Source organism: Adiantum capillus-veneris, chromosome 17, assembly GCF_014529385.1.
Source record: "Adiantum capillus-veneris isolate H3 chromosome 17, ASM1452938v2, whole genome shotgun sequence".
NCBI lineage: Eukaryota > Viridiplantae > Streptophyta > Polypodiopsida > Polypodiales > Pteridaceae > Adiantum > Adiantum capillus-veneris.
Genome location: NC_140947.1, coordinates 155,814,804 through 155,886,892, shown reverse-complemented (window position 1 = coordinate 155,886,892; position 72,089 = coordinate 155,814,804). Strand labels below are relative to the sequence as shown.

The 72,089-nt window shown below is 39.6% G+C and overlaps 1 protein-coding gene across 1 annotated transcript; it reads right to left on the bottom strand.

Moving 5' to 3' along the window:
• Positions 1-49,260: 49,260 nt before the first annotated feature.
• On the bottom strand, positions 49,261-50,981 carry LOC147438377 (profilin-like). Its single transcript, XM_086487679.1, has 3 exons — positions 50,727-50,981; positions 50,024-50,164; positions 49,261-49,672 (listed from the first exon to the last, which is right to left on the bottom strand). The coding sequence occupies exons 1-3, from the start codon at positions 50,850-50,852 to the stop codon at positions 49,538-49,540; spliced, it is 402 nt and encodes a 133-aa protein (XP_086343805.1). The 5' UTR covers positions 50,853-50,981; the 3' UTR covers positions 49,261-49,537.
• Positions 50,982-72,089: the final 21,108 nt, after the last annotated feature.

Below are 72,089 nucleotides of genomic sequence, written 5' to 3'. Positions count from 1 at the left end.
TGCTCGGGTTTTTAGGGCAATCAGGAATCATGAGTAGCTCCACACTCGATGCAATATGCGTTGACTCTAATGATTTCATCATGAGGACAGTCTCTTAGCCAATGGTCTCCACCACACTTGTAGCAGGGTCCCTTGGGTTGTTGAGGTGCTCCTTGAGCTCCTCTTTGTTGGTATGCATGTCTCTGTCTGCACATGCCTCCGTTGGCTATGAACAACAATGTTCGTTCATCTAAGCTATATCTTCCTTCTCCTGCTGCCTGTGCAGCTGTTGATGGTCATGTACTTCCTATCATGCTCCATGGTTCTGGTGTCGAGGGTTCTTCCGGTGGATAATAGACAGAGTTTGTCGCATATCCATTGGGATCTTCATAATATGCATGCATAGGCACCAAAGCCTTCTCCTCTGATTTGGTTATGGTTGGTGTGTATCTTATACCGACTAGTCGTAATCCAGGTAGGGGTGGTTGTTGCCCCAACACTGGTTGTGTTCTTTCTACACCTACAAGTCTTGGTAGGTTGCTGCTTGATACCCAGGCATTGGTGGAACTTGAGGAGAAGCTACCTGAGCTTGGGGAGTGTAAGGTCTCTCTCTCACATATCCCTTGTTATAATAACATTCCTTTGTCCCATGGTTTGTCCATTTTTGTTCAATAGCACACCACTTGGGTTGTTTAGCCTCGGGTTTGGCATACAAGTTAATCTTTTTTAGCACTTCCTCTACAAGATGCTCTTGGTTTACAACTACTTCTCCTTTCAGTGATGTCTTAGAAGACTTGCTTCCACTTTTTTGTGAAGATGAATCGTCGTCAAGGTCCTTGAACTCCCCCTCTTTGTAGACCGCACAATTGTCCACAAGGTAAAGAGCCTCCTTGGTCAACTCATTCAACGTCGTGCTCCTCTTCATATGTAAGTCCTTCTAGAGATCTGTATTCCTTAGTCCTTGGATGAATATAAGCATAAGTTTGGACTGAGTGGGCAGTTCTTCCACAGGGCAGAACTTAACATATCTTTTTAGTCTTAGGACTGCCTTTCGTACATATTCCCCATCTTTCTGTTTGAATTTATGGATTTGTGAGACAGTATTATGATCTATCCCCCTTTGTGAGAATTCCTCGATAAATTCGTCAAACACTTCCTCCATAGACTCAAAGTCTCTACGCTCTACAGAGTCAAACCAAGTAGCAGCGTCATCCTCTAGGGTTAGTCCAAACCCTGCAAATTGGGTAGGGAAGTCTAACACCTCTTCAGCTCTAATTACAAGCACAAAGTCTGCTACATGATCTCTTGGATCTCTGTTTCCTGTGTATTTCTTGTTTACCCATTTTTGCACTTGAGAAGGTCTAATTCTACTATGATCTACAAACCTCATCATTGGATCTCCACGTCCTAATTGATATACCTCCTCTGGTCTTCTGTAGTAGGCTGGTTCCTCTCCTAGTGGTGCTCCTAAGCCATAATTTCTAATAGTTCTTGCCAGAGATGGTTCATCTCTTCGAACTCGTTCTATGGGTGGTCTTCTAGGCTCTGTTGACCCTTGAGTCTTTGGCTTGCTCTCTCCTTGATACCTTGAATAGAGTGGTGGTTCTTGCAAATCCCTTAGCCCTCGTGCGGCTTGATAACCATCTCGGTTTTGTTCTTGTTCCAATGTTGCACATGCCTGCAATGATGGTTAAGTTGCTGGTTGGTTTTGATTGTTGAATGTCTGCGGTCGGGTAGAATGTGAGGTAGCATCATACTCCTCTGAAAAGGGATTTATCGACTTGCTAGGGGTGTAGGTGGCTCTTGGCACTTCGTCTGGGGCATATGTTGATGCTCCTGGAACTGTTGCCTTTTCTACCTCTTCTGGGAGAATACGCTGGTATTCTCGCCCGTTCCTATCAACAAAAACTATATCCTTCCCCATAGCAGTTTCATAAGAGAATAAGTAAAGAACCTTGTCTTTGCTTAATTTGGTTAAGTATGGTTCTTTGCGGCGAAAGTAAGCGACTATTCCCTCACTCTCATGCTTGTAGATTCCCACGTTCTCATTACAAGTTGGAACCCTGGTTGTTTTCTTATCATACATAAAAATTTCTCTAGGTCGATCAATGTTTGGTGGCGGTTCTTGAGCTTCTGAAACCATTTTCCCTTTCGCCACGTTATCTCCATATCTGTTTGTAATCTTGAGGTTACTAACTATCAGATAGTGGTTCCCCTTTTCGTCTCGGAATCTATCTCCATCATCATAGACTCGAATTATATCCAATCTCTGAGCCGGCCTTTCTTCAATACAAATGCACTTGCGTCCTCGATAATCAGAATAGACTAGGGCTCCCCTCGAGTTTGTTCGTTCTAAGAAGATCACAATGAGCTTGGAATCATTCAAAGGATTTAGGGAGGTGCTTCCTCCTGGCATTGGTCCATCATAGGTGAAACCTCCTGGCTGTTGACTACCCATCATGAAGAAGATTTGTCTGATGAAGTGTCAGTATCACTACCTTCCTCAATAATCGGTGCTAGTGGATCTAGCCTTGCCTAAGTTACACTCTCCTCGGTGGACACTAAGCTACCTTGGTCACCTGCCACCTTCTGGTCTCTAAAAATGTATCTTCCTAATCTTAAATTCATCACCTGGCAAAGGATCAGTCTCCGCACAACTTCTTGCTTTGCTGCTGAATATACCTGTACACAAGCGTTTAATTTCGGCAATCGAATCAAAGCATTTAACTGCTAGAGGTTATCTTAGTAATGATTGGTATAAGTGGAGAGTTAATCTCAACCACTACTGTATTTTATACACTGCTGATGTTCTGGATTAGGTCTGCTAATCTGGAACTGTACTTCCCTTGGATGTTGGTCAATTTACGTGAAAAAGTATGAATTCAGTCTTTGCTCCATCAAATGGACAAACAAGGTCCAAATTCACTTCTGAAAGAAGTTCTGGAACCCTTAAGCCAAATGGAATCTCATTGTCAAATCCCAGTCAAATTTTCTCTTCAGTAGGCCCTAGTAGACATCCTACACGTAGGATGTCTCCTGCTCTGTTTTGCTTGGATTTTGCACTATGGATTCCCCTTGATGTGCTCAGTCCACAGCTATTTTTACTTTTTCATTTGGACACCTATAAGTTGGTCAATGGATCAAAAATGTGTTTCGACAGCCTGCTGCTGGTCTTGATCAGTCTAATCAACTCCAATTTGGACCAAAATTGACTGGGAGGCTTGCCTCAGGCTATACAACACCTTGCTATGCCCATAGTCAGTATCTGGCATCAATTTCTTGCTTCAGACATCCTACACGTAGGATGTCTCCTTCATCATAATGGCTTCAATTTCAAAGCAGAGGCTCCCCTTGAGGTGCTGATCACTTTGATATGCTCAAAATTAGGTTTGGAGTGCAAAATCACACAGAAGACATCCTACACGTAGGATATCTTTTTGGCCTATTTGACCCCAGACTTGACCCACATCTTCCCCTTGATGTCAACAACCCAGTGGTATGCTTAGATGTTTGTTTGGATTTCAAAAGTCCCCAATTTTAGTTGTTCTTGTCTTTTTCAGTCAAAAGTGCTAAAGTCTGCTTTGAACCCAATTTTCTCACCCAAATGAGATGAAACCCCTCTCAGTCATTCAATATATCATGCAGATCATGCTCATGCAGCCATCCTATGGTTTTGGTATTAAAATAATGCTTTGGAACAATTTGGGTAGGATGTTCTTCAATTTCAGTCTATCTGGCCTTATCCTGTCAATATATGGTCAAATTTCCACTTTCCAGTTGAAAATAGGGTAAATTCCACCTTCTGAACACACTGGTCAACTCAAAATTCCAAAATTCCCACCAGGTTAGCCTGAGACATCCTACGCGTAGGATGTCTCCTAGCTTAAAAAATAATTTTTTTCCTGTGGACAGAAATGCTCCTGATGCTCTGCAGCTCTATCAGAAACACTCACAGTAACTTTTGGACTTCACTTCAGCTTTCAAACACACTTTTGCGTCTTTTACAACCTTGTGATGAATATACCAAGCAAGTATATATGCATGAAGTGCTCTAGATCCTGAATCATGATGTCCTACTTACTCTACTCCTACTCATCCTCTGAAATGGTGATAATGGTGTTCTGGTTGCTTTCTGGCCTCTCCGGACTTTCAAGCTCTCCTCTCACCGCTTCTACCACTCCAACTCCTACTCAAGAACTCAACTAATACCTAAAACTATCTCAGTCTACCTAAATCTACCTAAGTCGAAGGATCTAGGCCAAACACACGCTTCTTAGACTCCCTCTAAGACCTAGAGAGTCCTCCACCCTCTGGTCCTATCTAAATGTAAAACGAGACTCTTGGCAAGCCAAAACTCCCAATCCTCAAGGACTAGTCTCGGTCACATACCTAAGGTTTTCGTCCCCGGCAGGGGCGCCAATGTTGGACGGATACGTCTCAACGAACGTCAGCACAGCGAGAACTCACCTAACAAGATTTGTCAGCTAAGGACGAAGCTCGATCCGCAGGTGCGTGGAAGCAAGCATAAGGTGTCAACCTACACTCGACTAACTCCTAACTAATTCCTATAGAGGTCTCTACCCAATGTCTAAGTCACGGTCTTCAAGAGTGCATAAGAGGAAACTTCCTACAACGCTTTCTAGAGCCGAACACCCATCGAACAATCTCAAAACACCACAGAACTTGAAGAAGACCCCACTAACACCAATAGGTCACTCTCCCTAAGATCTATGAACCAAAACACCCGGTGCAAAATCACGTAGGATGTTTGGCCGAAATTTGCTGGTCTTCGTTTCTGAAATCTAAAGTGTCTAATGTGTATCTCTACTCAATGTGAACGCGTGGATATGCTGCAATGAAAAATCGGACAATATATGCTCATCGTATCGCCAGATGAAGCTCGTAGATGGAGCTAGCAAAACCGGACCGTACGCGTGCAATGTAGGTATCGGCGCGTAGCTCTCATCGGGGGCGACATACTGCACTTCTCCGCACTCGATTCCGACCACCGATGCACATGTAGCATCAAGATGAAGCTCACACTCTCTCTCGTACACAGTACGCTCACTCACAGACTTCAAAACTTTTAAAAATGACAAAAGGTCCTTCATTAATGTCAAAAAGTGGTATATATACCTTACAATTCTCAAACCCTAAAGTTCCAAATCAACCATCTACTCAATCTAACTATCAAAACTGGGATACAATGTGGAAGCTTCTGTAAGCCCCAATATTTACAAGGTGAAATGTCGAGTTTTCTCAATAAATGAATAATTACAAAAAATGATAATCTGCCGAGTAGTCAGTTTTCGTAGGGTGTGTCCAGCTTCTAACAGAGTATACTATTCGCATTGATGATCATGCTATTGAGTTCGAAGAAGAGATTAGGGCAAACAAACAAGGAAAAACGTACATGGACAGAAACGAAACTCAGTATGTACAAGTCAAAAACCCTGACGTGATAGACAAATGGGGGTTATAAGTAAACACCATAATCCCAGATATGTCAACAAAAGAAGGATCATAAACTTTAGAATTTGAGGGATATGATCAAGTAGATTTGATGCCTTTGAAATGGGTTAGTACGAATAATCCTAGGATTGGAGTCTATTGTTGGGAGGATAGAAACGTAAAAGGTCTTCTGTGGACTTTGCATGCCAAATGAGGATAGCTAATGGCCATGAAGATCATCTATATCTTCAAAATCAAAGATAAGGGATTAGCAGACCTACCAACCTACCTGTTTAGGGATTGTTATAACAACAACTTTGTTATGATGACTCCTGAGGAGGTAGAACAAAGCAAATACCAAGGGTATTCCATAAGGGATTGGATATTGGGAAAGGACCAGAAACAATTCTAAGAGATGAACACCGTGAAAGATCATCTGAGAGTAATGTTAAGAAACCAAAAACAACCTCATCACAAAGAAAACCGGGTGACACTAAAGCCAGTACAGGGCTACATGAGTCACTATTATCAATAGACTGGTTTTGAAGGACTCGAAACAAGAACAACTACCAGGAGACCGGGAGTTGAACCAAACAGACGTGTCAGACCAGCTGATTTTCATAAATAGGTCAAAAAATAGAGTGGATCAGGGGATCCATACGACCACTTAGCAAGCTTTAAGCAAGTGCTAAGAGCAGAACGTATATTCAATTTCCATACTCAATTCGGGGGGTTTGGAATGACATTAGAAGGAAAAGCAGTGACATGGTTCCAAAACATTCCACCAAGGTCAATCATGGACTTGAACGCATTAGCTCAAGAATTTGTAGTTGCTTGTTCCAAAACGGGGATCAAACATAATACGGTAGCTCAAATCTACAGCTTTAAACAGAAACATGGTGAGTCTGTTAGGGATTGTGTAACTCGATTGAAACAATACATTGCCACATGTCCAGGGCTAGAGATACCTGCAGAAGAACAACTCGTATCTTTATTTCTAGAGGGACTGCTAAACAAAGAACTTCATGCTATACTCTATAGCAAGAAGCATACAACCCTAGAGAGTGTGTGTCAGATGCTATTGACTTAGGAGACAATTGTGATATTTTCAATGAAGAAGATGTCCCTAAGGATAACCAAAGCAAGAAAATAGCATCCACTAAACCAGCACAAGTGGGAACGGCTGTTGCAGCACCACTTTAGCCATAGAAGATATGCTCAAAAGGATGAACGACATGATGAACAACATGCAAAAAGCATCTAGGAGGGGACCAGGACAAGGGATATGTCAACACGGATAACCAATTAGGCCACAAAAATGGTGTGCAATCGAGGGTAAACGGACTAACCATGAGACCCACAAGTGCTACTTCCGACCAAAGTATGATGGGAATGTTCAGTATGTGCCTATGAGGCCACAAGGACAACCCATGTACAGATATCAGTCTAATATGGCCCAAGCTCTAAGGCCATCGGTGGGTATGAAAAGACCTCAATCGGTGTTGGGTCAAAAACCTTCATATCCAGGACATAATGCAGTGCCTATAAAGTACATGCACTCCGAAGGAGTCATAGATGAACAAGTATTAGTGCTTGTTACACCCTATGCAGCGCTTAGTCCATCTACAGTATAGAAGGAGATTGATATAATTCACATCCACCACCAATGGAAGAAACCGTGACTTATGCTCCACCAAAGCTCGCACCAATGATTATGTTGCTAATCAAGGTGTCAAACCTCCCACGGTAAGACCCCTGATTAAGCCAAGAACAGGTTCCTAGAGCCTGACAAAAACCTCAAGCCAGTTGAAGCCTATTGCATACAATTTTGCAAAATGGGAGGACACTTTTTGGAAGATTGTCCTAAAAATACTTTAAACAAGGGTAAAACAATAGTAAACGTAGTCCAAGTGATATCTAGAAGCTCATATGAGAGTGAACCGGTTGTTCCAATCAAGGTAATCACTAGAGCCCAGGCTAAGAAAAAGAAACACAACTCCTCTGATGAATCAAAAAATACAAAAGTTTCCTCTCAAGGGATCAAAAGAAGCGAAAGAAAAAGAATGAAATGAGAAAACAAAACAACGGGCTGAAATCTAAAAGAAAGCAAAAAAACTATTCCAGGAAAAGGTGAAAGAAATTGGAAGTGAAATCAAGGAAACAACTGTGAAATCAGGAGGATCCATTTTGGTTGATAAAATTTTTGAGCCTATTAATGCAGCCTTGGAAGCCTACCAAGTAGTACTTAAATCAGGCCAAAACATGGAAAATAAATGAAAAAACTATCCTTCTCTAGACATGGAAGCATCTAAGCTGGAAGCTTATCAAAATTTGGTAAGAATCACGCAAGAAATGCTGGAAAAACAAAAACCCAAGCTTGAAAGTATCACAAAACTTGAAGAGCTTGTGGTAAGAGACAATAAAAAAAAATCCAATGTGGCGGTAGAACCCCACCTTGAAACAAAAGAACCAAAACTTATAGTATCGGACAGCGAAGATACCTTAGACGAAATTCCATTCGTAGAGGAAGACTGGCCAAGACACTTATGGGAAAAAGTTGGAGAGATCAATGACGGGAGCCTGACTTTAAAGTCAGCTCCTATAGAGGAAGTTTGGTTGGACAACCTACCTTCTGATATGAAGATGGATGTACAATCCTTGTACGAGGATTGTGGTTCTAAAGCTTTAGGAATGTCTAAACCATTGATGTCGAGAACATTACCCTCTTACTTGGACGATAACAAAGATGAATCCATAGTATGTAAGACCACTCAAGTAAAAAGAGTTGAACAGACCCTAGAAGTAGACAACATTCATTCAATCATGTCTACACCCATCCAATGTACTCTTACCTTGGGAGAACTGTTAAAACTCAGACCATATTTATGGAATGATCTACAGAAAACCCTAGAGAAGGTGGGGATTACGGGGCTAATCTCAAAAAAATTGGAAATATTGAAAAACAAAATGGACAACAAGAGATTGATTTGTTCCAATGAACAAAGTTGGAGAATACTACGAAGGAGAAGAAGGAAACACAACCCTTCCAGTGAAATATAATGACATTGAAACCATGGAAATACTGGATAGTGGGGTAGGCATAGCCATAGCCACGAAAGCAGTATGGGAATCTTGGGACAACCAGCCATTAGACAAACTCGAATGAAATTGCAATTGACTGATGGATACATTGAGATACCATTAGGGTTGCCTGAAAAAGTGATAGTCAATTCCTGTGGGATTGAATATCAACACACTTTTTCCATAGTAGGCTTTGGGAAAAAACTCAATTATGAAATCATATTGGGAAGACCTTTCATGCAACAGGTACAGCTTATCCAAGATTGGGGAAACAATTATCTGTACTTGAAGCAAGTGGGATCTATAACAAGGGTAAATCTAAAAGATCACACTTATAGAGATGTCTTGAAAACACCCATACAAGAGTTTGATACAGTCTCTTCGGATGAAACTAAGCTTCCATCCTGGTTAAACAAAGACACTTCTATTTGGATGTGTGGAGCTTCAAAAAATGGGAATTTAAAATGAGAATAATGTATTCTAGAAAGGGATTGCACAGACGAAGCCTATGTACCTAACCCTTTCCAGAGCATTTGTTTGAACCATTTGAGTGGACTCAAATTTTAGCAACAATGGATGTATTTGTGAATACGTCTATGCCTAGTCAATTTTGCAATGAGGACGGTTACGACATAATTCCCATCCAAATGATTCCAACCCTCAATAGTGAAGATGAAAATGAGGAACCCAAGCACTTGATGAAAGCTCAACAAGTCTTTTTAGACCTCTGCTACAATGCAACAGATGAGTTAGATGAACACTTAGCTACCTCAGAAGATTCGGGGTCTAAAAAGGAAGAACATGTGAGAGCTAAGTTACTCTTGACAGGAGGGGAGGAAAAGTTTTTTTTCTTTCCTAATCAAAAATCAAGAAGACAAAAATGGTATAGACGAAAAAGAGACACCAAAAACGTTAAAACACGACCTATGCCATCAGTCTCCAGTAGAACACAATTCCTGATGCAGCTAGAGGCACATACTTTATACAAGCCATACAGCACCAGCCTGGGGGATTTTTCACTATTTTACATCAATAGTCTTTATATGCGTATAAAGTCTAAACTATTCTTTGAGAGCCTAAACAACAATTTCTCAGCACTGGTTTGTGCACCATGTTACATACAATGCACACCTTCAATTTGGACAAGTTTGGGCTAGATAATGACCACTAGTAGTACCAAAGCATAATTTATCCTATGGAGTATTCTAGACCCCATCCAAATAGTCCATATCCAAATGGGAATCAGAGTTGATATTGGGTGTACCAACCACCAAAAGAATCTCCAGAAGAAGCCCAGCCCAAAAAACTCAATGAAGACTTCATACACGTATGAAGTCTCATAATGGTTAAATGATGGATTAGGGCAAAACTCTACACTCCAAGGCTTTTATCCCAAAAAAAGTAACCCAAACTCAAACCCCATCAAATTATGTAGTCATTTACCCATCTTAACCCCAATATAGGAAATCCAAGCTCCATAAGTGAAATATGGCTCAAATACTCAGAAGGAGAATCCAAATCCGCTTTCATTGTAACAGATGGGTATGCCAAGGTCTGAGTCTTATCTAACATAGTAGACTTCATATGCGTATAAAGTCTCTCTGATGTGGAGATGAACTTGGAGATCAACATTGACCAATCTAGCCTCAACAATAGGATTATGAGTACACTTACCCAATTTCATCCCATTTAAGCCTCAAATACTCAGAAGTGAGCCCAAATCCAGTTTCAAGCCGGCAAAGAGTGAAATGGTCATAGCTGGTCCAAACAACATCCAAATTGAAATTCAGACACATATTCATGAAGCATATGATAAGTGTTGTGCTTATGTAAACTACCACTCTATTTTGAGCACTTAGACTTTATAAACGTATGAAGTCTCACACCATCAATCAGCACCCAAAAGCAATCATCATCCTATGCATTGCACCCTTAGGCACTAGATAGCCTTAAGAGTCATTTGGAAAGATAGAAACTAAGGAAATGCAAGATTGGCTAATCAATTGAAGTGTCTGCAGGATCAATGAAGTCTAGTAAATCACCAGCAAAGAAGAAGAGGATGTCTGTAAAAGACATAATTGCGGCCAATGAACCATACAGACTGTTGGAGGAGACATTAAAGCTAGCCAAGGCCTCGATAGACGAGGAAACATTATAAAAGGAAGGAGTTGCATTGTATCAAGGCACCTTCAGAGACACACAAGGCAACACAGTGTATATCCCAATGAATCCACGAGAGATGTTAGAAATGGCAAACAAAGAAGATACCCTTACCCAGCTAGAAAGAGCAAACCTTCATAACTTCTACACGGCTCCACCAGCAGGGGTGGATGTTAAGAAATTATATGAGCTAGTCAGCTCTATTCAAAAAGACGGAAAGGCAGTGATAACAGGTTTGGATGGCCAAAAGACAGAAACTCTAATCACATCTCAAACCATAGCAGATGCACTTGGGCTCCACAACAAGGGAAGCTCAATTAGAGAAAGAAGAGATGAGGTGAAAGTTTATGCACAAAAGAAGTTTAATCAGACTATCAAAGATCTGGTGACCCACGAGCTGCAAAGATATGCAAACTATACAATTAATACTTCCACGTTTGTAGCAAGTGGCCACTGAAATACACAACTCCTCCTCATGCAGTGGCAACCACTATAACTTGGGCTTTGAAGAGAAGTGTACCAAAAGAGATAAACTACACTCAATATATGCATGAGCAGGTGATTGGCATAGGCATGGAAAAGCCCAAGTACATTGGAGGAGGAGAAACCTTGACAAAGATTGCATCTGAGGCAATCAGAGCAAGAGGACATTGGCTAGAGACACCAACACAGAATGAGTGGCTCAAGGTAAAACCTGATATCAAAGATGAGCCGGTAAAAGCAACAGCTCTACCGATCACCACCAGGCTCATAAGAAAATTGGAAACAGTGCCAGAAAACGAGCCTATGGAGCCACTAAAGAAGAAAGGGAAAGTAGTAGCAAGGGAATCCAGACCAAAGGAAACACACTGTCAGAAAGCTGCTCATATTAAAAGATTGATAGAATAGTTCAAAGCAGAAAGGGTGCTAAAAGGAGATTTCAAAGAATATTGGGTGCTAGACCCATCCAAGGTGGGAGGAATCTCCTCTAAACCACTAGAGGACCAGTTTGACCATTACATCCGGGCGTATGAAGAGACGGAAAAGGTACTTGATCAGCAAAATTTTAGAGCCTTTCACAATGGAGGAAGTGCAAAATATCAAATAGAAGATGAAAGAAACATCAAAAGGACAGGAGAAGAAGGAACAAGAGGAAGATCAGAAGAAAGAGGAAACACCACCTTCTCCACCAAGATCTCCCACACCTCCTTCGAGCTCAAAACCAGCTACACCCGAACCTCAGTCTTCACCAAAAACAAGAGAAGAGGCCACATCTGCACATGGAGATCAGGAACAGGATGAAAAAAATACTTATGAAGATCTCATCCAAGCTGGAAATACTATGGCAAAAGCTTCCACAATGGTATATGGTACTCTGAACCCACCATGGGCTGCAAGGAAAGAAGAAGAAAGACAAGAACCCCCAAGAAACAAAGAAAGAGATGAACAGGAGGAAAACAAGAAGGAAGACCATGGATCTCAACAAAGAACTCCAAAGAGATACTCACCACAATCTGGAGTGCCAGGATGGTTCAAGTCCCCGCGGTGCCTCAATGGAGACCCTTGGCTAGCCCATTCCAAGCACCACAGGCAGGAGTGCTAATCAGTACAGTTTATCAAGTTCCACTAGCTGGTCCAATCAATAGACCCACAGCTCAAAACCTGGTCGCAGCAAAATGGACGACAACATAAGAGCCGCTTATCAGATACTGTATAGAGTTGGGACGTGGTCTCTTGCCATTGTTGAAAAGAACAACATGCTACGTACCAGGGATGACAACATGCAAACGGAACATGAGAACCTATCAAATCTCGTACAAGATACCCACTTGAAGGCTAAAGAAGCAGAAAAAGAGCTTGACACTCTTACTGCAACACTAAGGGAATTTGAAAACAAAAGAGACACTCTCCTGCTAGAGATAACTGAAGCAACAAGAGCAATTACGACTCTCCAAGAGCAAAACGATCAGGCCTTGGATGACTTGGAAACAGCAAAGGATGAATTCCTAGAGCTGAAGGAAAAGTTAGAGCTCAAGGACGACAATCAAAAGACTAAGGGCTACACCAAGGATCAAGAGAACAAGTGCAGGAGCAGACGTCCAACTCATACAAGCACTAGAGACACAAATAACCACCCTACAGAAGTAACTGCGGCTAGATTAAAGACAAAGGATGCATATGGCAGAAGGGTCTTTAGCCGCCAACGAAAGAATGAGAGCAGAACACATAGTTCTTTAGAAAGAACATGAGCAACATCAACATAACCTGGAAACATTGCAAAATCAAATGGTTGACATGGCTGAGAAAGCAACTCAACAAGACACATTGGCACAAAGACAGACAAAATAACGGCTTTAAGGACACAGGAATCAAAAACAGGGCATAATGAGATAGAAACAAATGCTAGAGATGAGCCCATGGAAATCCCTGAAGAAGCCAAAGATATCCAGCACAAGGAAGAACAAGAGGAAACAAGGGAAGACCAAACACACACACTAATAGTAGAGGAGGAAACACGACTTCAGCTTCTGATAGAGAAGACTATAGCAGAAGACCACAAGGCAGCCTTGGAATGGGAATTAAGAATGCTCCATTCTGTAGGAGTCCAAGGGCTGGCCACAAATGTACTTAGGGAGGAATGTATGCAACCCACACTCCCGTATCCTCTCCTAAAGTATGAGGTAATACTAATTAGGAAAAGAGTTGAAGAGGAATCCATGGAGCCAGTCTATGAAGGAGATGCCAAGAAGACAGAGGATACAGGTAGAATAGTGGACTCACAACCAAGATGGAGAAAATCTTGGCTCCTAAAGTACCCAGTTTTTTTGAAATACTTGGTGGAGGCTCCAAAGATAATCACAGACAACCTCCTATTTTGCCTAGTCCCTCGTGTTCACACATGGGAAAATCATTTCTGAATCTTGAAAGCACATCTGAACTGGCTGAACTACTCATCTATGCCTGCACCCAAATCAGGAGAGAGAATATGTGTCTCTTACTTGGTGAAAACCCGAAAGGGCACCATTAAGATTTTCAGAGGCTCTCTGGATTTGATGTGGTCATGATCAAAAAAATCTGCAAAACATTGTTGGCTTGTTTTGAAGTGTTTGTGCCTACTAAAGCAACGGATTCTACACTCCTATCAACGGGCGACACTATCACTGCAATGACATATGATCTGTCAAAACAACCATCTCCATAAGTTTTACATCTAATGTATTAGAGAATCATGTTCCTGCCCAGCTATCACATGCAAGCCTTTGAAGAAGCTTTCTACACGGGATTTTTTACTATGATAGCAAGATATTTGGCCCAACGGTCACTTTGGGGAACATCCGGTACGAATCATACCTAAAGCTGCTAAAACCACCAGGCTTTCACTGACACAAGAGCAGGTCTTACTAAAGTAATACCAATCATGTCAGGGATGACATGGACGCAAAAGGGGGGAGTGTTGATGGTAGGATACAGAAGAGGTTTCCCACATTGTACTACTATTTTTTGAAGTGAAATGGTACCTTTGTAATATTTGAGCTGCAAATAGACCTTGTGGGAACGAGCCTCTATGGAGCAATGTATATAATTCAACTTTTGTAACCTAAACCCAACCTTTTAGAATTAATTAAATCGGTTTTATCTCTGTGCGTGGAGTCTGAGAGAGAGAGAGAGAGAGAGAGAGACTTGATCTCTTTGTGACACGTGCTACGAAAGGTCCATTACTGAAGTGAAACTACCACCATGTTAGCAACTGCAAGGGCTTCCCTTCGATGCCAACAGTGAATGATTTTGACAACAATGCAAAGAGAGAGTCTACAAGCTTCCGGGTGAGTTTTCTTGCAAACCGGGTGTCTGTTTGGTGACTTCTTTGTACCTATGGGTTCATGGCGAGTAGAACTACATGTTAGGACCATACGCCATGAAAAACAATAAATTTTATTTTGTTGTCTGTCTTTATACGCGATTGTCGCAAAGGGTAGTTGGAGGTGGGTTATCCAATCACAGTCCATAGGATATTGATCTCAAGGCAAGGAGAGTGTACCTTATGAGTTTTGTGACATTTCGAGTGCGTTTGACCTAGATTCGGTGAGCGTTAGTCTTGTAGTTAGGATTGTCTTCACTAGTGTGATCTTTGACCCAATTTCCTTATTAGTGATTGTCTTACTAGGTCAAGAAGAAAGTTCATAACCCTCTTCTTGTTTCCATGCGCCTACGCATTAAGCTTCATCCCCGACCAACATAGAGTTGTTGGTTTTGTTCTTGCTATGCTAGAGTCCGCTCGTGGCGTACCCGCTAACAAGGCCACAGCCTATCTTTGGACAACAACCTCCACAACCAAGTGCTAGAATGCCTATAGACATGAGATACATGCAAATGATGGAAGCCTCTAACAAACAAGCACTAGTACCAACTCCAATGTATTATAACAACCAAAGCATGGACTGCCCTTCAAAGCAACAAAAGATGAGAGAAACACATGGAGTGGTGAGGTCGGTACAACCTCCACCACCTACGTTTTGACCTGAATAAAGAAGGTATCATATGGACAAAAGGACATTGCGGTTCATTATGAATAGAGGCTTCTCTAGGTTAGAGCCTATTTAGAGCCACGAGAAAATGTAAGAAGAAGATCCTCAACCAGATTGTCACAAAAGCCGTGACACCCACTTGGTCCAATAATTTTCTCAGATGGATATCACTCAAGTGAATGCCTATTGTCTTGATTGTGGTGTTATTCACTTGATCCCCGACTATCCAAAAAATCCAAACCGAGTCAGAAAGATCACAACAAATGTCTCAAGAATTGTTCATCTACCCGGTAGCTCGAAAAATGAAAACGCCATACCAATTCAAGTAGTCACTAGAGCACAAACTTGAAAGGAAGCTAATAAGAATCCAAAGATAGAGAAAACGGAAATCGACGTGAGTCCAGAGACAGTTGAACCAAAGACCAACACACCTAGTCAAAAAACCAAGAGCAAACGAATAGTTGGAAAGCTAGAAAGGCTAGGATGAAAGCACGTAGGGAACAAGAGCAAAAATCCCTAGCTGAGGAGCTTACCAAAGCTAAAGAAAAGATAAGACAACATGAGAAAAGGTTTGTACCTTCTCTTATGTAGATGTCTCAACCTCCAAAAGAACCATCCACAGAGGAGAAATTGAGAAGTGCTAGTTCAAGAGGATTAGGATTGGTCAAGAAGGTTAATGAACCATTAGATGCCCTCTTGAAAGCCTATGAACCACAAGTCAAAAACAACCAAACCCAAGAACAGATGTGGATGACATATCCATATGTGGAACTAGAAAAACACAGGGTTGAAATGTGCAAGAAAATGATTCAAACAGCCTAAGCTTTACTAGAATCACTAGTTGCAAAACCTGAGGATGTGATCCTTGTCCCACCTACACCAGTAATCCCACCAAGCTAGGAACAAAAAGAGCCAGATTCCAGTCACAAGCACGGACCAAATCTCAAGGACCCCACATCAAAGCCAAGGATAGTGTTGAATACCATGGATAGCTCTTTCAAGGGATTTCACATAGCTATATCTGACAGTTGTAAAGATATAGATGTTCTTGACAAATTGTGGAAACAAGTCAGAGAGGCCAATAAAGCAGACGACTAAACCAAACGGGTGATGGAAGAGGAGTGTCTCTTCCACCAATAGAGTAATTTGAGGCTGGATCTCAAATGAATCTAGAAGTGGAATCGTATTAGGGAGACAAAGAATCTATGTAGTCTATGGACAGTCGACCCCATTTGCTAAGAGCACTACCTTCTTCTTGAATAGGAGAGCATGAGGCCAAGTCAAATGTTATTAGAGTCCCATCACAGAGACTGTCTTCCAACAAGGTCATTGATTCAAAAGGGTTGATAGACATTTTGTCCACACCAGTCACTTGTACGATAACATTAGCTGAGTTGCTCAAAATAAGGCCAAACATGTGGACTAATGTGGAAAAATGCCTAGGGAAATTTGGCATAAAAAACCCAAAGACCCAAATTGCGAAAGAGATCAAAGAGCTTGAAATGCCTCAGCTAAGCAGTAGGCCAGTGCCATTAAATAAGGTCAAAGAAAGGGCAATTAAAGATAAGGATTATATCCCAAAAGCCTTTCTTGAGGAAGCATGAGAGCCACTTGAATGGGAACACATCTTGGCTACTATATATGTGTGTGCTATTCAAGATAGTCCAGCAACAAAGTTTTGTGATAAAGCTGACTATGATGTCGTTCCTTATTTCGCAATGAGTGTAATCCAAGAAAACAAATCTAAAGAAGAAGACGAGTTTTATGACTCTGTAGAACACTTAGAGATTCAAGAAAATGCCAAAAATGGAAATCCAAATAACCCAGCAGGTGACATAATCGACACTTTAACTAATGTATGGTTTGATGATTGTCCAGATCAAAAAACTAGGCACCGCTACAAAAATAAAGTGCATCACAAGTGGATTCCAAAATCCTCGGTGGAAACACAACTGCAACAAGCATCCTCATACATGGCTCCTATACATGAACAAAAGACTTAGCCAAGAAGAAGATGGCCATGTCAACAAGCTAACAACGCTCTAATCAATTGGTTAGAGAAGTCCTCCCAGAAACAACAATCCAAGAGCAAACAGATAGTAACTTTCCATAACCAGTGAAACCACAAAGGGAAAGTGCTAGAATGCAACCTTGCTGAGAATAACAACAACAATGATGATTCTTATGAAATTCTCTACCAGGCACTTAGGTCATCACTATCACTAGTAGCTTCAGTAACAATCAAGGAAGGCCAAAAGCAAAGAGCAACAAATCAAAACCAAAAAGTTTGACATATCTGGATACCAAAGAGCCAGCTTAGCCAGAAACAGGTATAGATCAAGAAGATAAATATCTCTAATGAAAAACCACCATGATCCAATTCCAAAAGAAAAACAATCAAAGCTTGCAAGAACATCTAAAAAATCACAAAGTCACAAGCTTTTGCAGCTCAAATTTGGGTTTCAAAGAAGTTGATTCAAGCACAAAGAGTTCAGGAGTTTATGTGGATTCCAATATGGTTAAATTGTCAACTCCCAAAGTCTTAATCTTGTCGCCAACCAAGCGTACAAGGGCTGAAGCAAAAGACCACTGAAGACTCACACAAAGACAAGGTGGATCCCAAATAAGTCTCTTCAAACACAAAAAAAGTAGGGACAAGTATGAGTTCCCAAATGAGCAGCATCAACAAAACAGCCAATAATCACGAAGAAACGGGTCCCAAAGACAACCAATAAAACTATTGTCATTGCACGGTCGCTTGAATTCTTTCAATTCCTCCGACGGTTATAGTACAGTTAGAAGAGAGCTCACTTCATGCTAGAACCCACTGCTGAGGAACAATTCCAAATACGACGACCAACCACAATGCTAAAATGGATCCGAAAGAAAAATCAATAGATAAGTAAGCCTTCAAAAAAAAAACTCTACAATTTTCAAGCAAGCAAGCGACAGAGGAGCTTCAAAGAACATCACATTGCTTAGAATAGGAAGCCTTGCCAGCAAATGCCAATAAGAAAATTGCTTATACCCACATCTTGCACAGCATAAATTTTTTCCATGCATTGATTGTGTATGCATAATAGGGCTACATTACAAGGCCCGCATTGGCATAATTTTTATTTCCCAAGCACAACACACACCCTTGGCGATACCCTATCGTCAAGGAGGACTCCAAATAGGAGCAGGGGAGGCATTCTAAATGTGGACCTAATACTATGAATATTAGAGGGCAATGTTTTGTGAGTTTTATTGAATTTTTGCATTTGATTGCGATGTATATGCCCTCATAATACCGTTACAAGAGGAGTACGGGGACAAAAGCCATATATGAGCCCCTAGGGACATGTGTATAGTGTACATAGCATTTAAAATTCTATTTGAATCATTCTTTTTTTTTAGTTATTTATTTGAGATTTTAATTTTTTTATTAAAAAAAAGGGGGGAAAATCCATAATCCACATGAAGAAAAGACTGAAGAGATGCATGCACAGTACAAAGAGAATAAGGTACAGGAAAATGACAAAACTTCACAAGGTATGTCTCAAAAGCCATGTGCAAAAGGCTATGATATCAGAGGTAAGAAAAGAATGTTGATCAGTCTTCAACAACAACATGAGGCCAAAAATGAATGAGAATGGTCATTAAAATCTAGTCCAGACTACAAGGACAAAGATTTGGTGATGCGTCAACACCCATCAAGTGTAAAGTTTCTCATCAAACACTTCATGTGACTACAAGGCCGTATAGAGATCTTTATACTGTAGATCTTCTATCGTGTAAATGACTTAACGAAGCCTAACAAACAAAAGAGGCTAACAATACTGACAAGAACAAAAGGGACAGAGATGACAGTTCAATCACCTATTGTGATAGATGTCTGCAAGAGCAACCAAGGGTCAAGCCAAATTCTAGTCTCATCATTAGTTCTACATGTAATTGGTTGCCAGAAGGTGCCACAGATGCCCATCAGTCGTTCTCAAGACTTAAATCCAAAAAGTTAGCTCGTAACGCCAAATGCAAGTCCAAATCAAGCTAAAATTTGTCAAGAGGCTACAAATATAGAATACAAGCTAAGAGTTATTTTATAAAAATAAAAAATAAAAATCAATAAAGACCCCTAGCTAGCCAAAGATGCAATCTTTTCAATGTTGAAGCGATGACAGCCACTTACATACCATGTACATTATGTATATGAGCTTTGGGGACAAATGGACAATGATAGCTCATAGATGGTCATCTATCACGAATGATGTTGGATAAATCCCTTTTGAAGCAAGTTACTAACTTGGGGAATTAACTGGGGTTTGTCACGTTTTAATTAAGTCGTGTATCAAGTAGAAGCGGTATAATGATTTACACAGCACACAAAAGCTAACAGTGGCAAATGCGACTTTGATCACCTTGATGCAGGAACAAAGGAGTCACCAATAAAGGAGATCATACACAAATGGTAGACAAACCAACCTTTTCAGTGCTACATATGTTTTCCTTGATGAGGCGGATCAGATGCTAACACACGGTCCACGATAGCTTCAAAACTTGATTATGACAAAATTTGTTTCTACAAAATGACCTAGGTACCTTATATACTAAGGCTACCATAGGTTAAACCTCAAATAGAGTTCAAGGGGTATAATGGCTTTGTATGTAAAATTTGGAAGTGCCATTGCACCCCGGATTTTGCAACTAGACTAACTACTCATTACAAATGATGTTTAAAACCATAATATGCAGCATTTCATAACTCTCAAGAAATAAGTCTTTGTTGAGTTATGTCGATCTATTGACCCATGGATCAACACTCCCCCCCTCCGAGTTCATGTCATCCCTGACATGACCTGGTGGTCAATTTCAGTTCGTTCTTTGTTCTCATTAGGTTATCATGTGCTTTAGTGCATGTACGTTTGTCAACCCATAGTAGCAACTATGATCCATGAAAATCATAAGTGATGACAAACTTTATGTCCTTTACGGCCAAGCAACATCTATTGTTGTGATTATAGGGTTATTGCCAGATCTAAATTCAAAAAGAACCATATCTCATTCAGCTTGACTCTTATCGTCATCGATAAATAAATCTCCATCCGTCACTTGCTCCAGCAAATCTATCAATTTTGAGTACTTCTCATTCTCAGAAAAAACTTGTACAATCTGTAGAATTGAATGATTGGATTTTTGTAGAAAATTTTTGGCTAAACCTTCAACTTAGGCCAAGTTTCACTTCAATACAAAGTCTGTCTGGCAAGTTGAATCTGGGAGATGTTTTTGATTTGAGGTTCACAACTCCTTTGTCGGTCCAATACAACCACCAACATATAAGACTCAATTGAAATATATTATTGTGGCCACAGGTTACTTGATCAAATGAGATAAGACAAGAGCCACTAGGAAGAATGATTCTCAAACCACTGCAACATTCCTATATGAGTGCATAATCATGCGATATAGACTTTCTAGTGAGCTTGTAAGTGATCAAGGAACACATTTTCTCAATGAACTGATAGAACAATTGTTGAGCAAGTTTATGGTGATCCATAACAAATCTTTACCTTATCATCCTCAAGCAAATGGTCAAGCCAAACATACCACAAAACCTTGAGCTCAGTGCTTACCAAGATTGTTATCTCAAGAAGAACCGATTGGGAAATGCATCTTCATTTAGCCTTGTGGGCTTATAGAGTGTCATTCAAAATAGCTTTGAATGCATTCCCTTTAACTTGGTCTATGGACTAGATCGAATATTTTCCATGGAATTCTTGTTACCCACTCTTAAATTTGCGCACAAATTGGAATGGAAAGGCCACAAGTTGTCAAAATGACTAGAGCAATTACATGAATAGAGGCTAACGGACATAGCACATATATATGCGCAAAAACAAAAACAAAAACAGTTGTATGACTCACAATTGTTAACAAAGGTCTTCAAACAAGGAGATTTGGTACTAGTTTCCTCTCTAAAACAACACATCCCCAAATTGAAAAAGAAGGGACATGGCCCTTTTTGTTATTGAGAATGTTTTGCCAAGGGTGGCCATTAAACTAGCTAGCTTAAATGGAGAGGTTATGGAAAACTAAATTAGTGGATGTGGTCTTTGGAAATAACATCTACCATTACCTAATGATATCTTGCAAAGAATGCATGTAGCAAAAGAACGCAAGCTCAAACAAGAATAGGTGATTGAAGAAGCTCAGAAAGAGGCACGCATTTGGATTTGAAGCAAAAAGAGAGCATTCAAATGTTGAAGCAAAAGCAGCAATGTGACCAATCCTTGAAGTTTTGTCACTCAATACACTTTAGATTCACCATCACTACTTTGCTCAATCCCTAACCGACGATGAAGTGGAGAGAGATGATGAATGGCTGGATGGATTAGATATGAGAATAATAGTGACCCTAAAAGATGGATTCAAAGTCAAAGCACTCGCCCACACTGGTGTACAACTCAACGCGGTCAGCTATTTCAATGTATAAAAGAGCAACAACCCAACCTCTGAAATATTGCATAACTAATGTTAAGGGCTATCATAAAGAATTCACACCAACATTGGGATTGATTAATTTCAACATCTTTGTGCATGAATTTTTGTGCCCACATACCTTTAGTTGCATTCTTGATGAGCATATGAACAAAGATATGGTGCTAGGATTCCCATGGATACAAACCTTTAAAGCTATCCAAGATTGGGATGATAAGATTTTAGCATTAACACTCAAGGGAGGACAATTGAGAGTACCATCTTCTCATAACCATGAAGAGTAGAAAGGCATGTTGTAGACTCCATGTACTAGTTGGGTCAGATACTTCCCACAGATCGACATTTTATGTCTGTGATTCTTGATTTTCTAGCATCGATATGGTGAGGCTTGGCAGCTGGTCGACAACTTTCCTTAAATTTTTGTGGTTATGTGAATTTGTATAGTCATTGAAATGGTGTGATTATCGAGAGTGGTGAGTTAGAACATAGCCAAATTTTTTGGATTTGTGAGTTGGTGATTTTCCTATAGAGACTAACATGTCTACTTGTTAGGTTCACTTCTTGAGGTTGATGCTTTCAAAGAGTCTTTGTGCTCCATCCGAGTCAATTCCTTGAGTATTGACCTTGAGTATGTTAGTGGAAAAGGATACACTATGGATGCCCGTCGTGATGACCTACTAACATTGGTGCCATTACCGGGGGATGATTCTTAGGTGGTGTATGACCTAGTGCATATTTAGAGTCTTCATTATTCAGAGACTTGTCATCCATTCCATACACTTTAGCAACAAAGAAACTAGACATGGATTCAAAGACTTGTCATCCATTCCATACACTTTAGCAACAAAGAAACTAGACATGGATTTAGTGCTTCATAGAGTCTAGACTCAAGAAATTGGCTAGACCTATCCTTGAAGGGTAAAAAGAGTTGTGAGTGAGATATTCGAGGGCATTTCATTCTTCAAATTTTATCATTGCTTAGAAATTTTTGTTCCATTTTTGTTATGTCTATTATTTGTGTTGTTTTGTTCATTTTTGTTTCATGTTTCTTTCTAGCACATCGGAGTAGTGTAAATAGAAACTATCACCATTAAATTTGGCTGAAAAGGTCAAGGCAAAAAAGAGCAAAAACCCATATTTTGTGCAAGAATACCATAACTTTGAAATATTGAAAATTTGGGGGTAGAGACTTGAAAGCTAATCCAAAACCAAAAATAGGGTGCCAAAGGAGCTTAGAAAACCATCAGAAGAAACATTGAAAGTTTCAGCAAATTCTATGGTGGAACATGGATCGCTACCTGAGAAATATTGACTTCAATCAACTAAAACCAAAGTTCAAGGTCAAATTGAGATTAAAAAACACACTCAAAAGAGAGAAATTGTGGGAAAACACCTAAAGTTAGTCCATCTGACCAAATTGGGGGTTTTTAACTTCTTTGTATCCAAATCAAAAAAGATTTTGGGAATAGGCTCCAAACATTAGAGTCTATCATAGCTAACCAAATTTCATGTTTAGAAGAGATGAAACATGGATTGTGATCCATGTCCCCCATCTGAGAATTTGGGAGAAGACCTATGCAAAATGTAGCCGAGACCTATAGAAACATACTCCCAAAAAAACAATTGCAAAAAGGAATCTAAAAGAGCAAAAAACAAATCATGTTGAAAAAACCACAAAATCAAACCTAGGGTTAGATTTTGAGTTGGCCTAAACCAGTCCAAATCATAGAAAAAGCATATATCTGGTGTTAGGGGACCAAGGGCAAGCTTTGTACAAGGTTCCATCACAGTTGGCCATTAAAGCACATGGATCGTGATCCATGTTTTCCTATAGTAGAGTGAACATAAAGTAAGCCACAAGTACATATAATCATGAGGTCTTTTCAAAATTAGATTTAGAAATCACTAGAGGATTCTACGAGCTAAGATAAGTTTTGTGCAAAATGTGCAACTGTTTGAACAATTCAAGAATTTTGGACTAACAGAGTGGCTGTAAGCTCATAGCCATCAAATATTTGTTGTGCAAATTGTGAAGGCTGGAGTACTACATCTTGAGGTGATTCTGAGTTGGAAGATTTGGAAGAGACCGAAGAGGTAACATGTTAGCTTTTTGCAAGTGATTAATTCTTGATGTATTTGAGATCATGTAGGTTTTACTAGATTAGAAACTCGGCCGTAGGAGACCAAGTGAGAAATATTTATACCAAAAAGAGTGAATCAAGGACCATTGGCCCCTTAGAGCCGATCATTGAGGAAATTTTGTTTGATACATCATCAGAGGGTTCTTACACCTACATGGATGAGGGATTCAATAAGGTGAGTTTTAAGGAGAGACCAAACATGGGAGCAGACCATCCCAACCAACACCGAAAATGAATTGCACTTAAAGTATTTAATTGAAAATGACCAAAGTGCAAAGATCTACAAAGATGGTATGGATCACTATTGCATGAAATTAGAGAAACGGTCTAATGAGTTTTAAGACCTAGTGCTTGTTTGAGTGGGCTTTTTACAGCTCTGTCACATCTCACAAAGAGACGGTTCCAAGACTAAAATGTCAATCCAAGGGAGAAAGTTACTCAACTAGGGAATAGAGGCATGCCAAGAGGTTGCCAATCTTGTTTTGAACACAATACATTCCGTGGAAACAATCTATGAACTCTCTAGCTGTGAAAAACTTGAATTCTACTTCTTTGATCCAATCACATATCCACATGCAAAACCAAAAGCAAATCAGCTCCAATCAACACCAAACTTGGCATGCACATTCCTTACTAGGTTAAAAACACTTCTAGACTAGCAAACCTCAAATTTGCACACTCAAAAAAATGTAGTTTTCTCTCACAACAAAATTACAAGTCTAGAAATTTGATGTTGGACATACCTACTAGGCACTCCTAAGCGTTGAGAATCATATGCAAGTGACAAAATCTCAAAATGATTCTTGGATAGTGATATATGTCACCTAGAAGGTCATGGGAGTCAATGCTCAAATCTTGAAAAATGCTTGCAATGTAAATAGCAATGTGTAGGGCTCCTCAAGGATAATGTGCTGATGCTCTCGGTCTATCATTATGATAACCGTGTCGTGCGGTGCAAAGAGATGAAATCTTGATAGCAAGGGAGCTCACAATGTACAGAGAAACTTTATCTTCCTTATTTATGACAAAAGAACTATGTCTCAAAACCTTATAAAGTTGCCTTGGCTAAGGGTCTTATATGTACAATGGATAAAACTGGTTCAAAAATGAAGTAATCTATCAGAGAAACTTGTCGAGCTTAGGATATAGCTTGGATGATCATAGCCCCAGATTTTGCATAAAGTGAAAAAATATCTATTTGTTTTCTAGTGGGAAAAATTACAATCACTTTCTATTACAAGGGCTCCAAAAACCCTCGAGCATCTCCTTCTCTTGAAAAAGCATCTATTGTTGGAATCTTCCAACACTCCCCCCTCCTATTCCATGTCGTCATTGACATGAGTCATGGTCTAGAAGTAATGATAGAATACAAATGCGTTAAAAATGTGGTGTCCGACTTGGTGGGTGCTCGTTTAATGAATCCGCCAATTCATCCCTTCCTTGAGTGATTTGTATTTGTTGTGTTGTTTTTGATACATAAGTTGGGCTTCTATTGTTGAGGCAAGTTTGTGTCTTGTTGCACATTCTCCTCGTGCGGCCACTGTTGACTGTGAAGATGGCTTTTGATGTGCCTGCATTTGTGGGAGCGTTGCTTTGTTGGGTTGTTGACTCTTTTGACGGATCTTGCCCTTGGTTCCATTGTGATGCAAGTCTTCTACAAAACTCTCAAATTTTGAAGCACTATGTGGGATCCTTATGATTGTTGTTGAGAGCTCTCGTGCTGAATTTGATATTGCTTGGCATTTGTCTTTATATACCTTTCTTTGACTTGCCATTTTTGCTAAAGTTGTGTTGTTGTTCTTGAAGAGAAAAGTTTCTCTTGACAAACATGTGAAGACCTGTAGTTGTTGTTGTTGTGATGCCTTGATGATTGATATGGGTAGTAATCTCTTTAATGCTGATGTAGATGAATATATACAAGAGAAGATAATGATGAGTGTTGCTAGATTATGGTATAAAACTTGATTTACCAAAGGGAAAAAAATCCGGTGGGGAAAAAGTGCCTTTGGTATACACTTTTGAACAAGTTAAGCATTTGGACTTGAAGTACCTATTCATGCAAGGTGAGTGCTTACGATAATCAAAGGAAGTACCTATTTGGACTTGAAGTACCTATTCATGCAAGGTGAGTGCTTACGATAATCAAAGGAAGAGTACTAATGCAAGTGTCAATTATGGGACACACTATATGCATATGAGAAATTTGTCAAAGAAAAGCATGCAGTGTGAAAGATGGAGTTGATGGGTGCTTCAAGGAACAAATGTAGCATATGTGACATCAAAGGACATCTCAATAGCTTCCACGTTTCCAATAAGGCTTTTTGATGTAGAAGCTTCTCCACTCATACCTCACTATGCTTAGTGTGTGAGTGTCTTTTGGACTTCCTCCTTCACTTCACTAGACTTAAAATACATAGACTTTGACTCTTGTGCTTACCTATACTAGCATGAGTGACACAACGTAAATAGGCTCAACTCTTTCATCTTGAGCAGTACCTAGAATAGCTAAAAAACTTAGACCACAGAGAATATTACTTGAAGCTTTGGGACTAACACCATGTTCATTTAGCAGCTTAGCTACCCGAATCTGAATTTTATGTCATGTATTTTAAACAACGACTTGGACGTACCTAGTCAAGGCCAAAAACCCAATTCCATAGGTTCTTGAGATTTAGGCCTTTTTTATTGTGTTGGTCTTTGGATACCACCATTTTGTCCTGTAGGTTGGCATGCTTGTACATCTCTTGATTTGTTTGCCGTATGTTGATCTCACTTTGTGAAATAGGCTCTACGATTGTAGTAGGGATTTTTGGAGGCTCTACTCTATCTCCTTTGAGAAACGGTTGTAGATGTGTGTGGGCTCTTTGAGATTGAGTCTCCACTAGTGATTTTGGAACCCACCTTATTTTGGTCTTTGTGTGATCTTTTTTTGCATTTTCCCCTTTTGTTCACTGACTTGGCTCAGGTATATCTAGCTATTACTGTTGTAAAATCCTTTCTTTTGTAGTAGAAGACGTGGTGTCAATTTGGAGGTTGTATCATTCTTAGTTTTGACTGGCTTTTGTTGGCTCTTGGGTGGAACCTTGGGTTGTATGTATGCTCTTCATTGTTCTAGGTTGAGCTACTGATTTTGGTAACCATATTTGAGTGTTACCTTCATAAAATACTTGTGCTTCGAGTAGCTTGACTGGAATCGTCTGCTTCACCTATCTTTGTTGGGTAGCTTGGTAGAAATTTGACCGGTAGCCATACTTGTTGTATTGCTTGTTGCTTTGAAGGTATTTTCTTCTACCTTTTGTTGTTGTTCTTTCTCCTGGTTGAGGTGCTTGTCTTTTTTTGATAGCTTGGCTTTCTCTTTGTAGGAATGTTCTCTTGATTGTTGGGTGTGATCTTTTTGGTGTTTTTTTTGCTATGAAAATCTTATGAATATGTCAACGAGTAAGATATGTAAACCGTACCTATCAAATCTGGTGAAGAGTGGTGGCCTTGGTGTGTCATAGCCGGCAGAAGTCCAATGCATGCTCTCTCTCTCTCTCTCTCTCTCTCTCTCTCTCTCTCTCTCTCTCTCTCTCTCTCTCTCTCTCTCTCTCTCTCTCACACACACACACACACACACACACACACACACAAATGAAAATGAGGCATAAAATGACGTACCCTAGGAATATGTATCTGACTTACCTAGAATCCCAAATGTAATCTTATCAGGCTTTTCTTTGATTGGTCACTTTATATCACATGTGGCTCAATCAGCTTATGATTTGGATATCATGTCACTATTTGCCATTGTTTTTTCAAATTTGACCATCTGTAAGTTGCCCAAAATTTTGATTTGCACCAAATCTTCAAAACTGGCTATGCTCAAAGCTCTTGTTTTGCTAATTTGGCATTTACTTTCAAAACTTGATTCTGGCTCTCATGGGTAATTTTGTTGATTTTTTATCCTTATCAAGTAAAATATCAAAGAAAAATATTGAAATTTATTATTATTTGGGCAAAAATTAGCCAAAATGATTCTTCACACTTATATATATACTTTCATTGTAGGCATCATGATTGCTACAATTTGGTTAGTATGGCTCATTAATATGCTTTATAAGAGGTAAAAACCAAATAAAAAGTAAAAATTAGGCAAAAACAAATTTGGTAAATTTTACATATGAATTCTCATTATCTTGCAGTAGCCAGAGGCTACTACTCTCCCCTTCCCAATTTGAGTCATCTTGGATGAAAGTTTGTGCAATGTGCATGGATGATAACATTGTGTATATGCAAGGCTGTGTAATGTAGCCCTCTTATGCCAATGGAATAAATGCATGAGGTAACATTATGATGTGCAAGATGTGGCTACTTAATTGTTTGTTCAGTGTTCTTTATTGTTGAGGTTTCATGTGTACTACATTGTTTGAATAAAAGTTCTTGAAGATGTTGTGCCGCTATGTCTTTGTTTGTGGTTTTTGGAAGTACTTGTGACATGAGTACAATGTTCATTGGCTTCTTTGATACCCAGTAGTACTAGATTTTTGTGGTTGGTGGAGACAATTGAGTTGGGTGTCAAGTTTGTAGCTTCGGTCCCCATTGCCAAGTTGTTTGCACTAGTTGGGATTGGGTTTGTTTTTTCTTTGGAATCCATTGATACTTGGGTAGGCTTTTGGTGGATTTCGATTGTTGTTTTGGTTGCCACTTCCAAGTATAATTGCTTTGGGGTTGTTGAAATTTTATAGGAGTACTCTACCATTATATTTTGAGATGTGGGCTTGGGTATCCATATCTGTTTAGGTTTGTTGGCCATGTCAATTTCTTCACACATACCTACCTTGTTCATTGTTTGTTGGAACGTTGTACTGGTATAGGTGCCACCACTTGCTATGGATTTGCAACAATGGGTTGTACTTCCCAAAAGTGATCATTTTTTGCTAGTGGAGTGACATAGGAGATGTTGTTAATTTTGAACCTTAAAGAACCAACTTGCCAATCCGGAGCTTATTTGTATGTCTGCATCCAAGGAATGCCTAGGATGACTGCTTCATTGAGATTTTTATCTGCCATGACATGAAACTAAAGTGGGCATTGATGGCCTTTGATATTGATTGATAGATGGAATTGGCCTTGACTTGGCCAAAGCTTACAATTTTTTTGCGATTTGTAGAATTTTTCTCTATCTGATTTGTCAATAGTGGTGCATCTATCATCTTCTTGTATGTAGAATAATTGATGACATTGGATATTACTCATGTGTCCACAAGTGCTTGTTCTATTAATCCATTTGAAAGCTATATTTTGATATGGACATCCATGTCTCCAAGCCAATTCTTCTCTATCTAAATTACGTCTATTGAGGTGGTGCCATTTCCAGTTGTGGCTCATCTTGAGCCTTTCCTTTATTATCATGGGCTTTGCTTGTCCTTTTAGTAGCTCTGTGGATCTTCTCCAACATTTTAGTGGCTAGTGGATATTGAAATTTCTTTAACCTACATCCCTTGATCCAATTGGGTATCTCTTCTCCTCTAATGTAGCAAGCTTTATGGCTCCACTAGATTATATAGCATGGATAACAAATGAGCCATTACCTCACTTCAACTTATTGGAGTATTGTTTCAAGGTGTACACTAGCACATAGTCGCCCATTTTGAATTCCTTATTAATCACATGTTGATCATAAAATTCCTTCATGCGTATTTTTTTAGCACAGATGCCCGCAATAGCTCGTAAGCGTGTCTCTTCTAGATTCTTAAGAATATCTAGCCTCTCCGATAGCTCATGACTTTTCCACTCAAATTCTTTGCCTACTCTAAGTGTGGGAATCAAGAAATCTGTGGGCAATATGGTATTAATACCAAACTTTCTGTTAAAAGGTGTTGTCCGAATTGAATATACACTACTCTATATGCCCATAAAGTTGAATGTAGCTTCTAGTCCCAATCTGTTCTTGATTCACTTACTATCTTTGTTAGCATTGTGCATAAGGTTTTATTTGTGCTCTCGGCTTGTCCATTAGCTTGAGGGTGATAGGGTGTTGATTTGAAACAATGAGCTACCATGATTTCATCTAACAAAAATACTATCACTTCATTTATGGAATGAGTCCCTCTATAACTAATTATCTCAATTGGTAACCCACATTTGGCAAATATATTCTTGTATATGAATTGTGATGTCATCATTGCATCATTCTTTTGTGTTGCCTTTGTTTCTACCCATTTGGTTAGATAGTCCATGGACATTGAGTATGTGTATGCTATGTTGGAGGGGCTATATGCCTACTATCTTTAGATCTTGTATCATGTATCTCTTGTGGTAGAGGGTATGTCAAATTGATCAGTGTTTGATCCCTATTCACTCTCCATTTTGGTGGTCCAAACCTCTTTCAAGGTTTGCTTAAATTTTTTATATTCCCACTTATGCTATGTTTTTGTCATCCTAGATGACATATCAATTGTACCTTTGGTTTTTGTTTTACTTTGATTCTTTGGAATTTTTATTTTTGTCATCCTAGATGACATATCAATTGTACCTTTGGTTTTTGTTTTACTTTGATTCTTTGGAATTTTTATCTTAATTGAAGCAGGTCTTGTAAATCTCCTTATGATCTTGTCCTTGACACAATCTATTGCTCCTACGGGCATCAAATATTGTGTTTTATTCCTCCTAAGGGACATAGATCTTCCTCTTGTTTGTTTTATTTCCTCATGTGTTTGCTTGATACCTCTCTTGTCTTTTGGATTTTTGGTTAGGAAAGTCAGAGAAGATTGCCTCTTTTTCTTTTGGTTTTATTTGTTAGCTCATCACCTAAATCCATCTTTGGAAGTTCTTCATCTTGTGAATCCTCTAACTCTTCCTTGTTTGTGTTTCTCAAATCCCTAAGAAAAATCTCCTAAACTATGCATTTATACTCAATAGTTTCCTATGTATTTAGGTCCCTAGTCTCTGACCCTAATTTCATGATAACACTCACCATCTAGAAAGGTGCTATAGCATAGCCCTCTTTGTCACAAAATCTTGTTGGGGTTACCTCGTTTACACATACATCTAACGTAGCCAGTATCTGGTTCCAACCAAAAGGTTTTGAGACATTATCCGTATCCTCTACTAGTCTCTCTAGGATACAATCTTCTCTCGCCAAGTTTTCACACTCAAAATCTCCACACATCCATAGATGTGCTTTAGTATGAATCCATGCAGGTATCTCTTTCTCATTAACTATTGCTAAGTAAAATTTTTCCATAGAAGTTTGACTAACATCTCTATAGCTATGGTTTTTTACATTGATCCTTGTCATAATCTCTTTGTGCCTCTAGTAGATGTGGTTGTAGCCCCAATCTTGTACCATTTTGAGTTGACATATAAATAGTCTCCCTAAAATGAAATCAGAGTTATTGCTCTTGCCAAAATCCACTATGGCAAAGGTATGCTCATACTTTATCCCACAAGAGATCACTAGCATCTAGTCCAACATACCTACATGTCACTCAATATAACCATCAACAAGTTATATGTTCATTCTTGTTTTCATGAGAGCTGATCTTCCCCATTTCTCCCATATATCTCTTTGATGGAAATGGCCACTCCCACCCGGCTATCAAGTATAGCAATCATTATTATCCCTTTATGTTCCACTGGCAAGGTGGTATTCCCTTATTCTCGTTCACAATAGCCACCCACCTTGTTTGCAGGTATTGGTTTTGTCTTGTATCATTTTACCTATTGGATTATCTAAGAGGATGTCTTGAAGAGGAATTTTCACTCCCATCTTCTCGAAGTTTGTGTCCACATCTCCCCATATAGATGTGCTTTAATCTGTATCTACTTGGAGAGAGTTATCATGCATTTTATAGGAGTATACATTAGTTCATTAGGCTTTTGGTATCCATCATCTTTGGAATTGACTTCCATTGTGAGGGAACTAGCCTAGCATTTAATTTAGTTTCATGCTCTCTTATAAACAACAACAAAGTTTTCAATGCTTCAAGTTTACTCTTCATAGATGCTTTTGTCCCTCCATCACCATATAGAAATTGTATATCTCCTAGGTAAAACACATGGTCCATGTTGATTTAAGAGATAGGTGTAGACTTAAAAATCACACTACCATCCTTCTTATTGTTTCCCATAAGTCTTGTGGTCATGGCTCTTCCACTTCAAAAATTGGCATCATAATTTATGACCTTGAGTCATCTATGGCATTTGCAACTACCCTATTTCTCAATGGTGTCTCTATTTTTGGTTTCATTTGATCATTCATTTCATTTTCATGATGCTCAATTTCATCATTCCCATTGTGGATTAACACTTTTTGTATAGGGATGTTTTGTTTCCTTGGTTCCATTAAAGCTTGAGCTATCTCTATGAGCCTTTTGCACATTTCAAGTCTTTGTTTCTCATTCTTTGGATGTGGATATGTCAACTATATTTGTTCTAGTGTTTGATTGGTTTTTTGTCTAGCCTCATAAGCTTGCAATAGAGCCAAAATTTGCTCACCAAGACTAAACCTCTCGATGATGTCTTGGATGACGCCGCTCCTCTTGTTTTCCCTTTCTTGTTTTGGCTGCTCTTTGGTTTGTTGGCAGCTTGTTTTTTAAGGCGGTTCTCTTTTTCATCCTTTTTGCTTTCATTTTGTCTCCTTTAAATTTCCACAATTTACTTTGAGTCCTTACTAATATGCCCTCAATTTTTGTTTGAACAGGCCGTTTAAGTTTCTCCTTGACAGGTTTACTTTTGGTAGCTTCTTGAGCTTGAACTCTAGTCAGTGCATTTATTATAATTTTAGGCTTTGTTTCAGTTCCACTCAAGCATGGAAAAATTGCAATAATATTCATCATTGCTTTTCCTTGGTTATCAATATTTTTGGGACACTCTTGAAGAACATGAATGATTGCACATTCATCACAATACCCAAAAATCTTTACACATCCACCCTTGTGTAGACAACTCCTTGCCCAATGATCACCTCAATATTCATAACACTGACCTACATGTGGGGTTGCTGGCGGAGCCCCCATTGGCTGTCCTAACCTTGAAGGATAACCAGGTTTACAATTCTAGTTTTCTATGAACATGAGTTTGTTCTCGTCCATCATTTAACGACTTTTTGTTGGTTGTGTAACATATGATGATTGTGTAGCATCATTTGTACCAATCCAAGAATCATGACCATCATCGATATGCATGTTACTCTTGTTTTCTTTCTCATATGATTCAATTGATTCTCTATAGTACGAAGTTGGTGGTAGAATTCTTTGACTCGCAAGTGTTTTTACATGCTAAATATACCTTAAAATCACTTGATCCTTGAGGTAAAGGAGGTTATTGACCAAATGCTAGTTGAGGTTTGTCCCCCACTTGGACTGCATTGTTTGGTCCTATTTGTTATCTCAGTGGTGGTGGAAATGGTTTCACCCTCGGAGGTCCATATGGCCTTTCTCTCACATAATTATTGTTATAAAAACACTCACTTTTTTTGTGGTTGGTCCATTACTACTCAATAGCACACCACTTCATAATGTGTTGTGCATTTATTGCTACTGGTCTTGGCTAAGTGTTACACCATGGGGTGGGATGATCCCGTCCACAAATGTCACATCTCCTCATTGGTTGTTGTCACACATTTAGGTCATGTCTATAGTTTTGGTTCATCCTCCTTACCACTTCTTCATCCAATTGATCAATGTTTGGCATGGTAGGAATTTGTACATTTTGCTTTGTTGTGGATTCACTCGTCATAGAAGAGGTTCTACTAGTCACATTCTATGTATCTTCCATCACCTCTCCATAGGCCTTACAAATGTCAAACAGTTATAAAGATTCTCTAGTGACTTGCTCAAACGTTGTGCATGTTTTCAAATGTAGGTCATTTTTAAGAGTCTCAAAGCCCTCTATAAAGATAACAGATAGCCTCTCATCTTGTGGTAGCCCTCTCATAGGGCATCTCTCTATATACTTTTTGAAGCAAAGCAAAGCTTCCTTCACTTTCTTATTCTCTTCCTGCTTGAAACCATAGATTTGGGACATGGTGTTATGCTTGATTTTCCTTTTAGAGAAATTTTTAGTGAATTCACACAAAACTTGCTCTATGTTTGGAAAATTACCTTCATTCAAAGGTTGGAAAAACATTAAAGTTTTTCCTTCCAATGTCAACCCAAATCCTTTGTACTATGTGTGGATTTACAACTGCTCTTAAAACTTGCTTAAAGAGTGAGCTGTGAGCATATGGATCTCTTGATCCATTATAATTTTTAGAAACACATTTAGCTACCTATGATGGTCACATTTCTCATGTTTCTGCAATCATTCTTACTATTCCTAGCTCTCTTGCTAGGACATCTCTAGCCTCATAACCCCCACTAAGAACTCTAGTTAGAGTTCTCTCTTTGATTCTCTCCTTAGGGTGCACATCTCTTGATTCTATTGAGGTAACTGGATCTCTCATTGTGGATATTGTGCTAAGAGATTCATTGCCCCTTTTGGTAGTCATTAGAACCCTAGAACCCAAGGATCCCATCAATCTAAGCACTAAAAATTGTACTAGATAACAACATCATTCTTGTTTGTATACTGTGCAAGCAATTGCCAACAAAACCAATGCCTACGTTCCATACCTCTTCCACAACAAACAAAATTCAAAGCAAGGAGAAAAACATTACATTTACATAGAAAGTGTGAAAGTGTACCTTGCATAGGTGTCCCATCCTCCGTTTTTGTCCAATCATCCTCCCCAAGGAAATCAAACCAGGCGTCATCCTCTGGTATGTTAATGGCATCAATTGTCCTAGTGTGCTCTTTCCTCATTGTGGACACCAATAATGTGCGCACATTCCCACTTTCTTTCTTGAAGATTAATGTCTTATAAAGAACCATGTTAAGGTGACCTTCATTCCATTCAACATTAGCAACAAAATCACAAACCATGCCATAATTATCTAACTACCAAACCACTACAAACATGCCTTTATCATTGGTTGTTGCAAGCATGAGTCAAGCGAGTTGTCCAAACTTGCATACTTTCATTTTGTTCCAATCTGGCACATCAAAATCAAGAAGCCCATACACAGGAGTATTGGATGGCAAAAATAGAATAGAAGCATTCAATGTAGAATCAATGGCCATGCCATCACATAACGGATGAAGGCATTTTTCCACAATATCATTCTTCAAGTCATCCTCTGTCTTGTTCGAGTTGAAATGCAAAATTTGAGTATGGCGGCTATCACTATCTGAAAAAATCCTCAAACAGATCAACCAAGATCCTAATTCACACGACAACTTCCATTCATGAAGGTCACTTACTGATTGATGAGTATGTAACTAATGGCAGGTTTGAGACATGCAGTATTTCTGTTTCCAAGCTTGTCTGCGAAGTCAATTACTTCCTTTGCAGATAGTCCACTCCTTTTTCCTGAACACCACAAAGATGCAATGAAGAATTGAATTGTGCTTTTTAATTCCATGAACGGCAACACAACTCACATTTTTCCTTGATAGGAGCCACCCCTTGCGATTATGAAGCTTCCCTAGAATGCTCCATCTGCACAACAATATCAAATTTTTTAGCAAAAATTAGCTCGCATGAAGGTAAAGGGAAAAGGTCTTGCTGAAACTAGTAGCTTTGCTACTTGAGATGTTGTAACAAACCCCTCTCCCTAAGACACTAGACTCTACCGCTGTGGACATTTGTACCTCCATGCGCTCTTTCTTCCATATCCTTTATAGCGTCATTGTGTGCGCTTTCCTCATTGGGAGGGAAGTATCCCTCATCATACTCCAAGGACCATGGCAAATCCTGGTGGCTCATTGAATCAATAATTCTCAATCTTTCTAAACTCAATCTCCTTGTCTTGGGTCTGGTATAATACAATAGGTCTTGTTATACTAGGAGTGATATAATATTGATGGATTGGACCTCCAAAATATGTATATCTCTCAAGTTCTCTCCGGTCTACTGTCAAGTACCTACACCCATACTTGTCAGGAATGATTATGTGGGTGTCTCTCCCTTTAGTGTATGCAAATAATACAACCTTTTGTGCTCCAACAAGTCTCCTATGTAGGGTTCATCGCAATTGTAATAGTACGCTTGTTCACCATTGTTGTATTTGTAAAACCCTATGTGGGTATTGTCCATGTTGATTCATTCTGCTTCATTCAAATGCCTTAGCTTGGCAAAAGACTTGTTCAACTTAGGCGGCTCATCTTTCGGCTCTATGTTAAATTTATATTTTATACCTTTCATTCTCTATTTGTCCATAATATAGGGATTTTGCATAAGTAAATACATTGTTCCCTCACCATCAAAGTATAGATCACCACTATAGTCAACACGCGTTGCTAGAAGATTCCAACAACAGATGCTTTTTCAATAGAAGGAGATGCTCGAGAGGTTTTTGGAGCCCTTGTAACAGAAAGTGATTGTAATTTTTCTTGCTAGAAAACAATTAGATCTTTGTTCACTTTTATTTATGCAAAATCCGAGGCTATGAGCTTCCAAGATGTATCATGAGTTATATAAGTTACTCGGATAGATTACTTTATTTTTGAAGCAGTTTTAGCCATTGTACATTTAATACCCTTAGCAAGGGTATAAAGGGCAAATTTGTAAGGTTTTGAGACATGTTTCTTTTATCGTCAATAAAGAAGATAAGGTTTCTTTGTACATCTAAGGAATGTGCCTGTTAAGTTTGTGTAAGGTCTTCACCACCCTCGCAGAAGGAGTCTCCATGCAAAATAAAATTATCAGGCCATTTGTGTCATAAAATAGAAAGTTTCTATTTTTAGCAAGTTTTGCTATTGATGTATGTATTAATGTAGGCTTTTCAAAAATGAAATTTTATCTTTTTTGTCACTTTGGTTCACAATTAGTAAGTTTGAGGTGCTTGCACCTATCTATACATGATCGTCTCATATACATCTACCCCACCCTAAATTTTCATAAAAACTAGATGTCCGTTCTAAAAACTACTAAATATAGCAGGTATATGCATCTAACCCTTTATCTCGTTGTCCTCAAGCTTGTCTTTTTATAAAAAAATCAAAATTGAATTCCGATAAGCTAAGCTCATCCTAGTTAATTGCTCCTTATTCTAAAGCTAATAGATTTAATTCGTAATTCTAAGATATATATGTGTATGCATGTGCATGTATGTGCATGTGTATGGATGTCCATGAATGCCCATAGGATGACCCATAGCTATGGACCCATTTGTTTTGGAAAGACTGGCCCTAAACATGGTGTTACATGAGGTTGTAGCACCCAAAGCTAGCATGGAAGGCTTAAGGAATGGATACTTTTGACCTTTCTTGGCAAGCAAGTGAGGTTAGGACACCTTTACATGTGAGAATAGCAAGAGCGGACTCCCTATGAAGCTAGGGGCTAGCTTAAGCTAGGCCCCAACTTGCTAGAATCTATATAAATACCCCTTCTCTCACATATTGCACACACACTAAAGACAAGGAAATTATGTTGCTGTGGTGATTCATTAGTGAAGCAACTCCAAATCCTTGTGATACCAATAACTCCTAGGCACCATACAGTAATTTATTTTGTTGCATCAATTCACTTCTACGTCTTATTTCTCTTCTCTTCTCAAGAAACTCCCAAAATACTACTATCATTTCTTATTCTGACATATCTAAAGCCAGCTGGGAACAACAAAAACTCTACTTATAATAATTATGTACTATGATTCCTCTATATGCATGCAAGATGGCATCAATTCAAAGCAAGAATTTTACTTGTGAAATCAAGGTTGTGTTGCTCTATATGCACTCCTTTGTGTCGGTATACACACGTGTCTGGTTCATTTTCCATTGAAATTTGAGGAGAGGAATTTTAAAAAAAATAATCAACTACTTATCTAAGATGATAGTGTAATTCATAACCTAAACTTTGTGTATGCATCAAGGTTGGTGAAGATACGCTTTGGTCATCCATGAACATGAGAAAATGATATGAGTGTAAAGTCTATGGCAAGATTAAGCACACACATATTTTGAGAAATGTGTGCCATGACCATATATTGTTGGTATTAAAACATTTGCATTCACTCACCTTACTTCCATTAGTTTCTTTATCCACTAGCTTACAACCTCTCAAGTTAATCAAGTAATTAATAGTGAGAACGACACCCAAGAGAACTCATTTAGGTGGTTTGCACGATCATGGGGCTAGCACCAGTTATGGAAAAGGCAAAGGGAAGGCCTCTATGAATGAAGAAGTGTCAATCATCTCACAAAGCAATGCCATCACTCATGAGAGGGTAGGAAAACTTTTCAATTATTTAATGTCCATTGCATCACGAGTAATTAGAAAGAAAAAATTAACCTAAAAATATTGGGTCACTCCCAATTAGAAACTACATCATTTGAACTTGCTATTTCTTAAGTTTGAATTATTAGGAAGGAATTGTTTGATGATATATTGCCTGAATTAGGAAAGAATGTTCGCTTAGGAAGGACTCTTGAAAAGTTTCTTCATTTGATTCCAATATTGATTTAGTTTGAACTCCCCTTTGATCACACGAAGGTAGCTCGTGTTTCTACACATGAGCTGTGCATTTCCATGTATGATGCTGACCCATTTCTATGAGGCATCTTAGTTCATTTATATAGACATATAATGTGACTCACCCCGAGGGTTACTCCAGGAGTTGTAGCACTTATTGGTTGTATGGGCAACCAATGACAACAAGTGGAGTGAGCATCCACTAGAAGAAGTTTCTATGATTTTAAAGTATTGGAATAATTATGAAGTAATATTGCATGTCGAGTTTTTCTTAGGAAACATGTCTTGGTGCCGATTTGAACTATTTAAAGGGTTGTTTAAATCAACTTGTGATGGAAACTCTAATAAAATAACTTTGTGTTATGAGCAATCATGTGGTAGTAATTAACAAACAAGATTAAAGTGTGACTGTGCAGATGGAAAGTGGAGACTGGCTCAGGTTGCCATGTGAATGGATGGGTGGTCTTGATTAGTCAAGAAACTCTTCACTCCCTATTTGTTTAGAAAAAAAATTAAAACCTCATCGCGCCAAGAAGCGAGAAGTCTCAAATGTTCGTGCCTCTAAAAGCTATGGGGAAAAAGGCATTTGAGTTTCTCTCTTTTGGAAGATGAGATCTAGGAACTTTTAAATATTTGTGCGAGTTCATGCTTCTCTTGTGAGATAGGTTTAGGAAACCTATATAATGGGTCAAACTTGAGTTATCTTGTGATGAGAGCATGGCCATTGGAATTGATAGTATCTTGACTATGTTTTTTTATTACGATTAGGGCCTAGTGATCTGTCAGGTACCCTCTAGTTGCCAAGTGGATATGGTGACAAGACGGGGACCTATTGATTGAAAATTTTGGAAGAAAAGGAAGCTCAAGTTTGAGAGCTTACTAGCATTGATGTTCCAGGAAGATGCTGACACTGAGTATCACAAGTTCAAGACCTTGAAGGCTTACTACTCTTCAAATTTTACTTTTCGTTGCAACATGATGAAGCTTCATATGAAGTCTTTCTCTCCTCCATCAACAAGAATCCAAAGGGGATGGGATCTTTCATGGGACTATGAAGGTGGCATCTTCTACATCAATGTAAAGAAGCTGAGATGTCTTTCCTCTAATTTAAAGAAACTTTAACGGGGAGAAGAGCTACAAGTTATTCAGCTTTACTACTTCCTTGGTACTACTAGGGATGACTACATTGTTATCTCAGAAGATGACATTGAGATGACTTTAAATGAATGGGTCTTCAATCAAGTGGTCAAGGTGATCCGTAGTTATAGGATTAAACCCATTTTTTTCCTTGAATTTTTTTCCCAAAATAAGAGCCTTTGTATTTTATGATCCTCTCAATCATGTGTACAAGAGCTATTGCTCAATTGAAATAGTGGATTGTAAAAACTTAACTACAAACACCTATCGGTTGTACCACTATGTTGTCAGGAATTGGCTTTGAGAATCAACTAGCTTTTAGAAAAGCTAACCCTTGTATATATCATGATAGAACAAAGAGATGCTTGTCTAACTTCTCAGAAAAGACAACTTTTGTATATATCTTGAGTAAATAAAGTTATGATACCTTGAATTCAATGAATTACATTGTGTCTCAAGTTTTTATCTTGAATTGTCAAAGTTAAATTACTTAATATTGTAATGAGTCTTAAATTAGACCACCAATAAATGTATTATTGCATAGGTATCGTCTACTGCCTTGTACAATGCTATTCATGACAAAAAGCTTCTCCTTAAACAAGCCCAACCTCCCAACTTCAAGGGCAAAGGGGCTAATATAGAACGTGATGCGAGGTCTAGATTGAAGCAATGGAAGATTATTTTGGATCTGTAGGGACTCAACCCAAAAATCAAGCAATGCTTGCAATGTTTCGTCTCACCGGAGATGCAAAGATCTTGTGGAAGTAGCATTGCAGATATTTGAGTGTTTTAGGGTCTTCTCAATTTTGGGAAGACATCAAAATTATTATAATGGGATGTTATCTTCCACTAGGTCATAAATCTATCAAAATGATCGAATTCTTTTCTCTTCTCCAACTATCTTTGACAGTTGTGGATTATCACCAAGGGTTGTTACCCTAAGAAGATATGCTCCCAAGATGTCCCTTGAACAACAAGTAGCACGGTTTTTCCAAGGGCTTATTGACCCATTAGATAGTCGTCTTGAAGCCCTTATACCGACATCTTTACAAGATGCTTTGCTAAGAGAGAAACCTTTAACCACAAAGATTCAAAAGACCACCCAAGGAAGGGAAAACTATATGGCAAAGAGAGCTAGACCGAATGGTTGGAACAACAGGCCAACCAACTTCACTTACCGAAATTGACCTATAGTAGTTGCAACTACAACCAGTGAATTTCTAAATGTGCAATTTTTTGAATGCCATGAGTATGGACATTATAGAAATCATTGCTCAAAGAAAGTTCGTGCTTCTCATGCTAATACAATTCCCTTACCTACAAATGGAAGAGGTCAACCAAATGGAAGAATTTGAACTAGGCGACTCTACTTCCACATATTTTCACACTTTACCTCTAGAAGTTTATGATGGGATATTGGGAATGGATTGGTTGAAACAGAACCAGACTCACATTCACTATGCACAAGGAAACTTTACCTTTATAGATGACCTTGGGAATGAGGTTCGAGTTCAAGGAAAGAATGGGAAACCTAAGGCTCACTTAGTTAATGCTAGCAGACTTTTGAAGGATCTACAAAAGGGTTAATAGATCTATGCAGTTAAGCTCAACAAAGTGGATAAATCAGACTCAAACTTTTGACCTGGCTAGCTGATAGAATACTCTAATGTGTTCATTGAGGACCTTACAAGTCTTCCACCACCTAGAGAACTTGATCATGAAATTGAGACTATCCTTGGTTGTGAACCCGTTTCAAAGAGATCACCCCCCCCCCCCCCACAAGGCGTTGGAGTTGATCTCTTCATTTTGATTCCCCTTCCAGTCCAAACTTGTAAAAAGATGTTCATCTTTTTCTCCCTAAGGGGGGAGGTGTGGTGTAGGTGTCCGACCATCTAGTGTGGAAGGACACTCAGTTCTTGGCATGTAGTCTCTATTGTTAATATAAGGAGCTGCTCTCGGATGCAAGAGGCAAGCTCAGTTTGGTCCCATTTGTGTGTACACCACAATATTAGCCCCTATTCTAAAGCTTCTTGATTTTGGCAAAGAGTTTGAAGCTATAATTGATGCCAACAAACTTTCCTTAGGGGGAGTCCTTACTCAAGAAGGTAGGCCCGTAGCCTATACTTCTCAAACGCTCAGGGACCACAAGAAGAATTGTCCTATCCATGACTTGGAACTCTTAGCAATCATCCATGCATTAAAGTTGTGGAGACATTATCCTCTCAATTGTAAATTTCAGTTAGTCACTGATCGCAAAAGCTTGAAGTGGATCTTTACGCAGCCGAACCTCAACATGAGGCAAAGGAGATGGATTGAACTTCTTCAAGAATATGACTTTGACATAAAGTATAGACCTAGGAGGGACAATGTAGTTGTGGATGGGCTTAGTCGAAAATCTCTTCTTAATGCTATCTCTATACCTAATAACCCTATGTGGGAGAGGACTAAGGAATCATCTTTAAAAGATCCAGAGTATCCATAGTTGTCCTTGCATATCCAACAAGGCAAGATTCCTAAAGAAACACACATTCCAACAAGGGATTACTCTCTTTTGGAGGGATGTCTTTATTATCAACAGAGGCTTTGTGTACCTAAGGACCCAACATTGATGATCTTATTTGAGGCTCATGATAGCCTAGCATCAGGACACACTGGGTATGCAAAGACCCTAAATGATGTTAGGAGAAGTTACTTTTGGCCAGGTATGAAGGGGGATGTTCTTCGCTATGTGAAACGATGTCTCTCATGCGAACGGATTAAAGCTGAACGAATCAAACTACTCGAACAACTTCAACCCCTTGATATACCCCAAATGAAATGGGAATGTATCAGTATGGGCTTTGTCACTAGATTACCCACAATTGGAAGCTATGATTTAGTATTTGCGATTGTTGATATGCACACTAAGGTAGCTCACTTGATGCCCGTAAAAAATACCTTCACTGCTTTTCATATCAACAGAATCTTCATTTAGGAGATCTTTAGACTCCATGGTCTATCAAAGAGAATTATCAGTGACAAGGATGCAAGTTTTGGGCCTCTCTCTTTCAAGCTATTGGAACACAACTATGTTTTAGCACAGCATATCATCCTCAGACAGATGATCAGACAAAAAGAATAAACCACCGTGTGATTGAGGATATTATTAGGGCTTATTGTTCACAAGAACCAAGAAAGCGGATTCAATATCTCCCTCTGGTAGAATATGCCTACAATTCCTCTGACCATAGAAGCAAAGGCATGTCCCCATTCAAAGCTCTGTACAGTCAGAAATGTTTATCTATGTTAAATTTCTCAGATCCTACTATGGAGGTAGTGGCCTCAAAGCAAATGCTTGAAGATATGGAAGCCCAGACCAAAGCTATTCATAAGGATATTCAACTTGCTTAGGATAGACAAAAGCATTATGCAGATAAGAAGATACCGAACTTTTAAAGAAGGAGATAAGGTACTCCTTCGAGTTAGACCCAAGAAAAGCAACCTATCTTTGGGAAAGTACAAGAAGCTCGGCCCAAGCTATTGTGGGACCCTATGAGATTTTCAAAGTAGTAAGTGGTCAAGCTTACAAGTTAAGGCTACCCTCTAATCTCAAAATTCATGATGTCTTTCATGTTAGTCTTCTAAAACCTTATGTTCTTAACCCTAATCAACTTTTGGTTGGATACCGAGAAAATAGTTGTTCCAACCCAACAAGTCCTTGAGCTTCAACTTGACTATGTCCTAGAAACTCAGGAAAGGAAGCTTAGGAAAAAAAGCAACACCGAACACCTAGTCAAGTGTAAAGACTTCCTTGAGGAGATGCAACATGGGAAGACGAAACATCTCTTTGCAAAGACTAGATCCAGCTTATTATTGAGATGAGGACATTCCAAATTTTTCATGTTGGGGAGGATGTAAGGTCTCCACCACCCTAGCACAGGGGGTCTCCATGCAAAATAAAATTATCAGGCCATTTTGATCATAAAGCAATTCTTCCTCCTCCGATGAGCTGATGTATAAATGTAGGCTTTTCAAAAAATGAATGTATTACTGTAGGCTTTTCAAAAATAAAATTTTAACCTTTTTTTCACTTTTGTTCAAAAATAGTAAGTTTCAAGGTGCCCCTATCGAGACGCGATCGTCTCATCTAAATATATCCCACCCTGAATTTTCATAAAAATAGTTGTTTGCTTCAAAAATCGCTAAATATAGCAGGTGTATGCATCTGGCGCTTTAGCTCGTCATCATCAAGTTCCTTTTTCAAAAGAAACTTTCAAAATTGAATTCTGATTAGCTAAGCTCACCCTAGTTAATTAGTCCTTATTCTAAAGCTAATAGATTTAATTCGTAATTCTAAAGTATGTATGTGTATGCATGTACATGTGCATGTGCATGAGCATTTATGTGCATGTGTATGGATGTCCATGGATGCCCATAGGATGACCCATAGCCATGGACTCATCTGTTTTGGAAAGAATGACTCTAAACATGGGATTACATGAGGTCTAGCACCCAAAGTTGGCATGGAAGGCTTAGGGAATGGGTTCTTTTGATTTTTCTTGGCAATTAAGTGAGGTTAGGACACCTCTACATAGGAGAATAGCAAGAGCAGACGCCCTATGAAGCTATGGTCTAGCTTGGGAAACAAAGGGCTAGCTTAAGCTCGTGTATGAGTAATAGTGTATATTTATTATAAGTCTATGGCAAAATTAAGCACATTGTACGTTTTGAGCAATGTGTGACATGACCATATATTGTTGGTATTAAAACATTTGCATTCACTCACCTTACTTCCATTGGTTTCTTTACACACTAGCTTACAACTTCTCAAGTTAATTAAGTAATTAGTAGTGAGAATGGCACCCAAGAGAACTAGTTTTGGTGGTTTGCATGATCACGAGGCTAGAACAAGTGATGGAAAATGCAAAGAAAAGGCCTCTACGAATGAATAAATATCAATCATTTCACAAAGCAATGCCATCACTCATGAGAGGGTAGGAAAACTTTTCAGTTATTTAATGCTCATTGCATCACGAGTAATTAGGAAGGAAAAATTACCCTGAAAATATTGGGTCACTCCCAATTAGAAACTACATCATTTGAACTTGTTATTTTATTAAGTTTGAATTAGTAGGAAGAAATTGCTTGATGATGTACTATCTGAAGTAAGAAAGAATGTTTGATTAGGAAGGACTCTCTCAACCTTACTTCATTTTATTTCAATATTGATTTAGTATAAACTCCCCTTTGATCATAGGGAGGTAGCTCGTGTTTCTACGCATGAGCTGTGCATTTCTATGTACGATGTTGACCCATTTCTATGAGGCAGCTTAGTTCATTTCTATGGTAAAGTTTTGTATGTAAAGTTTTTCCTGGGAAATATTGTATTGGTGCCAATTTTTACTATTTGAAGGGCTATTTAAATGAATATGTTATAGGAACTTTAATAAAATAACTTTGTATTATGAACAACCATGTGGTAGTAATTAGGAAACACGACTAAAGTGTGAGTGTGGGGTGGAAAGTAGAGACTGGCTTAGGTTTCCATGTCAATGGATGGGTGGTCTCAATTAGTCAAGAAACTCTCCATCGAAGAAGTTTCTACAATTTCGGAGTATTGAAATAATTATGAAGTAATGTTGTATGTCAAGTTTTTCCTAGGAAATATTGTATTGGTGCCAATTTTTACTATTTGAAGGGCTGTTTAAATGAATATGTTATAGGAACTTTAATAAAATAACTTTGTATTATGAACAACCATGTGGTAGTAATTAGGAAACACGATTAAAGCGTGAGTGTGGGGGTGGAAAGTAGAGACTCGCTTAGGTTTCGATGTCAATGGATGGGTGGTCTCAATTAGCCAAGAAACTCTCTGCTCCCTATTCGTTTAGAAAAAGAAAAATTAGAACCTCATTGTGCCAAGAGCCAAGAAGTCTGAAATGTTTGTGTCTCTCAAAGCTATGGAAAAAAAAGAATTTGAGTTTCTCTCTTTTGGAAGATGAGATCTAGGAATGTTTGACTATTTGTGCGATTTCATGCTTCCCTTATGAGACAAGACTAGGAAACCTATTTAATGGCTCAGACTCGAGTTACCATGTGATAAGAGCGTGTCCATTGGAATCGATACTATCTTGACTATGTTTTTCTTTAAACGATTAGGGCCTAGTGACCTGTGAGGTACCCTCCATTTGCCAAGCGGATATGGTGATGAGGGCAAGGACCTCACAGTTGGGTGTTGATTGGAGTTGATTTGGTTTTTCATGGGGATGTGTGATTGGATCAAAGAGGTAGAATTCAGGTTTTCTACATTTAGAGAGTTCATAGATTTTTTCCATAGAGTGCATTGTGTTCAATAGTGTGAACACAATTAAGTCCAACAGAGTTATCTTAGATAGACTAGTTAGATAGAGTAGAGTAGAATAGGAATCGAGGCATCCTTGTTCTTTGTGTTTTCAGTGGTGAGTTTCTTGTCATAAGAGTAGTTAGAAGATAGAGTAAAGTGTTGAGAGTAGGTTTAGAGCTTCTTGTGTGGGGCTTTGTTGGCTATTAGAGCAATGAAGTTTGCATTCGGTTGAAAAACGTAAGAAAAACACATATTTTAGAGTTTTTGTGATAAGTTGCAGTTTTTTAGTGTTTTTTTCTGTTGTTTATAATTAGGGTAAGTAAATGCATCTCTGGATGAGATTTTGTCCACATTTTGGTTGAGTCTTTGTGTAGCATATGCTTCATATGAAAACAAGTAAAAAGGAGTGAGGAAAGAGGAAAATTCACCCAAGGAATTCGATTTTTGTGAAAATTTTGATTTCTTGTGACACATTAGACCTAAAGTAATAGCAAAAACCTGTGAAAAGCGAATCTAAAAAAAAACTATGATTTTATTGGGTGGCTGACAAGAGAAAATTGTACTTTTCTCCCCAGCTACTAGCTAGAAACATTATTTTTGGTCAAGACTTGGTTTAGTGGTAGGCCTTGATGCAAGGATCACCCCTATCAAGTCAAAGTTAAAAGTTGAAAAAAGTTACTAGAAGCACTAGTAGAGGAAGAAAATCGCACTTTTTCCCAGCTACTCGCGATTTTCTATCTTTTCCTTTACCAAAAAAGATCAAAACTCGACAAATAGGGTATATTGAGAGTTGGAAACCTAGTGAACTCAACAAGACTAAAAAAAGTTACAAAAAAGTATTTTGAGAAAAAAAAAAAGCGTGAGTTCCCTATCCATTTGCTATAAGGGTCAAAACTTGACAAGACTTGGTGACCTTGTTGTCCATGTCCTGTACATTGTAGTGACTAAGTTTTGGGCTGAGACCAACAGACTTCTAGTTACAAGCAATTTTGTGCTAACTAGTTTTCACAAAAACGACCATAACTTTCACACACGAACTCCCGATTGCAAAACTTTTTGTAATCAAAATGTAGCTTGAAAGCGACTCTATAAATTTTAGAGTTGTTTGCCTATGGCAACCCTTTGGTTTAGAGGTTAGAAATAACATTGTTTAAGGCCTCAAATTTTCATTTTCATTCAAGGGTGTCTAAAAGTAGCTTTTTGGCATTTTTGGGAGAAAACAACCAAAGTTTTGGACATAGTTTTGAATTTTTTCTCTCTGGACCACTTGGGACAAGTGAGACAAGACCTTGGGAACAAAGCAAAGTTGCGGTTTCCAACATAATATTGCCTGAAAATATACTATTCAAGAGCTGACAACTGCAACTTGAAGGCAGAGCTGATTTTACAGATTGGCTTTACATTTTTTATTTTTTGAGAGCATACACAGATTTCACACAGGTCCTAGCCAAGAACACAAGATTCGGAGGAATTCAATAACTTTTGGAAAAGTTGAAAAGGGCTTCTATATTTTAGCCAGATGGATCATGGACATCAAGCCAATAAGAGAATCTAGCAAAGCATGTCACGCTCGGTTTGTTGCAATTGGAGTCTTATCATCATGTGCCATCTCTCCAAGCTTTTTAGGCTCATAGTTATTGGAAAAGATGTGGAGAGACCACTTGATGGTCATCCAAAGGATTTTAAGACAAATGGATCATGGGTATTGATCCAATAGGAGGATCTCACACAATATGATGTGCTCCTTGTGCCACAATTGGAGTCTTATCATCATTGGCCATGTCTCCTAGCTTTTTCTCATAGTTCTTTGGCAAAGGCTCCTCTTGAAATCCAGATCTTGACCGAGCCACCAAACTACAATCCTATAACACGACCTTCCTAGGTGGCAAAAAGAAGCAAACTAGGGACAACACAATGTCCCACAAGGTCCAAGATCTAGGCCCTATCCTGGCAATGAGGCTACACAAAAGCAAACTCATAGATTGGAAAGTGTCACATATTACATGCTTATAGGTATTGACTCATAGAACAGAAACTCATGCGGGAAAACCTAGTTTTTATCTATCATAACCTGTAAACAAAAAACAAGTGTTGAAGTGCTCGTGGGGAGAATTTGCTAGTGCAAAGCAAGGATCGTAAGTAAATTTGAAGCTGGGCTCCAATCTACCATCATTTTTATAAACGAGCTACTCCTGTGTTACACTTTTGTTTTGCTTGAGCTGTCCAAAGTATGAAATTGGCACCCTACAAATTCGCCCCAAGCTTATTCTTACTAACAAAATGCCCATGATCTCTTGCTATTGAGAAACATTTTAGACATTTTTCCTCAATTTGCCTCTAGCTTGTTTTTCAAGAAATCGGATAATCTCTACTACATACAGCTTAGGAAATAATTTCTAGTAAAAAGAGCCTTGTGATGCACTATAACTGATTTTTCTTATGCATAACTTAGACCTTATTTCAGTCACGTGTAATGACTTGTTTCTCAGCTTGTGGGATACATAACCGTCTATACATACCATCCACTTTTATAAAATCAACTTTTTAAAACAACTTTGTCATAATAAGCTGAACCTAAAGAAACTATTTCAATAGATGTAAGATCTTTCACTATCAAATCAAGTTCAAGCAATTCATCCAAAAGCCATCAAAAGGCTTAAAATCTTATACTGCTTTGTAGATAAACTCTGTATCAACCCAAAATTTTACTGGGTTACAAAGATACCTTACTACTTTGACACCTTTCTGATTACTACTTGATCATACTCATACAAAGCAAACTGGCAGACCGATCCTCGTGAGTCAAGAACAAGAATTAAATACAGAGCATAAGCCAGAACAAAATTTCAGTCCAAAACACCATACAAAGTGAATGTAGCAGCAGTCATGGAACCACTTACCAAGGGCAAAATCTGAGTGCAGATAACTGCTGAGAGTAAACGTGGAAATAGAGACAAACCCACCGTTATAACCTGACTTAGTACTTCCACATTGTTGGTCAAGTCGGTAAAGCACCTCATCCTAGTAATCAACAATAGAATCCCCATTTACTCGCTTGACTAGCGTGAGACCTTGAACACACCTTCCACAAACCGGCAAATCTCAAAAGAACATGAGACTAGCAGGCAACGCCTGTATTTGCACAGCATATCACCAACACAAAAGTAGAGCCAAATCTCATTGTCAGTAAAAATATATATATGCCAGGTACCTGAAGGGATTCACCTGACAAATGAACCCAAAAGATTGGAAATGCTTAAAAATGCGTTTTGACACAGGACTCCAAACGGGCAGAGCTCAAACCGGGCATTCTACAACCTAGAGTGATCTCACATTGTCAAAACACCTAAAAGACCAAACGCTAAACAAACACTACCCAAGTAGGGAGCTATATTAACCTGGTTAGGTAAGCATCTACATTATACATATGAAAAGTCGCAAGACTGAAAACTACACAGGCACAGCAAGCAAAGATGCAGATTTAATGCCAACCTCGATTCCTAAGGCACCCCCGAAAAAACTCACTCTGTAATTTGCCTTTATAAAGCACATCATAGCCAGTATGTACAAGAAATTGCCATTGCAAGCAGCTTGCGAAAGCTCCAGTAAGGAAAAAGCAAGAGCTGCTTCAGCCTGCAAGGCAGCCTTGCATCTTGCCATGAATGGCTGGCTGGATAACCAAATAAATAAGTCGTGAAACACCCAGCAAAAACTTTCAGAAGCTCACCTCTCCAATCCTATATTATTGGCCCACACCAAACAATGCGCTCATGCTGCACAATACAAAGTTCTAATAGCCTTGATCAACAAGATAGTCTCCAAGCTTCTCCACAACGCTGTTGCATTCACCCCCTGTCACAGGCTCATCATAGATGCCAAACACCATGCACAAATTTGTCTTCTTTATAGTCACTCCGCCAGCACCCTGCAGTAACATGTTCAGCGTTAAAGACACTTTCCCAACTTGCACCAAACACTCCCTGCATACATTTAGATCCAATTTTACAAACTCAACGAATAAGGCTAAGATTTTCCAAAGTTTCTCTCCCAGACCCCAGCAAGTAAAGCGGCACCTTAACTGCCTAACCATATTTTTGTCCCCAAACAGTGACTAAGAAGACAAGCAGCATGGATTATCAAGTTTTTTCATTTTGCAAGTGCAGAACGTCTGTCTCTGTCAAAAGTAGCCAAAACAACTATATAATGCCCTACGTGCAACATACAAGCTAGAAAAATAATGACTCAAAGCAATCTTATAAATCCTGGCACGACTTGCCTTCTTTCCACGAATCACCACGCCCTGCTCACCCTGAACAACAAGATACTTTGCGCCACCAATGAATAAACCTCGCTGAGCGAGTTCACCCCCGTCACTATTGAAAGCATTCACTATAGCAGTCACTTCGTCAGTCTTGATCTGCATAAGAAACAAGTAATCTTGAGTACAACCATAATAGACCAGAATATAGTGTTAAATGAGAAATGTAAAGCGACATTCTGGAACCTAGTTTCATAACCCTGACCCCAGCTCTGATAGACAAGAACACAAGAAGTTACGCAAGAAATGACATCTAGATCTGCGTCCACCATGCACATTACGAAGTTGATTCTGAAGAGTAGTGCACAAGTCAAGACATCCACCTAGAGGATTAACTTGAGGAAGCCAATCATGGACTGTTGCTCACATTAATGTAAACGCTCAAAGTTACCAACAATCCCTTTCTGCTCGACCATCATAGCTTGCATGTTTTCTGGCTTCAGCCAAAAAGAAAGAAAATTTTAACGGTGGCTTTGGCGATGAGCCTTAAAGTGTTCAGCCTTTTGCGGCTATGGAGGACGTCCATTCGGAGACCAGAGTGTGAAAAGTACTTCAAATATGTTACAGATTGCAAATCAGCACGCGATCTCTATAAACAGGGCCTCAGACAGCTAGGAGCTGGAAATGCAAAAACACGAAGCGATGGAAATGGAGAGTTCACCTCAGGGAACTTGCTGCTGGCAGCCCACACAGAGCCATCTAGGCCGATGATAGCCGCAGAAGTGAGGGTATTGCCCGTGGGAAAGGCGCACATGAGATGGTCGTCGACATAAGCATCCCAAGACATAGCTGCTGACTGCGAAGGTGGAGAACCGAAGAAGAGAGGAGCCTGAGAAGAAACGCAGAAGATCGATCTCCTCCTTAAAGCTGAGTGGAGATCAAGCCTGTTATTCCTTCAGAAGGGTTGACAGATCTAATAAGAAAGAAGCCTTGCCCACGGTACGTCGGTAACACTTCATTCTTTTACTTGCTTTTGCCCTCTCCAGCTCACGTTCACGCCCATGGTACCTAGAGGTTGGCAAAGTGGCCCATTAGGAAGTGGTCCACTTTGAGGAGCAATCATTCCAAGAGCATGGAAGAGTGAGTGAGTGAGTGAGTGTGTGTGTGTGTGTGTGTGTGTGTGTGTGTGTGTGTGTGAGAGAGAGAGAGAGAGAGAGAGAGGGGAAATATTTCTTATTTGCCACAACTTAAGAAGAAAGGAATGTCAATATATAAGAATACTTCTCTAGTTTTTCAAGGTGGAGGAGAGGTGCATATGTATGTGTCTATGTACATACAAAGTTATGCATATATTATGTATCTTTGTGTGTATCAAAGTGTACATACATACATATGCATATATCCACAATTGAAAATGTATCTATTCTACTCTATAAGGGAGAGCCATTTTCAGGCTCTCCACGTGGCAACGGAAGAGGCTCAGACGTTGTTGAAATTTCTAAGCGGAATCAAGCAAGCCTCAGAGACTGAACAGCTATGAGGGGGCGTTGAAGATCATGTTCTCTCTCTCTCTCTCTCTCTCTCTCTCTCTCTCTCTCTCTCTCTCTCTCTCTCTCACACACACACACACACACACAATTTTTTGACGTGTCTTGCAGGGTAGGTGCTTGAAGGCAGTGCTCAGGTCCATCGATTTCCTTGGCATTGTAGATTCGAGCTTGCCCTTCAGCAAATGAGTGCTTGCACTATACTCAGTAATATAGTTTTTTGCTTTCGTGTGAGCTGGCAATACTCTCCCAGCTCTGGTTCCTCCCCTCTTCTGCCTCACTGCCTACCTCGCCTCCTTCGCCTCTTCTCTTACTACTAACCCTAAGTATACAGGTATACACTTGTGTGAGCCACTAACACAAAGTAGAGTGTCTAAGTGCATAAGATAGAGAAGAAAGAAAGGGAACACACAGTGTGTGTCGGCTCTCCCCCTCTAGCCTGTGCATGTTGCTATGGTGGTGTGTGTGTGTGAGTATGTGTGCGTATTCATCTTCCTCTTCCGCTGTGCTCCCGGCTCCTCTCCTTCATCTGGTATCAGAGTTGTTTCATTCCCGAAATCGATTCCGCGTGCGTGCACTTTCAAGAGTGCAAACAGAGTTCCGACTTCGGCATCGGCAAATTCAGCATTCCTAGAGCGTTTCCAGTAGGTGTCCTGGAGTTTTACCCCCCTTTCGGAGCCATTCATGCCATCAGAAACCTCATTCGAGCTATGGCCTAGGAGCTGCATTTTTTAGTTCTCTTTTGATAGTTTGTGCTACAGAGCTTCCATAGCCATTACAGGTACCATTGTTGCAGTCTCTTCCATCTACGAGAGTCCACGGCTCATTCGGGAGTGTGTAGCCTCTTTCGAAGTGGCATCATGCACACACAAAGTGGAAGTGTCATAATAGTCAATATCTAATTCTCCTAAATGATTTTCTCATATTAAACTGATCATTTAATGTGGGGAAGTGCCAGGGGAGAAAAAGCTAGAATATTGGTTAAGCTAGCAGACCGGCCACTGTAGGGGTCCAAAGGAGGGAAAATAGGGATCCAAAAGGGGGGCCATCTGCAAAAGAGCCATGTGCAACAATGGGCTAAAAAGACCCTAAGGTTCAGCCCATTAAGACTTCCAAAATGCTAAGGTTCCAAAATTCAAAGGTTGTGTCCAAAGGTCAACCCTAGGGGAAATTGGATGCTTTGTGTGTGACCAAAAGTCTTTTCAAATCCCTACATAGGAGGGGGCGAGCCTTGGGAGTAAGGGATGAGAGAGAAAGTCACACACACACACACACACAAGCTCCCTTTACGCAAAGGGAATTAGGGACACATGTCAGCTCCCTAGCCCAGATGCCCACAAGGTGTGCCCAATTCCTATTGGATGGCCTTGGAGGTGGACCAATGAGAATTAGGCTAGAGTAAATCTAGTTTAATTAATTTAAAAACACTTAATAAAAGAACCAATGAGAATTAAGTCTCCTAGAAGACTATTGGGCAATCTCCCAAGGGGTCCAATGAGCATTCAGGAGCCCAATGGCTTGCCTGATTCCTATTGGCCAGGAGGCAAAGGGGTCCAATGAGAGTTTAGTTTAATTATTAAATTACCTAAAGCTCTCACAAAAGGGGAAAGGGGGACACATGTCAAAAGGCTATCACTTATGCTGCTTAATGGTCATTGGCTTGGCTTGGGGAGGGCCAATGAGGCTGGAGCAAGAGCAAATAGCAAGAGGGCTCGCCCAAGAGAGAGAGAGAGAGAGAGAGAGAGAGAGAGGGGGCTGATTTTTGCAAAGCATTATCACACACACACTCACACAATCTCATGTGTGAAGAAAGAGAAGACTATCTCTTCCCAAGCTTTAATGGAGAGCTCATCACCTACTCCAAGCTTGTGAGATAGAAGCCTACATCGGCACACTCTTGGCTTGTGGATGCAAATCCAACCAAGAGCCAAGCTTCAATGCATGCTCATCTCCTCTACCAAGCTAATTACTAAGCTAAAGCTATGCTAATATGAGTGATTATGTGAGGAGATGTACATCTTTCTCGTAAGATACTCCTTCTTCCTCTCAATCTACTCTCATACCCTACTAGCTCTCACCATCTTCGAAGGTGTGTGAGGTCTTGGGTCTGAGAACGGGGATAATTAAAGTTGTTTTTTCTAAGTGTTTTGCTTAGTGCATGAATCTTTCATCTTCATTGCACTAGCTAGTCTTGAAGGAACACAAAGAATTGTATTGTACAATGTCTCTCTTGATGGGAGAAACCATAATACAAAGCCTTTTGGAGGGGGACCGTGGAGGGGGGACCGGCTCCATGAAAATCCGGTCCTCAACTATTGTCAATAGCTTAATTTCTCTCTCTTTTGAAAGTATTGTTGATGCTATCTAACTAGGTGTTATGCTTTTTGTTGCTCTCTCCACCCAAGCACTCTTGTAATTCTCATTAGGAATCTATTCTAATGAAATGCCCACTATGTTCATGTTAATTTCCGCTACACACAAGTTATTAGGCCATTAAATGTTACAGGAAGTTTGATGGCATTGTCTTCTTCGACTACAGGTGTATAGATACAGGTACACAGAGCGCCTTGGTTAGCTTCCTCTGTGCTTCTTGGCCTCGATTTCGGCTTCCTCTACGGCATCGGCATCAACTCACAGGCTACAGGTTTTAGTGCTTGTGATATTCTGGTTCCATTGGGAGCAGTTTTTTATGCGTACATGCATATGTTGGCACTTTTGACAATGTTTGAGCTTTTTTCTTTAGAGCAGTTTGACTCCCCGCAAGGATATTTCTTTGCATGCACATGCTTTTGGTGTCTATTTGAGCATCGTGAAAGACTTGTACATCTTTGTGGATACTGCCATTGTACGCTTTTGTGAAGCCATCTTTTGGCTAGTACGGCAGTCTTGGCCATTTTTGAGACTTGGTCCGAATGATAGCCATTCTGAGACTTGGCTATACATTTTGCTGCATAACCTGCATTGTTGAGGGTTGATAGCGTGAGGTTTTTGTTGAGCTGGGGTATTCGGTGATACAGGTAGCTGGAGCATTCCTTACGGGGCCTCACCATAGGACATGTATAGAGTGGTATAGGTGCTTTTGACGCCGAGTTGACGGTCTATGGTCAATTTGACAGTTTATGCGCCTTAGTTGGTCTCTATACAGTGTGCTTTTGAGAGGCATTGCCCTCTTTTATTCTTTGTGAGTGACATACTTGGTCATTTTTTCTCGTATTTTGGTTGACATAGTCCCAAACACAAAGGAGACTCTGTCGAAATTTTCTCAGAATCTTTTGGTAGTTTTGCCACCATGTCTACTAGCAAAGACCATGACATTTATGACATAAAAAAGTTTGATGGCACTAATTTTCAGCTTTGGAAGAACCAAATGCATGATGTGCTTGTCTAAAAGAAGTAAAAGTTGCCTATTGCCTATGCGGCTATAACTGAAGACATGCACATGACTTAGTTTCAGTGGGAGGAGCTTGATGAGCTATGCAGGTCTACGATTAGATTGTACCCTTGGTGAGTTGGTCTACTTTTCAATATTAGAATGCGAGAGTGCTTATGCTTTATGGCAGAAATTATGCAACACTTACGAAAAGGATTCGGCTAGCAATAAGGTTTTCATGATGCAAAAACTTTTCAACCTTCGTATGAAGGAGTCAGCTAGTGTTGCCAGCCATATCAATGATTTTAATTCTCTTTTTTACCCAGATTCGTGCACAGCGCATGACCAATGATGATGAGATGAAAGCAATCTTTTTGCTTTGTTCATTGCCACCCTCTTGGGATATCTTTTGCACAGCTCCTAGTAACTCTGCTCCTAATGGTACGCTAAAATACGATGATGTTACTAGTGTACTTTTGTCAGAGGAGATACGTCGGAAGACCATGACTAGCTCTCATTATGGAGAAGCTCATTATGTGCAAAGGGATGTAAGAAAATGAAGGGCCGTTCTTCGCAACGTGAGTCCAAGAAAGAGGGAAATAGAGATGCATCAAAGGGTAGATCAAAGTCTCGTGGTCGCCGCAATGTTCAATGCCATTATTGTGATAAGTATGGTCACATAAAGAAGGATTGTTATGCTTGGCGTGACAAAGAGAAGGACAAAGGTAAAGGCAAAGATCATGATGATAAAGAGGAGAAACCAAAGAGTTCGGTTAAGATTGAAAAATTGAACATAGTTCAAGATGACAGTGATGCACAAGACATTAATATGTTGATTGAAAATAATGATGTATTTTATGATGCACATGAAATTGTATCTTTGCAAAGTTCTATGCCAGCTGACCTCCTTGTTAGTGGTGAAGTATCCCACACATGGATTCTTGATTCGGGTGCTTCTTTGCATGTCACACCTCATAGGCATTGGTTTACTATATATGAGGGAATTATTGGCTCTGTTACACTTGGTGACAGTTACTCTTGTGACATTGTTGGCCTAGGTGATATTGCCATGGTTATGGAAAATGAGGTGGAGTTTATCATCCATAATGTACGTCGTGTTCTAGCCTTGACATGCAATCTGATTTCGGTTGGACGTCTTAATGACTTGGTTTACAAAGTCACTTTGCATCAACAGTCTTGGCGTGTTGTGAAGGGTCATCTTATTATAGCCCATGGTTCTAAAGTTGGTTCACTTTATCCTCTTTATGTATTTGATAAAAACAATGTTCTTTCTATAACAGAGTTGCCAACCATTGCTTTGTGGCATAGCTAGTTAGGACATATGTCAAAGAAGGGAATGGTGACACTCTCTCGTTTGGGCTACTTACCGTCTTTGTCATTTTTTTATTTTCCCTTTTGTGAGCACTATCAATATGGAAAGCAAACATGGACACATCGTACACATTCTTTTGACAAAGAAAGAAAACCCTTGGTGTCATAATAACTAATTTCTAATTCTCCTAAATGATTTTCTCATGTTAAACTGATCATTTAATATGGGGAAGTACCAGAGGAGAAAAAGCTAGAATATTGGTTAAGCTGGCAGACCGACCACAGTAGAGATCCAAAGGAGGGAAAATAGGGATCCAAAGGGGGAGCCATCTGCAAAAGAGCAATGTGCAAACAATGGGCTTTAAAGACCCTAAGGTTCAGCCTATTAGGACTTCCAAAATGCTAAGGTTCCAAAATTCAAAGGTTAGGTCCAATGGTCAAAACCTAGGGCAAATTGGATGCTTGTGGGAAGACTCAAAAGTCTTCCCACATCCCTATCTTGGAGGGGGCGAGCCTTTCTTGTAGGGGATGAGAGAGAAACACACACACACACACACACACACACACACACACACACACACACACACACACACACACACTCTAGCAGGCTCCCTTTACACAAACGGAATAGGGAACACATGTCAGCTCCCTAGGCCAGTTTTCCCCAAGATGCATTCAATTCCTCTTGGATGGCCATAGACGTGGACCAATGAGAATCAAGCTAAAGTACATTTAGTTTAATTCATTTTAAAACACTTGATAAAAGAACCAATAGAAATTAAACTCTCTAGAAGACTATTGGAGAGTCTCCCAAGGGGTCCAATGAGCATTCAACAGCCCAATGGCTTGCTTGATTCCTATTGGCCAAAAGACTAAGTGGTCCAATGAGAGTTTAATTGCATTATTTAATTACCTAAAGCTCTCACAAAAGGGGAAAGGGGGACACATGTCACAAGGCTATCAATTATGCTTCTTAATTATCATTGGCTACGCTTTGTAGGTCCAATGGGACGCCACCATGAGTAAAATGCAAGAGGGGTCGACCAAGAGAGAGAGAGAGGGGGGGATGATTTTGGCAAGGCATTATCACACACACACAATCTCATGTGTGAAGCAAAGAAGACTCTCTCTCCTTCTCAAGCTTTAATGGCTCATCATCTACTCCAAGCCTGTGAAAAGGGAGGCCTACACCAACAACTCTTGGCTTTGTGATGCAAATCCAACCAAGAGCCAAGCTCCAATGCATGCTCATCTCCTCTACCATGCTAATTACTCAGCTATGCTAAGCTTTTATGAGTGATTATGTGAGGAGATATACTTCTTTCTCGTAAGAATACTCCTTCTTCCTCTCAATCTACTCTCATACCCCGCTAGCTCTCACCACTTTCGAAGGTGTGAGGTCTTGGGTCTAAGACCGTGAGGGAATTGATGTTGTGTTTTATAAGTGTGTGCATGGTGCTTGAAGCTTCCATCTTCATTGCACCAGCAAGTTATTGAAGGAACACAAAGTATTGTATTGTAAAATGTCTCCCTTGATGGGGAAAACCTATAATACAAAGCCTTTTGGAGGGGGGACCGGCTCCATGTAAATCCGGTCCTCAATTGTCGTCAATAGCTTAATTTCTCTCTCTTTTGAAGTATTGTTCATGCCTATCTAACTAGGTGTTATGCTTTTTATTGCTCTCTCCATTTAAGCACTCTTGTTATGCTCAGTAAGAATCTATTCTAATGAAATGCTCACTATGTTTATGCTATTTTCCGCTACACACAAGTTACTAGGCCATTAAATGTTACATTGGTATTAGAGCACAAGGTTTCTCTTTTCTTGCTCAAGAAGGGAGGTCCTCAAGCTAACTATAAATGGTTGGCATTATAAATTGAAATTGAGTAAGTAGAATAGGGATTTTTCAACCTTGCAAGGCGCCTGCTTCATGCAGATAACAGGGCATCACCGTCGAGAGCATTGGTCTTAATAGTGGAGTCCTACGGGGCTTGCCTACGGCTGAGCTATTAGAAGCTTGACAAGAGTCGGTATTGTTTTGGTGTTGAAAGACCCTCTCTTCTATTCCTTGCAATTAATGATATTCGAGCCACGAGGATAGGAGCTTGAGTGCTTTCCTAAAGGGGTAAAGGGGAGTAGCAACTAGGGCTTGAAGTGCCAAAATACACCTAAAAGTCGTTAGAATGGCTGACAATAGTAAAGAGAGTGAAATTAATGTTGATAGCTTTGATTTTGCTAATGAGCAGGCTACTAATGATGCCTCTATGATTGTTAACTACCTTGTTTCTAAGCTTCAACAAGCCATGGACAATACATCCTCCAAAGTGAATTGCAATGGAAGCTTTGTGCTCATGGGATTCTCCAAATTCCCCACCATGAAGAGAGAGTACCTAGGAAGCCTCCTTGTGCGACTTCCAAAAGAGGTCTCTCTCCGATTTGGGAAGAAGAAGAGGATCCATACGAAGGGCTCAAAAATCTACTACTTGACAACGCATCTCCTTCCCAAAAATGAACTCAAGAGCCCCCACCAAAAGAACGAGAAAGAAGTGAGTCTCCTACCTCCTCGATGGAGATGGCTCCACGAAGACGATGGGCAAAAAGCTCTCCAACACACCCTAAACGAAGAAGACCATCACACACTTCTCCACACCTTAATTCAAAGAGGGATGATAGAAAACAAGAGAAGAAAAAGGCGAGAAAGAGGTCACCCTCTTCTCCATCTTCTTCATCCTCTTCCTCTTATGAAGAAAGTGATGGTGCAGACAAGGAAGACCAAGGCAAGAAAAAGGTGAGAAAGAGGTCACCCTCTTCTCCATCCTCCTCAATTATTCCTCCTCTGAAGAAAGTGATGGTGCAACTTTTGAACCACCAAAAAGAAGAGGCCATAGGAAATCCTATGCCGCGTGGAAGAGGTCGTCCAAGCTCAAGAATTTCAAAGAGGGAGGAAAGCTCTTTCCTTACCTACAATGGCACCTTTGGTGCTACGGACAAAGTCTTGGCCTTCATCCAACAATTTGATGCGGTGTTTGGAGATGAGGGCTTCACGGAGTCCTCCAAGCTACGCCATGTAGCTATGCATTTTCAAAAGTCCGCCAAGCAATGGTGGTCTAGCCTACGAGCAAACGGTGAAGCTCCACGAAAATGGAAAGCTTTAAGAGCTTCCATCATGAAGCAGTTTTTGGCTACCGATGCCAAATACAAAGTACTCACCGAATGGTGAAGCTTGAAGCTCTCTCCCTACGAATCTATTCACAAATATGTAGACAAGTTTTGGGAGTTACATCTCAAAGCCACTGTCTTCAAAAAGATGGATTTTGGAGAGCAAAAACAACAATTTTGTGCGGGCTTTACTGAAGATATGTCAACTCCCAAAGACCACACACCATATCTGCGGTCATACACCATACCATGGTGGCTTCACGAATCAATTTCCAACTAGGGGCTAAGAGAAATCCTAAGCCCACGGAGAACAAGGACCGTAACAATGAGTCTAAGGGGGAGGACAATGCCCAAAAGTCTCCTAAAGGCAACGCCAACAACAACAAAGCTAAGGAGAAGGGAGTTTATAAAGGCAAAAATAAACTCTCTTCTGAAGAGCTTGAGCGTTATTGTAAAGATAACTGTTGTTTCAAGTGCGGGGAGCAAGGGCATGCTTATATGGTTACCCCCACAAGAATACAAGAAATGAGCCTCCTAGAGCTACCTTGGTTGAAATCCAAGAAGAGGATGCTCATCACAAAGGATCTCCTCTATGCCATGCTTGGGGAAAGGTAAGAGAACATGATGCTTTTATTCTCTTTGACCCTGGTTCTACTCACAATTTCATATCCAAAGAGCTGGCCACCAAGCTAGGCATCCAAGCCTATGAGATGGGAGATGTCCTACCTGCCCCGATGGTGCTTTCAAGGGGCAAGAAGCTTCAGTCACTCCCTTAAATGGGAAATTGAGGCTCCATGTCCAAAGCTATGTGGACAAAGAGGAATTCTTTATCTCTCCTCTCAAGCATGAGGATGTAATCCTAGGGGCACCATGGTTTGATCGCATGGCTGCCAATGTTAAATTCCCTAAAAGGAAAATGTACTTTAGGTTCAGGGAAAAAGATATGTAAATAGATGCTAAGGAATTGGGTAACACCGTACCCATTGTACATACGCAAGCTTTCAATAAGTCAATAAAGAGCTCTACTTCCGTGTACATGATTTTTGTTAAAGATTCTCAAAATGGAGCTAATGCTTTAGCAAAAGAAAATATACATTGTCACAAGGAATTAGAGTTATCCAATTTTCTCAAGGGATTTCAAGATGTTTTTATTGACGACATCCCTTGTGAACTACCTCCTAAATGAGGCAATGATGACCATGCAATTGAACTTCTTCCAGGAAGTTCACCGCCTAATAAACCTCCTTATAGAGTTTCTCAAGCTCGACAAGAGGAGAATATGCGGCAAGTGCATGAGTTAGTTGAGAAGGGCATGGTTAGGCCTAGCTCATCTCCATTTTGTTCACCCGTGTTATTAGTGCAAAAGAAAGATGGCACATATCGTATAGGTCGACTATAGAGCACTAAATAGGATCATTATCAAAATAGGTTTCCCGTTCCACAAGTAGAAGACCGTCGACCTACTTCAGTAGGATTGACCTAAAAAGTGGTTATCATCAAATAAGGATAGTTGATCAAGGCATTGTAAAGTCCAAGGCCTTCTATTGGTGTTGGGTGGTAAAGCCCAATGTGCCGCGCCTGAGTGTTGGGCGGCCGGAGACTAACCACGAACTAACACTGACCATTCATTCTACATAAAACAATAAGGACTCATAACCCTAACACTATTGTGTTTGGAGTCGACCCAAACCTGTGTCTCCTCTCTTCTTTTCTCTTCTCCATTATTGCATGCACACACACACACGCTCTTGCACACGCACTTTAAGGGTATCAGAGCTCAGGGATTGAGAGCACCATTTTAGCTCAGCAGGGAAGCAGGTGGAGAAGCAACAAAAACTGCAGCACATTTTTGCAGATCTATTTTGGCCTATCAAAACATATTTGTTCAAGACAATTCTTGCTAATATTGATCGGTTTTTTGTCATCTTCGACTTTGCTAAAGAAAGTTTTCTCAAAATCTTCACCAATTTTGAGATACATCACTCAGACTGCTTGTAGGTCGTGAAATACAAGCTGCAAATTTTTACAGATCTATTTTGACCTGTAAAAACAACTTATTTCATGTCCATTCCGGAGACTCCCACCATTTTTGCGTTGTCTACAACTTTGCAGGAGGAAGTTTCTGTAAATTTTGCACGGTGATATTCAGTTCAGACAGTAGGGTCGTCTACCTTTGTCAGTTCTTCTGCGTACAGGTTTTTGTTGCAGACTCTTTCTACAATCTCTGTCACGTGCATATTGATGTAAGATCTTGAGGGTCTACTAAATCAGACAAACCGCCGCAGCGGTTACAAAGAAGGGTTTTTGTGATTGATGTAAGATTATGCGGTTTATGTATTTTGATGGAAATGCAAAGCCTATTGTTGAGGGTCGTGGTAAGGTTTTTATTTAGCTGGGGAATTCTCAAATGTGGAGATCCTTTTGGTGATACAGGTTTTGGAGCAAGCCCCCAACATCCCCATAGTTTCGGCATCGACATAGGATGTACGTTTATGCGGTTAGTGCATTATTGGTGTGCATGTGATGACCCGCCATTGTTGGCATTGTTATCATCTTCATGCGTATGTGTTTGACAGTGTTTAGTTGGTCAAAGACACTCTTCTAGAGTTGGAGACACTGACAGTGAAAGTTCTTTGAGATTCTACCTTGCCAGTTTAGCCACTTTGATCAGCGTTTCAGTCATTGTACACATTTGTTTTGGGTTCAGAAGTCAGTTTTGCAAGGGAGACCCTGCCAAATTTTTTAAGGTTTTCTATCATCTTCTTTAGTGTAGCAGATCTATCACTTTTGTTCCTTGTTGAGTGATGGATTCATCGTCGGAGAACTCTTTGTTCAACATTGAGAAGTTAGATGGCACTAACTTCCCATTTGGAAGGAACAAATTTACAATGTCTTATTACAGAAGAAGCAGATCCGGCCGATAAAGATGAAGGGGATAAATCCTAAGGATATGTATGAGTATGATTGGTGGGAGTTGGATGAGCTTGCCAGGTCCACTATCATGCTGACTTTGTCAAAGAATGTGTACTTCAATGTGAACATGGAAAAGACTAGCTATGAGCTGTTGTGGAAGAAGTTATGTGACCTGTATGAGAAGCAAAGTACAACATCACAAGTTTATTGGTTGAAAAAGTTAGTTGATTTGAAGATGGATAAGGGCACACCCACGTGCAACCATCTCAATGAGTTCAACACAATTTTCAGTCAGCTTTCTGCACAAGGAGTCAATTTTGACGATTCAGTCAAAGCAATATTCTTGCTAGTTACGTTGCCAGAAAGTTGGGATACTTTTTGCACAGCCATAAGTAACTCAGCACCTCCTGATGGTTTAACATGTACTGATGTTGAGGGCAGTTTTCTTATTGAAGAGGTTAGCAGGAAGAATCTTGATTCTTCTTGTGGTACTAGCAATGCTGAAAGGTACTCTCTCTCTCTCTCTCTCTCTCTCTCTCTCACACACACACACACACACACACACATACACACACACAATGTATTTTGGTGTATCTGCGCTCTCTCTCTCTCTCTCTCTCTCTCTCTCTCTCTCTCTCTCTCTCTCTCTCTCTCTCTCTCTCTCTCTCTCTCACACACACACACACACACACACACACACACACACACACACACACACACACACACACACATAGAGTATTTTGGTGTGTCTGGCAACGCAAGTGCTTGAAGCCGGTGCTTAGGTCCATCAATTGTGTTGGCAGTGCAAGTTCGAGCTTCCCCTTCAACAAATGAGTTCTTGCCCTATACTCAATAATACAGTATTTTGCTTTCACGTGACTTGATAATACTCCCCCAACCCTCCTCTGCTCTGGTTCCTTCCCTCTTTTGCCTCATTGACTACCTCGTCTCCTTCCCCTCCTCTCTTACTCCACTGTCTACATTGCCTCCTCAGCCTAATTAACAACCTCACTTTGGAGCAACGAGAGGGGTAGACGGACGAGCACTTAGGCTGTGCTGCTTGTAGTACTTGCACCACAATGAGCTTATCACACAAGGGTGGTAGAGTAGTGCCATGCAATGCCCTATATCTTCTTGCTTCCTTCCTTCAATGGAAAGGGAGGATGGAAGTAGACGAAAGATGTGTCCCATAGCCCAATTACATGGCAAGCAAAAAACAAAATATTGTTGTTCTGGGGTTTTCCCCGATCACCTTCTCCAACACTTCACACAGTGTAAGAACTTCAATTTTTGGGCCTCTTTTAAAAATAGTAAAATAGATTCCAATATTCGCTTCGTGAAATTTTTGTTCAAAATGCTTGTTTGACAGTGTTGTAAAGTTCTAAAGTGAAAAGCAAGGTTGTTTTCATGTTTCGTTATGTCAGAGGAACGTTTCGTTCAGTTTTGAATAAATTCGCTTGTTTTTACCTTTTTCATGCTTTTTATGCGTTTCAGTTCTTTTTTTGCAAAAATATCCTTAACCTACGAGTCTTGGAGAACCTATGATTCTATTTTGTAAAAATCTGCTTTTCGTGTGCTTTTCATGTTAGTTTTAGCTTTTCGTGATTTTTAGTAAAAAGCGAATCTGCTTTCTTATTTCGGTGGACAAGGGGAACCCATGGTTAAATTTTAGAAAAAAAATCTTTTTACGCTATTTTTAGCTTTTTATGCTTTTCAGCTTTTTTGAAAAGCAACGTGCTTTTTAGGATGACCTAGATATAAAAATATTATTTTTAGTCACCGTTCAAAAATAAAACAGGATTAAACGAGAACTTTTATGGAATTTTTAAAATAAAAAGCGGCATCGTAAATAGGTTGGGGCAGTACAAAAAAATCATAATCATGTCAAGGCATCACGGTGCAACATAGTCTACTCATGTTCACATTACTTGTCGGACACTGTCAAAATAATCAATTTTTACTGCAAAACTTGAAGGCAAATAGGGGATGCTCACTACCAAAAAGCAAAGCCATGCTTTTAGAAAAGATAGGAGTCTTTTCCCAAAAGCAAGATGTATTCTTGGCAGAAGAGGGGGTGCCCTGTCAGCTTGGGCAACACTCAGCCTGACAGTGCCTATAAATTGACCTAGAGTGTTCAATTTTCGGTGCAGACAATTATCACATCTACGTAGCTCTCATCACCGCTCTCTTGCGACCAATCAAGAACCCTTTCGACAGTCGGCAATCATTTCTAAAGCACGGTAAGAAGATCTAAACTTCATAGCCATCATCTCTTTCTCATGGATTATGGTAGTGATTTTGATTGTGGAAGCCGGTGTGGCTCTTGGATCATTTTTTTGGATATGGTTATGCTATCGAAATATTGCCAAAATTATTGTAGCCATGCTATGTGCTAAAGTGGGTTTTGCAGGATTGGATGTGCATCACCCTGAGCTGGATGGAGTGCTCAACCATGTGATGAGATTGGATTATGGTTTATGATTTTGGATTGGATCATGGAATGGTTTTGATGGTTTATGGTGGACGTGTAAGGGTAGAGACCCTGTACACTTTGACTACTTGGAAAAAATTGTTTGTGCATATGGAAGATGCTATTGTGATTGGACTCATGTGTTATGTTTCTCATGGCAATGTCTTTAGAAGATTAGGATCGCCTACATTGCTTATCCTTAGAAAAAAGGGTGGATGATCTGAGGCTTTGCTGGATCGGGGATGTTGCCTAGGTCATCTTTTTTTGTTAGGCTCATCTGATTAGTGTGTCGGGGGTTGAATGACCTACACGGCTAATGCACTGAGGATCTTGCCTTGGCTTTGCCTAGATCCCCTGGGCTTGCCTAAACACCCAATCTTTGGAATCAAAGAGGCGTGGCATCTAAAGTTGTATGGTTGGTGTTGATTCCCTACCACCTACTGGTATTTGGGATTCTTTTAGCACTCAAGTTCATGGAGGGAGGCAAAGCGACCTCAATTGATGTCTGGCTCAGATAGGTGGGAGGTGTTCTGGCTTGTTGGGGGCAAGGGTGGGCTTGCACCTTGGCCATGAAATTCAACCATTGACCTTGCCATGATTGACAAGGTAAAAGAGAGAAATAGAAGGGTTGATATTGACTTGCACACATACCTACACATAATATCACACTAGGAAGCATAGGGGATAAACTCTTACACAATCTTACACAGGAAGATGACACAAAGAAACTCCATAGCCCAAGATATAGGTTAAGAGATGGGAAAGGGAGAATTTAGAGCATCTCACACAAGAATGGGCTTAAGATTGTAGCCCCAAACTCCACGGCACCTCTTGTGGAGTTTGGTATTTAATAATTGTATTGCTTATTGGTGCCAAAAATCTCCAGCCCCTCTTTTACACTTAGTTCCACTTTAGTTTATGAGTGGACCATATCACTTATTGCGTGACTCTCTTAGGGCGAGTTCTCACTATCCTATTTGCAAAGTAGCCATAGTGTCTTATTGATAAAAGATCTAAAACACTATGCAAAAGAAAAATGGTCAAGAATAATTTATTGATGACGCCTTCTCTTCAACTCCTAAAATTCCAATCTACAAGTCATCAACTCACCATTAGTAAAAATAGAAAGATAGCACAGTAATTAACCATTACGCTCTGCTATCCCAATTGTAACCACATACAACAGGAGGGTGCCCAGTCTCGTAACATCCCTCCCTCCACATATAAAAATCGTCTTGAGTTGCTCCATATTGAATTAGCTGGACTGTGAGTGATGGAATGTGTGGAGAAGATCTAGGAAGTTTCCATAAAAAATTTCATGCATCCATTTAGCATCTTCTCTAGGGTGACCTTTAAAAGTGTAGGTGGTTCTTCCTATATATATGATGTGTAGGTAGGGTTCCTCGAAAGGGTTGTAGTAGACTAATGTATTTTAGTAATTAATTACCTTCACAATGGCACATTCACAATGCATTAGACAAACTCTTACACAATCTTAACAAGAAGATGACACAAAAAAATCCATAGCCCAAGACATAGGTTAAGAGATGGGGAAGGGAGAATTTAGAGCATCTCACACAAGAATGACCTAAAGATTGTAGCTCCACTTTGACCTACTTTGTCCCTCTTTTACACTTAGTTTTACTTTAGTTTATGAGTGGACCATATCACTTATTGCATGACTCTCTTAGGGCTAGTTCTCACTATCCTATTTACAAAGTAGCCATAGTGTCTTATTGATAAAAGATCTAAAACACTATGCAAATGTAAAATGGCCAATAATAATTTATTGAGGGTGCCTTCTCTTCAACTCCTAGAATTCCAATCTACAAGTCATAAACTCAAGAATGACACAAGAACGACCTACTTTGTCCCTCTTTTACACTTAGTTTTACTTTAGTTTATGAGTGGACCATATCACTTATTGCATGACTCTCTTAGGGCTAGTTCTCACTATCCTATTTACAAAGTAGCCATAGTGTCTTATTGATAAAAGATCTAAAACACTATGCAAATGTAAAATGGCCAATAATAATTTATTGAGGGTGCCTTCTCTTCAACTCCTAGAATTCCAATCTACAAGTCATAAACTCACCATTAGTAAAAATAGAAAGACAACACAATAATTAACCATTACACTCTAGCTATCCCAATTGTAGTTAACCACACATACATCAGGAGGGTGCCCAGTCTCGTAAGGTCCCTCCCTCCACGGATAACAATCATCGTGAGTTGCTCGATATTGAATCATCTGGACTATGAGTGATGAAATGTGTGGAGAAGATATAGGAAGTTTCGATAAAAAATTTCATGCATCCATTTAGCATCTTCTCTAGGACAACCTTTAAAAGTGCAGGTGGTTCTTCACACACGCACACACACACACACACATATATATATATGCTGTGTAGGTAGGGGTCCTCGAAAGGTTGTAATAGACTAATGTGAGATGCATTGTAAATGTGCCATTGTGAAGGTAATTAATTACTAAAATACATTACAAGATTAGGTATCCTGTTTTTATATACTTGTGCATTACACCATGACCCAAAACATAGAGACTATCCAAGCATTAGCTGAGGGTACAGAGAATGGACAAAATCTTAACATTCCTCCTACCGAGTAGATCCTGTAATAAAATCCATAGAAAGTGGCACATAGAATGGCCACAAGAGTGAATATCTGAAAAGAAAACTTCACTAGAAATTTAGTACATAATAGGCTAGTAAGCGTGATGTTGCAGTGTAAGTAAGTGCAAGATACAATGCCCTATCGATGTTCTTGAATTTCATTTCTCAATCAAGTATTTAAATTTATTTAGGGAAATTGGTGTATTTTATGATACAGATATGTCTCCATCTAAAAAATTGGGTTAGAATACTAGAGTAAATAAATTAGTGATACAAGTCTAGTAGGAACTGAATAACATGGCATTTGGCTTTTTCTCCAACAAGAGTTCAAACAATTGAAAATTGTATACTTACCTTAAATTTATTGATTTGGAAGCTTAGAATGCTTGACTCATTTGCATTGGAGAGAAATTGCTTTTGGGGTCTGTCTAGAGGCACCTAGTAACTAGTTCTCCCTTTGAATGGGTGATATGAATGAAAGCCTGCTCAAGAAAATAACAAAGTGGAGGGTGAATATACGTGTACACCGCATTTCAAGACGAGAGAGAGAGAGAGAGAGAGAGAGAGAGAGAGAGAGAGAGAGAGAGAGAGAGAGAGAGAGAAGAGTGGAGGGTAAAATAGAGTGCGCAGAGACACCTGATAATGACAAAAGAAAATTTTTAAATGCCCCATCTAAATAAAACAAGCAACCATAAATTAATGCAATAACAAAATCTAGGTATACCATAACATCAAAAATATAAATGACTAGCAGAACATCGAACCCTCTGTAGGGATTGATTGGTCCACCCGCCACTTCTGCTCTACTACGAACATAGATAATTTCCCTTTGCAAGGAGTGATCCATGTTACGAGACTGGGCACCCTCTTGTTGTATGTGGTTAACTACAATTGGGATAGCAGAAGCGTAATGGTTGATTACTGTGTTGTCTTTCTGTTTTTACTAATGCTGAGTTGATGACTTGTAGATACGAATTTTGGAAGTTGAGGAGAAGGCATCATCATTAAATTATTCTCGGCCACTTTACATTTGCACATTGTTTTAGATATTTTATGGATAATCCACTATGGATGCTTTGTAAATAGGATAGTGAGAACTCACTCTAAGAGGGTCATGCAATAAGTGATACACTTCACTCATAAGCTAAAGTGAAACTAAGTGTAAAAGAGGGGCCTCCAATTCTTGGCATCAATAAGCAATATCAAATATCAAATATCAAATATCAAACTCCACAAGAGGTGGCCTAGAGTTTGGGGCTACAATCATTCTTGTGTGAGATGCTCTAAATTTTCCCTTCCCCTCTCTTAACCTATGTCTTGGGCTATGGAGTTTCTTTGTGTCATCTTCGTGTGTAAGAGTGTGTAAGAGCTTGTCTCCTATCCTTCCTAGTGTACTATTATGTGTAGGTGTGTGTGCATGTCAATATCAACCCTTCTATTTCTCTCTTTTTCCTTCTCCATCATGGCAAGGTTAATGGTTGAATTTCATGTCGAAGGGTGCAAGCCCACCCTTGCTCCCAAGAGTGACGGTTTCGTTTCAAGAGGAGCAATTATGTGAGCACGAAGGCTTGAACTCGACAGCAAGAAGCTATCATTGAGAAGGTCGAGGTAAATTTAAAGTTGCTATGTAAATTTTTCTAATAAGTTCAAAGATTGCAAAATAAAAGTAAGATCAAGGAATTTATTCCCGATGATGCCTCACAAAAGAGATTTTCCATAGCATTTTAAGATGAGCTTACAAAGTGCACATTTTATCGATGCTTGGTGAATTTCACTGCATGTAAAACATGTTCAAGTATGATTCCCAAAAGGTAAGAATATACTTTTGTTATTTACAATGGTACGACCATTGTATTTTGATATTTTGGCAAAGCGATATGTTCAAAGAATAGAGATCTCATAACGAGAACAATATATATCAGTTTAACCTTGAGTCGACAAGAAATTTAAAATACAGGATAGTGAAATATAATTTTGGGAGGAGTTTGCAAGAAAAAAAGTGTTAATATATCTCAAAATATGGTTTATGCTCTAGCACACGAAAGGAATCTTAGCGATTCAAGTTAGAGCGAGAAGGAAAAACTAGGCTTGGATTTTATGGGTAAGATAGTGCTAAAAAAGTTATGGGAAAAATTGTAATGCTAAATTGACACATCTCTGATTGAGAATTGGAGAAGAACATGGAAGTAGGCAGTAAAATAAGTAAAGCCCTGCTATTGCTCTCATCATGGAACGTAAGCCTTGATGGAGAGTGCTCATGACGCTCCTCAAAACTGACTAGGTATCTGAGAGAGAGAAAAAGGGAGAAAAAGAGAGAGTATTACTGGCTCTGAGAATATGATGCCACCTAATGATGCTCGTAAGCCCAAACTAAAATCCTTGGGCTTTGTGCTGACCACACAGGGAATCGTTCAGTGGATGTTGAGCCCAAAATGCACAATGAACGAGGCATACGAGCCTTTCCTTGCCCCACGCTATCTCCCTCGATCTTCTTTGAGCTATCGGCATCACCAATCTTCTTTGACTTGCAGTAACTTGGTCTCCAAGGCCTTGCAAGGTTTTTGTTTCCTACCATCACCAAATACGGCCTCTTCTCGTGCATCCTCCTCCTCAAGTCAACTTCACTACAACGTTTTACTGCATGCGATCGACACGCAAGCAATTTTTTTAAAGCTTCATAATAGGTGTGGCTCCAAGTTACATTGAGAATTGGCCGCCCAGACTCTTAGTCCTTAAGGGCATAGTCTCCCCTGGTAGGTTGCCAAACACAAGAAGAAAATAGAAAATAAATAATTTTCATTTAATTCCTTGGCCACTATCATAACCCTTTGCCAGCCGCCACTCAGCTTTCCCAACTTCCTTCGGCCACCCACTTGGATTTCTTTTCTGGCTACCCAAATTTTTTTAATTTTTTATTTTCGACCACCTACCAAGCCCACAACCAAACTTTCTTGTCCGCCCTTATGATGCTATTGGTCAACCAATACATACCCAAGGCCATAACTTTAGGGCCTAGTGAGTACCAATACCAACCATTTTAAGAGTTCAATCATCCCCACCTCAAGTTTACTCAATAAACGCTCTCAAAGAAGGCATCGAACCCAAACTCTATTGGTTGCTTACCTTACAATTTTGGTCAGTCACCAATCCTAAGATTAACAAATTTCCTTGGCCGCCCAATCTCAATTGCAATTGTTGGACTTTAGAAATTCTCTGGCCATTAAACCCAAAATTTATCATGTTGCTATACAAAAGCATCAAAATATTCTACAGATACATTCGTGCTACTGTGAAAATTTCAAAAAAAAAAGAAATAGAATATTATCAAGCTTGTGCTAACCATCACCAACTTACCCTGTTCGACAACAGGGTAAATCAATTTAAAAATTATTACATTTTCTTGAATTTTATTTTGTAGAGATTGAGCACATTTTCAAAGCATAGTTCAAACTCGGCTCTTTAGCTAATGGGATGGTACTTCTATCCATGATTTCACACAAGTTTTATCAGATGACTTTTGTACTATTAGCTCTCCATAAATAAATGGAGTTTTCTCTATTTGTAAGCTGCAGAGATGGCACTAAGAAGACAATGGAAGTATCATCTTAGCACATGTCTGTTAACTAAGTCAACGTCAATTATCAGAAGCTACTAAAGGTCTGAGCCTTATGGATGCACATCGAAGATCAACATGAAGAAGCAGTAAAGATTGGAGTTACACATTTTTCACATTTTCCCAAAATGGTCATGTATTGTAAATTCTCGATTTATTTCAAACCATTGTAATATTATATTGTGTTACTGGCTCAATGGGAGTTCCAAGCTATAAAGAATATGTCAGTTAGTGTGCCTAGGTTATAGATTCAGTAAGTGGTGGAGCCCTAAAGGCCTTGGGTGCCCGGACATTGCATCTTTTTACCCTATGTATATAAGGCAGTGTGTAAAAGATATTAGGGTTCTCAAGCTCATTTGTTGAGAGCACTCTTTGGTGAGAGCTCTTGAGGTGTACGGCTATGGAGTCCTTGAGCTTCTCCTTGCTCATGTGACTTGATTAACACTAATCATTGCTTAATTCTCTTTCACTATGCCTCTCTCATGCTTCTTATGATTGCGTATGATGCTTTGATTAGTTAGATCATAACTAATTAGTGGTTAATCCCTCTCTAATCTTGTGTGATTGCCCTCTTTTGCTTGTATGTGCATGTAGGTTTGATTGGAGTGTAGTGCTCGATAGATCTATGTATGTGTGCTTGCGATTAGTATGTTGCATGATAGGATTAGTGTTGTGTGCGTCTTGCAATCGTTAGTGTGTGTGATTAGGTTGATTGGAGGTGAAGGGAAGTGGATGTGGGGATTGCCCATCATTGTGGCTTAGCTCCTCCATAGGTTGAGAAGCTCACCTCGTAGAGTCAACCATTCGTGTTGTCGTGATTAGCTCACTAATCGTGTGAGTGTTTCCATGCCCTAGCCGGGTAGCTCATCCCTCTAGATTGATAATTTTATTGCTCATTGGAGCTATGCAATGATGGAACTCCCAACATTTGGCGCCGCTGCCGGGGACGATGGCCTACACTAGTGTAATTGTGGCATAATCAGATGTATTTTTTCACTAATTTCACTTGTGTGTTTATGTTTTTGTGGATTTTGGATGTGTGCGCATGA

What these genes read in the sequence shown, in the direction of transcription:
- LOC147438377 (XM_086487679.1), bottom strand. Translation starts at nt 50,852, where the DNA reads ATGTCTTGGGATGCTTATGTCGACGACCATCTCATGTGCGCCTTTCCC. An exon ending in CCAGCAGCAAGTTCCCTGAG is followed by an intron (nt 50,165 to 50,726) that starts GTGAACTCTCCA and finishes TTTCTTATGCAG; the next exon opens with ATCAAGACTGACGAAGTGAC. An exon ending in TGGTGATTCGTGGAAAGAAG is followed by an intron (nt 49,673 to 50,023) that starts GCAAGTCGTGCC and finishes ATGTTACTGCAG; the next exon opens with GGTGCTGGCGGAGTGACTAT.